Source organism: Oncorhynchus keta, chromosome 19, assembly GCF_023373465.1.
Source record: "Oncorhynchus keta strain PuntledgeMale-10-30-2019 chromosome 19, Oket_V2, whole genome shotgun sequence".
Lineage (NCBI taxonomy): Eukaryota > Metazoa > Chordata > Actinopteri > Salmoniformes > Salmonidae > Oncorhynchus > Oncorhynchus keta.
The window spans coordinates 28,355,582-28,427,670 of NC_068439.1; the positions used below are offsets into that span (position 1 = coordinate 28,355,582).

Here is a 72,089-nt window from a genome sequence, read left to right on the forward strand (position 1 = left end):
GGAGATGGGAGAGGCAGGACTTGCAGCGCGATCTGCGTCACAAGTAGAACTGACTTGTATTTTAGCCCTTGGCAACGCAGACGCTCGTTTGCGAGCGCGAGCAGTGTGGGTGCAATGATTGAATAATATAGATTTCTAAATGTATTTTGCCACCCTCACACACGCGACGTGACGTAGTCAGCCTGTAAGACTCGAGGCTGTAATCTCTGCCAAAGGTGCTTCAAAAAGTACTTAGTCTTATAGCAAAGGTTCTGAATATTTATGTAAATTAGGTATTTCTGTTTTTTATTTGTAATAAATTTGCAAATATTTCTAGAAACCTGTTTTTGCTTTGTCATTATGGGGTATTGTGTGTAGATTTTAGACTAAGGCTGTAATGTAACAAAATGTGCAAAAAGTCAAGGGGTCTGAATACTTTCCGAATGCACTGTATATTTTACGGAATGCTTGTCAAATAGATAAATATTCCTTAGTCTGGTATAAAAATACTAAGTTGTTGTGATTTCAATACCAATCAGAGGGTGAACATATTTCAAAGACACAGGAGGCTGCTGAGGAGAGGACGGATCATGGTAATGGCTGGAATGGAGTGAATGGAATGGTATCAAACACATAGAAATAATGTGTTTCAGTTCGATTACCATTACATAGTTCCATTCCAGCCATTACCATGAAGCCCGTCCTCCCCAATTAAGGGGCCACCAACCTCCTAGGCTTGAAGACTTTGGTTGCACGAAGGACTAAAAGACAATTTATGCTTGATCCCAGGCCAAATTGAGCTCTATACTGCATCGCCGTGTGCCTGCAAGATTTTGTAACAATGGGGAGGGCTCCATATAGCCCCGCATTGACATGACTGGTTGACGATAGTTGGGGGCAGGAGGTCCTGTATAAACACGAACTCACATCCTTGACATCTTCCTTCACAACAGTTCTGCATTGCTCTGCGAAGCGCAAAAAGTCCCAGGACCGAGTTTGGGAAACCCTGTATAAGGGAGCGGTAATGAAGTGACCAATAATGGTTGCAATTGAGATCAGCTCTGCAGGTGAATTTAGCGCATATTGATTGAGGGTTTAACTACACATCAACTGGTGACATTCTAGTGCTCTATAGTCTATCTATTTGATTATATTCCATTAGGCTACATTCTGTAGGCTACCTCTTAGCCCTCGTGTCAAACCCATTCCACGGAGGGCTGAGTGTCTGCGTGTTTTTGCTTCACCCTTGTACTTGATTGATTAATTAGGGTCTCTAATTAGTAAGGAACTCCCCTCACCTTGTTGTCTAGGTCTTAAGGAAAAAACAAAAACCCGCAGACACTCGGCCCTCCGTGGAATGAGTTTGACACCCCTGCCTTAGCCTATCCATTGTCACATAATGAAAGGAGTGATAACCGATAGGTTACTGCAGTGTTTCCCAAACTCGGTCCTGGGGACGCCACGGGGTGCACGTTTTGGTTTTTGCCCTAACACTACACAGCTGATTCAAATAATCAAAGCTTAATGATTAGTTGATTATTTTAATAAGTTGTGTCGTGCTAGGGGAAAAAAGCAAACGTGCGCCCCTTGGAGTCCCAAGGACCGAGTTTGGGAAACACTGGCTACTATGTTTCCCTGGCTGAGTTAATTTGGGCCATCAGTGGATTGACAGATGTAGGCCTACTGTAGAACTATAAACTTCCCTTCAGTGTGGATGCTCGTCCATGTTTTATAGTTAGGCTATGTATAATTTGTCAATATAGTTCTGGTCTTTAATGTGCATTGAAAGCCTGTGTTGTGTGGCTTTGATATTTCATTTCGTGAAGAGGTTTATGCATTTGAGCCTACCCAAAGACAATTTCATTGAGCTGACACACTTTTCTTTTGTGTGTAAATTATCAGACTATTTGTTTAACTTCACAAAATAAATGCAATGAACTTGTTGGACTAATGTAGGCTCAGGCTGGTCAGTATATCTGTTGACCCGTCATTCAGGGAAGGTGGGCCAGAGCCCCACTTGTTTTGAGCCCCACCTGTTTAGCTAAAAAAATACAATTAAAATAATGGGCCTGTTTTGCATGTTATGTTGGCATTCTTTTGTGTTACATATCAGTTTGCAAACAATATTTTTTTTAAATCATTGAGTTGATAAAGCCGCATACTCTCTTTCTTGAGTAAGGCAACTCCAAAATGCAGGTGTTTCAGCATAGCTCAGTGCTTTCTGTGGTGGAAGGGCAGCCAGCGAAAGCACAGGCACTGGTCATTTTCTCTAGTTGCGCTGTAGTTCGCTGAGTCTTCTGTCACTCACTGGGACACTACGTCACCTCAGAATCTACAGGGAGAGCCTGGCAGTTCAAGACCCCTTGGGTGCTGCCATAGATTTACATCAGAATTCAAGAAGGCTCAAGGTCATGGGCTACAGATATAACATGATTTGACGTCATTTTGTCTACCATAGCTTTGATTGGACTGTTCATGTTAACGTCTTACTTTCTAAATCTTAGCTAGTTAGCTAGACAAGCAGTCATCATGAATCATGTTGACAATCTACTGGAAGATCCCTTTCAATCCTTGTCATATGAAGATAAATTACAGATAAAACGTGTCAGTGCTCATCTGCCATTGGACATAAACATTACACAACAGGTCGGAAAGCTTAGATTCAACAATGAGTGGTTTGCAAGGAATCAGTGGCTAACTGCAAGCATTGCAAAGCAATCATTATTTTGCCCCCCCTTCCTGCTATTCGATGGAGAGGGTATGTGGTCCAACTCTGGGTTTAAGGGTGTAAAACATTTGTCTGAAAGGGTCTCTTTTCCAAGTTTAAAATGTTAAACATTCACACACAACACCATGGGACAGTAAAGGTTGAATACACTGGCCATGCTGTCAATCCAGCATGATTTACGCAGCGTTCAAAACAACTAGGAATTTAAAACGGGGAAATCTCAGACTTCGGTGCCTTCAAGATAAATGGGAACATGGAAAAATACGAGCTCCGACTGGAAAATGTTTTTTGAATGGTCATCCAACTTGGAATTCCAAGTCGGGAACTTGGGCCTCTTTCTAGAGCTCTGACTCTCCTACCTAAAAATCACTGACGACATGATTCAACCTGTTTTTTTCCCCCGAGCTCCTAGTTGTCTTGAAGCACCATTAATCCAGAGAATGGCAGACAGTTTGCCCACAAGAAGGACCGCCGCACGACCTTCCTGTTCAAGTGAGCACATCACAGCAACTGAGTACAAAAATGTGTCTTGTATGCAGTGGTGGAAAAAGTACCCATTTGTCATACTTGAGTAAAAGTATAGACACCTTAATAGAAAGTTACTCAAGTAAAAATGAAAGTTACCCAGTAAAATACTATTTGTATAAAAGTCTAATAGTATTTGGTTCTAAATATACTTAAGTATGAAAAGTAAATGTAATTGATCAAATATACTTAAGTATCAAAAGTGAAAGTAAAAGTATAAAACATTTCAAATTCTTTATATATAGCATTTATTAACATTTCTTTGTGTAGCCTATGCAGCATTACCAGTTAGTTATTGTTTATGACCCTCTGATGATAAATATTTATTTTGGGGGATTACTTAGATTACATTTTCAATTACATTTAGTTACATTTAACTGGTTTTAACATTGCTGAGGTAAGCACTAACAATAATATGAATACTGATGAACATGCGTGCATCATTTTTCATTATTTTGTTTTAAGCCTTACCCAAACCAAACCTTAACTTTAACCACTCAGAATTCATGTCTAAACTGTTAACCTTTGAGTTGTTTCTGTTTTCACCCTGTAACCAAGAGGAATTAACCTATGTAGCGGAATCAACGCTGTAACCACACAGAATTAACCTATGTAGTGGAATTAACGCTGTAGCCACACAGAATTAACCTATGTAGCGGAATTAACGCTGTAGCCACACAGAATTAACCTATGTAGCGGAATTAACGCTGTAGCCACACAGAATTAACCTATGTAGCGGAATTAACGCTGTAGCCACACAGAATTAACCTATGTAGCGGAATTAACGCTGTAGCCACACAGAATTAACCTATGTAGCGGAATTAACGCTGTAGCCACACAGAATTAACCTATGTAGTGGAATCAACGCTGTAACCACACAGAATTAACCTATGTAGCGGAATTAACGCTGTAGCCACACAGAATTAACCTATGTAGCGGAATTAACGCTGTAGCCACACAGAATTAACCTATGTAGCGGAATTAACGCTGTAGCCACACAGAATTAACCTATGTAGCGGAATTAACGCTGTAGCCACACAGAATTAACCTATGTAGCGGAATTAACGCTGTAGCCACACAGAATTAACCTATGTAGCGGAATTAACGCTGTAGCCACACAGAATTAACCTATGTAGCGGAATCAACGCTGTAACCACACAGAATTAACCTATGTAGCGGAATTAACGCTGTAGCCACACAGAATTAACCTATGTAGCGGAATTAACGCTGTAGCCACACAGAATTAACCTATGTAGTGGAATTAACGCTGTAGCCACACAGAATTAACCTATGTAGCGGAATTAACGCTGTAGCCACACAGAATTAACCTATGTAGCGGAATCAACGCTGTAACCACACAGAATTAACCTATGTAACGGAATTAACGCTGTAACCACACAGAATTAACCTATGTAGCAGAATTAACGCTGTAGCCACACAGAATTAACCTATGTAGAGGAATTAACGCTGTAGCCACATAGAATTAACCTATGTAGCGGAATTAACGCTGTAGCCACACAGAATTAACCTATGTAGCGGAATTAACGCTGTAGCCACACAGAATTAACCTATGTAGCGGAATTAACGCTGTAGCCACACAGAATTAACCTATGTAATGGAATTAACGCTGTAACCACACAGAATTAACCTATGTAGCAGAATTAACGCTGTAGCCACACAGAATTAACCTATGTAGTGGAATTAACGCTGTAGCCACACAGAATTAACCTATGTAGCGGAATTAACGCTGTAGCCACACAGAATTAACCTATGTAGCGGAATTAACGCTGTAGCCACACAGAATTAACCTATGTAGCGGAATTAACGCTGTAGCCACACAGAATTAACCTATGTAGCGGAATTAACGCTGTAGCCACACAGAATTAACCTATGTAGCGGAATTAACGCTGTAGCCACACAGAATTAACCTATGTAGCGGAATTAACGCTGTAGCCACACAGAATTAACCTATGTAACGGAATTAACGCTGTAACCACACAGAATTAACCTATGTAGCAGAATTAACGCTGTAGCCACACAGAATTAACCTATGTAGAGGAATTAACGCTGTAGCCACATAGAATTAACCTATGTAGCGGAATTAACGCTGTAGCCACACAGAATTAACCTATGTAGCGGAATTAACGCTGTAGCCACACAGAATTAACCTATGTAGCGGAATTAACGCTGTAGCCACACAGAATTAACCTATGTAACGGAATTAACGCTGTAACCACACAGAATTAACCTATGTAGCAGAATTAACGCTGTAGCCACACAGAATTAACCTATGTAGAGGAATTAACGCTGTAGCCACACAGAATTAACCTATGTAGCGGAATTAACGCTGTAGCCACACAGAATTAACCTATGTAGCGGAATTAACACTGTAGCCACACAGAATTAACCTATGTAGCGGAATTAAGCTGTAGCCACACAGAATTAACCTATGTAGCGGAATTAACGCTGTAGCCACACAGAATTAACCTATGTAACGGAATTAACGCTGTAACCACACAGAATTAACCTATGTAGCGGAATTAACGCTGTAGCCACACAGAATTAACCTATGTAGCGGAATTAACACTGTAACCACACAGAATTAACCTATGTAGCAGAATTAACGCTGTAGCCACACAGAATTAACCTATGTAGCGGAATTAACGCTGTAGCCACACAGAATTCATGTGTAAAAAATAGACTTTCATCCATGAGTCAAAGGGTAGTGGGCTGGATTCAAAATCATGTCGGGGTCAGTGGCTGTAACAACTGGACAACACAGGCACTGAGGAAACTAGTAATTTATTCTGCCTATTGCTTGCCTTCACCATAATAAAACAATTGATTAAAAGAAATACGATTTTCCCTAACAAAAAATATATTTACCCCCTACAAATGTCAATTCATTATGATCCAGATAAGAATTCAAACGAGACGCGCACATAGCCTACAGGTAGTCTACATAAGGTACAATGTTGGTACTGTGCATACAAATACCGCTTCCAGCTGCCCCCTGGTGGCAATTCTAAATATTTGTTCAGATATTCAAATCCTCCTGCTGCAGGATTATTTTCCTCCTGTGATGAAAGGGGTCAAATTAAGAGCTGACATTTGTAACTATTTCTTTGTGGATTTTGATGTGTGGTTGCTTGGGGTTACTGTCTTGCTGGAAGATCCACTTGCGGACAAGATTCAGCTTCCTAACTTCCTGGCAGAGGCAACTGGGTTTTTGGCTAAAATGTCCTGGTAATTGGTCAAGGCAAGTGCCCCAGGCACAGTGGAGGCAAAATAGCCCCATAACATCAAAAATCCACCACCATATTTTACAGTAGGTATGAGGTTATTCTCTGCATATGCATCCTTCTTTCGACGCCAAACCCACCACTGATGTGCGTGGCCAAAAAGCTCTATTTTTACATCATCTGATCATAGCACCAGTTCCAATCCAAATGCTAATGCCGTTTAACAAACTCCAGGCATTGTTGGTTGCTCTCAATAATTCCATTTTTTTCTGGCAACCCTTCCAAACAGTCTATTGGCATGGAGGTGGCTTCTAATTGTACATTCGGAGACTTGGTGACCCGAAGATGCGACAAAAGTTCTGTAATTATTCAACTATAGCCCTTAGACTTTTGTTTGCCTCCTGAACCATCTTCCTCGATGTGCGTGGGATAAGATACACATGAGTCCAATGCCAGGCAAGTTTGCCACTGTTCCATTGGTTTTAAAGTCATTATAGTGGTTGCACTAATAGTGGTAAGTGGTATATTTAGTCATTTCTGGGCAATTTATTGTACCCATTGCCTGATTTATGAAGGTCAACAACCAGGTCTCTTTTCATTTGTGAGTTCTTTGCTTTTTACCATGGTGATGGATGACAAAGGGATTTGACATGCGTGTTAACTGACTTTTATACCCCGGTGAAACAGGAGGCCACAATACAGTTCCTTAAACTGAGATTAACTTCAAAAAGAAGAATGTGAATGCAGATTTAGTTTTTTTTTATTTCAAATGTATCTTAAGGGGTGACAATAATTTTGACACCTCTCTTTGAGAAAAAAAGTATTACTTGTTAAAGAAAATGTATTTCTCTGAGCAAATGTATTAGTATGAAATAATATAATAATAAAATGTATACAAAATATATTGTATAATTTATTTTATAGAGTGTAATTTGCTCATCTTTATCAATGGTGCCAATCATTTTGGACCTGACTGTATTTACCATCGTGATACAGGAAAAGAAACAAAACATTAACAGTAGAAAATCAACTTCCCATCCACCCCATCCTCCAGGAGAGTACCTGCGCTCGTCGTTCCGAGCCCACCTGCGTCGTTACGCCTGTGCCTTCCTGAACAGTGGAGGGGGCAGCCTGCTGGCGGGGGTGGACGATGACGGGGTGGTGAGTAGGACACTAAATTAATACATGAAGACTCCTGAACAGGTAATCAAATGGCTACCCTGACTATTTGCAAATCGCCCTCTTTTACACTGCTGCTACTCTCTTTTTATCATCTATGTATAGTTACTTTAACTATACCTACATGTACAGTACATATTACCTCAATTAGCCCGACTAATCGGCGCTCCCGCACATTGACTCTGTACCGGTACCACCTGTATATGACCTCGCTACTGTTATTTTCACTGTCGTTTTGCTCTTTTTTTTTCTTTACTCATCTATTGTTTACCTAAAACCTCATTTTTACTTAAATATTGCACTGTTGGTTAGGGCTTGTAAGTAAGCATTTCACTGTAAGGTCTACACCGGTTGTATTCAGCATTTCACTGTAAGGTCTACACCGGTTGTATTCAGCGCACATGACAAATAAACTTTGATTTGATTTGAATAGTGGCTTGAATAAAATGTCATTGAATATAATAGCTTGATAAACAAATCAAAACAGAATGTAATGAAACTGTATCAATTCGATTAAAAACTTAACCATCAAATGGATCACTTCCATCCGTCCTAGGTGAGGGGTCTACGCTGTGACCACAGACAGGAGGACCAGGCACGGCTGCTGGTGGACTCTATCCTAAAGGGCTTCCACCCTACCCTGTTACCACACTCCTACACCCTGACCTTCCTCCCAGTGGTCAGACCGGGGCCCGAGAGCCAGAATCTGAAGGTGCTGTCTGTCTCCCTATCTGCCTGTCTGGTACTCTGGTCACTATCCTGTCAGTCAGTCTCTTACCCTGTCTCTATTATTCCACCTGCAGGTGCTGCGCCTCACCCTGCGGCCCCCTCCAGCCCTCACCCAGCAGGGCCTTTACCAGACTGACCAGGGAGAGGTGTTCCTCAGGAGGGATGGCAGTGTGGAGGGACCGCTGTCTGCTAGCGCCATCCAGGAGTGGGCCAGGCAGGTATGTAGATATTAAGACCCATTAAATAGTTATTTTATGACTGGGTCATTGTGGAGGCATATTAGGTAGTTGATATACAGGAGATTAGGAAACTTCTATCAGATGACTTACATAAGTGTGACAAGTAGTCTTATTTTATCTTAGCACTGGATTATCTTATCTTATTTTAGCTTAGTTTAGCTATAAATTGTGGTTAGTTGAGCAGCAATCAGGTAGCAGGTGACGGCCTGTCTTTCTGTCTCCCCCTAGAGGTGGAGTGGGGAGGTGAGTCGTCTGCAGCACTGTGTGGAGGTCCTTCTGTCTGAGCAGCGACTGCTTCTGCAGGAAATACGCCAGCAGAGCCAGGCCATCGCTGCCCTGCAGAGCGCACAGACTCAGGCTCCGTCACAGGCACAGGAATATACACAGGCTCCAACACAGGCTCCAACACAGGCTCCAACACAGACACACATGCATGTACACACACACACCCAGGCACAGGCACATGTGAAGACACCTGCAACTGAGAGCCTTGGGAACAGGCTGATGCAGATTTTAGGGAAGGCAGGGCGAGCGACACCACTACACCAAGAAGTCCCTTCAGTCACCCCAGCAGCACCCAGCTCAGCTCTGCCGCTGGTACCCTTCATGGCTCTTGATCTGGACTTGCTCCAGGAATCTCCAGGAAGGGCCCATCTCTGCCCATCTCTGTCCCCAGGGCACAACCAAGGCCCTGGACCCCCACACTTCCCTCAGTGCCAATGTACAGAGTGCAGATCAAACATCTGCAGACTGATGTGAATGAATGGCCAGGTTCAACTTCCAACCTTCTGAATGTCGATAGATATAATTCCACCCCTCTATTGAAATACAACCCATCTCCCTCAGTCACTGACTAATGTGTTACGTTTTCTCTCTGGAAGCTAAAACATATCTCTATTATCTCCAATACACCAATAAGATGAACAGTAGGCATTACAGTGCTGCCTTGTCTGCATTATGCTGCAGTGTCAGACTACATACACCAGGAAGCAGCAGAGACCAATCCCTCCCTCTCAGTCGTCACTAGTTACCACAGCCGCAAAGTCACAAACCCCACCTATTTCTACCATTTATCTTCTTAAAATGTGATTTTAATCCTAACCCTAACCTTAACCCTTAACCACACATGCCTAACCCTAATCTTAAATGAAGACAAAAAAAAGCATATTTTGTTTTCATGAATTAGGAAACATACCATTTAACTTTGTGGCTGTGCTGTCTAGTGGAAACCCATCCTCTCTGTTGTCAATTGGAGGTAATGCCCACGTATTAATGTGATAATGCCCACTCATTACTGTGATAATGCCCACATATTAATGTGATAATTCCGCCTTATTAATGTGATAATGCCCACTTATTAAAGTGATAATGCCCACGTATTAATGTGATAAAGCCCACGTATTAATGTGATAAAGGGTCTGAGGATGAGTCATGAAGAGGGGGTGGGAGAAATTAAACTGTGGAAAGATGAGTGGTGGGAAGGGGAGAATTCAAACAGAGGAGAGATGACGGGTGGGGAGGGGAGAATTCAAACAGAGGAGAGATGAGGGGTGGGAAGGGGAGAATTCAAACAGAGGAGAGATGAGGGGAGGGAAGGGGAGAATTCAAACAGAGGAGAGATGAGGGGAGGGAAGGGGAGAATTCAAACAGAGGAGAGATGAGGGGTGGGAAGGGGAGAATTCAAACAGAGGAGAGATGAGGGGAGGGAAGGGGAGAATTCAAACAGAGGAGAGATGAGGGGAGGGAAGGGGAGAATTCAAACAGAGGAGAGATGAAGGGAGGGAAGGGGAGAATTCAAACAGAGGAGAGATGAAGGGAGGGAAGGGGAGAATTCAAACAGAGGAGAGATGAGGGGAGGGAAGGGGAGAATTCAAACAGAGGAGAGATGAGGGGAGGAAGGGGAGAATTCAAACAGAGGAGAGAAGAGGGGTGGGGAGGGGAGAATTCAAACAGAGGAGAGATGAGGGGAGGGAAGGGGAGAATTCAAACAGAGGAGAGATGAGGGGAGGGAAGGGGAGAATTCAAACAGAGGAGAGATGAGGGGAGGGAAGGGGAGAATTCAAACAGAGGAGAGATGAGGGGAGGGAAGGGAGAATTCAAACAGAGGAGAGATGAAGGGAGGGAAGGGGAGAATTCAAACAGAGGAGAGATGAAGGGAGGGAAGGGGAGAATTCAAACAGAGGAGAGATGAGGGGAGGGAAGGGGAGAATTCAAACAGAGGAGAGATGAGGGGAGGAAGGGGAGAATTCAAACAGAGGAGAGATGAGGGGTGGGAAGGGGAGAATTCAAACAGAGGAGAGATGAGGGGAGGGAAGGGGAGAATTCAAACAGAGGAGAGATGAGGGGAGGGAAGGGGAGAATTCAAACAGAGGAGAGATGAGGGGAGGGAAGGGGAGAATTCAAACAGAGGAGAGATAAGGGGAGAATTCAAACAGAGGAGAGATGAGGGGAGGGAAGGGGAGAATTCAAACAGAGGAGAGATGAGGGGAGGGAAGGGGAGAATTCAAACAGAGGAGAGATGAGGGGTGGGAAGGGGAGAATTCAAACAGAGGAGAGATGAGGGGAGGGAAGGGGAGAATTCAAACAGAGGAGAGATGAGGGGAGGGAAGGGGAGAATTCAAACAGAGGAGAGATGAGGGGAGGGAAGGGGAGAATTCAAACAGAGGAGAGATGAGGGGAGGGAAGGGGAGAATTCAAACAGAGGAGAGATAAGGGGAGAATTCAAACAGAGGAGAGATAAGGGGAGAATTCAAACAGAGGAGAGATGAGGGGTGGGAAGGGGAGAATTCAAACAGAGGAGAGATGAGGGGAGGGAAGGGGAGAATTCAAACAGAGGAGAGATGAGGGGAGGGAAGGGGAGAATTCAAACAGAGGAGAGATGAGGGGTGGGAAGGGGAGAATTCAAACAGAGGAGAGATGAGGGGAGGGAAGGGGAGAATTCAAACAGAGGAGAGATGAGGGGTGGGAAGGGGAGAATTCAAACAGAGGAGAGATGAGGGGTGGGAAGGGGAGAATTCAAACAGAGGAGAGATGAGGGGTGGGAAGGGGAGAATTCAAACAGAGGAGAGATGAGGGGTGGGAAGGGGAGAATTCAAACAGAGGAGAGATGAGGGTGAGGAGGGGAGAATTCAAACAGAGGAGAGATGAGGGGAGGGAAGGGGAGAATTCAAACAGAGGAGAGATGAGGGGAGGGAAGGGGAGAATTCAAACAGAGGAGAGATGAGGGGTGGGGAGGGGAGAATTCAAACAGAGGAGAGATGAGGGGAGGGAAGGGGAGAATTCAAACAGAGGAGAGATGAGGGGAGGGAAGGGGAGAATTCAAACAGAGGAGAGATGAGGGGAGGGAAGGGGAGAATTCAAACAGAGGAGAGATGAGGGGAGAATTCAAACAGAGGAGAGATAAGGGGAGAATTCAAACAAAGGAGAGATGAAGGGAGGGAAGGGGAGAATTCAAACAGAGGAGAGATAAGGGGAGAATTCAAACAGAGGAGAGATGAAGGGAGGGAAGGGGAGAATTCAAACAGAGGAGAGATGAGGGGTGGGAAGGGGAGAATTCAAACAGAGGAGAGATGAGGGGAGGGAAGGGGAGAATTCAAACAGAGGAGAGATGAGGGGTGGGGAGGGGAGAATTGAAATGAGGAGGGGCATGGAGGCTGCTTACATTACATGTTTTTTTCTCATATTGCTTGGAGTCTGCCTGTCTGTATCTGCCATAAAAATGAAAAAAACCTATCTGTCTTTGGACTGCTGCAATAGCCTGCCTGTGTGTCTCCCTGTCTGCCCACTGTCTTTCCCAATAATTGCTCCATTCAAGGTTTAGAATCCATTCAAGTCATGTCATTTTTAGATTTAACCAATAGATTATCCCAACAGTATCTATCTTCTCAAATGTAAAACAGACCTCACTGTCTGCTTCCTGTTATCGTTCAAAGTTTCATGTCACATATCCTGTTCTGTTCTCCTTTTCTGCCCCACTAAAAACATCTGCACTGTTTTTCATAGAACACTGTCTGTTACTGTGGTCATCCACAGACCCACTTGGAATCTACTTATGCCTCACAATATATACTCCCCCCCCCCTCTCTCTCTCTCTCCTATTTTTTCTCTCCTATTTTTTCTCTCCTATTTTATGTGTGTGTGCACTTACTGCACATTCGGAAAGTATTCAGACCCCTTGACTTTTTCCACATTTTGTTACAGCCATATTATAAAATTGATTAAATAGTTTTTTTTTCTCCTAGTCAATACCCCATAATGACAATGCAAAAACAGTTTTTTAGACATTTTTGGGATAAAAAAAAACTGAAATCAAATTTACATAATTATTCAGACCCTTTACTCAATACTTTGTGGAAGCACCTTTAGTAGTGATTACAACCTCGAGTCTTCTTGGGTGTATCACTACAAGCTTGGCACACCTGTATTTGGGGAGTTTCTCCCATTCTTTTCTGAAGAACCACTAAAGCTCTGTCAGGTTTGGATGGGGAGCATCGCTGCATAGTTATTTTCAGGTCTCTCCAGAGACATTTGATCGGGTTTGGCTGGGCTACTCAAGGACATTCAGAAACCTGTTGACGAAGCCACTCCTGCGTTGTCTTGGCTGTGTGCTTAGGGTCGTTGTCTTGTTGTAAGGTGAACCTTCGCTCCAATCTTGTTGAAAGGTGAACCTTCACCCCAGTCTGAGGTCCTGAGCACTCTGGAGCAGGTTTTCATCAAGGATCGATTTTGACTTGTCTCCCAGTCCCTGCCGCTAAAAAACATCCCGCAGCATGATTTTGCCATCACCATGCTTCACCATACGGATGGTGCCAGGTTTCCTCCAGACGTGATACTTGGCATTCGGGCAAAGGGTTTAATATTTGTTTCATCAGACCAGAGAATCTTGTTTCTCATGGTCTAAGAGTCTTAATGTGCCTTTTGGCAAACTCCAAGAGAGCTGTCATTTGCCTTTTACTGAGGAGTGGCTTCCGTCTGGCCACTCTACCATAAAGGCCTAATTGGTGGAGTGCTGCAGAGATGGTTGTCCTTCTTGAAGGTTGTCCCATCTCCACAGAGGAACTCTGGAGCATCAGGTTCTTTGTCACCTCCCTGACCAAGTCCCTTCTCCCATGATTGCTCAGTTTGTCCAGGCAGCCAGCTATAAGAAGAGTCTTGGTGGTTCCAAACTTATTTAATTTAAGAATGATGGAGGCCACTGTGTTCTTGGGTTCCTTCAATGCTACAGAAATGTGTTGGCACCCTTACCCAGATCTGTGCCTCGACACAATCCTGTCACAGAGCTCTACAGACAATTCCTTCAACCTCACATGCACTATTAACTGTGGTAACTTAGAGTTGAAGTCGGAAGTTTACATACATCTTAGCCAAATATATTTAAACTCAGTTTTCACAATTCCTGACGTTTAATCCTAGTTAAAATGCCCAGGTCAGTTAGGGTCACCACATTATTTAAAAAAATGTGAAATGTCAGAATGATAGTAGAGAGAATGATTTATTTCAGCTTTTATTTCTTTCATCACATTCACAGTGAGTCAGAAGTTTACATACACTTAATTAGTATTTGGTAGTATTGCTTTTAATTGTTTAACTTTAGTAGTGGTCCTTCTGTGGCTCAGTTGGTAGAGCATGGCGCTTGTAACGCCAGGGTAGTGGGTTCGATTCCCGGGACCACCCATACGTAGAATGTATGCACACATGACTGTAAGTCGCTTTGGATAAAAGCGTCAGCTAAATGGCATATATTATTATTATTATTTTGGGTAGCCTTCCACAAGCTTCCCACAATAAGTTGCATGAATCTTGGCCCATTCCTCCTGACAGAGCTGGTGTAACTGTGTCAGGTTTGTAGGCCTCCTTGCTTGCACATGCTTTTTCAGTTCTGCCCACACATTTTCTATAGGATTGAGGTCAAGGCTTTGTGATGGCCACTCCAATACCTTGACTTTGTTGTCCTTAAGCCGTTTTGCCACAACTTTGGAAGTATGCTTGGGGTCATTGTCCATTTGTCCATTTGGTAGACCCAATTGCGACCAAGCTTTACCTTCCTGACTGATGTCTTGAAATGTTGCTTCAATATATCCACTGAATTCTCCTTCCTCATGATTCCATCTATTTTGTGAAGTGCACCAGTCCCTTCCGCAGCAAAGCACCCCCACAACATGATGCTGCCACCCCCGTGCTTCACGGTTTGGATGATGTTCTTTGGCTTGCAAACCTCCCCCTTTTTCCTCCAAACATAACGATGGTCACTATGGCCAAACAGTTCTATTTTGTTTCATCAGACCAGAGGACATTTCTCCAAAAGTACGATTTTTCTCCCCATGTGCAGTTGCAAACCGTAGTCTGGCTTTTTTATGGCGGCTTTGGAGCAGTGGCTTCTTCCTTGCTGAGTGGCCTGTCAGGTTATGTCGATATAGGACTCGTTTAACTGTGGATATAGATACTTTGTACCTGTTTCCTCCAGCATCTTCACAAGGTCCTTTGCTGTTGTTCTGGAATTGATTTGAGCTCTTGGCTGATTTCTTTTGATTTTCCCATCATGTCAAGCAAACAGACACTGAGTTTGAAGGTAGGCCTTGAAATACATCCACAGCTACACCTCCAATTGACTCAAATGATGTCAATAAGCCTATCAGAAGCTTCTACAGCCATGGCATAATTTTCTGGAATTTTCCAAGCTGTTTAAAGGCACAGTCAACTTAGTGTATGTAAACTTCTAACCCACTGGAGTTGTGATACAGTGAATTATAAGTGAAATAATCTCTATGTAAATAATTGTTGGAAAAAGTACTTGTTTCATTCACAAGATAGATGTCCTAACCGACTTGCCAAAACTATAGTTTGTTAACAAGAAATTTGTGGAGTGGTTGAAAAACAAGTTTTAATGACTCCAACCTAAGTGTATGTCAACTTCCGACTTCAACTGTTTATAGACAGGTGTGTGCCTTTCCAAATCATGTCCAATCAATTGAATTTACCACAGGTGGACTCCAATCAAGTTGTAGAAACATCTCAAGGATGATCAATGGAAACAGGGTGCACGTGAGCTTAATTTCGAGTTTCATAGCCAAGGGTCAGTATACTTACATAAATGTGATATTTATTTCTAAAAACCTGTTTTTGCTGATTATGGGGTATTGTGTGTAGATTGAGGAGGGATTTGTTTTTTAAATATCGATTTTAGAATAAGGCTTTAATGTAACAAAATGTGGAACAAGTCAAGGCGTCTGAATACTTTCCGAATGCACGTCTGCGCCTGCGTATGTGTGTGTGTGTGTGTGTGTGTGTGTGTGTGTGTGTGTGTGTGTGTGTGTGTGTGTGTGTGTGTGTGTGTGTGTGTGTGTGTGTGTGTGTGTGTGTGTGTGTGTGTGTGTGTGTGTGTGTGTGTGCGTATGTGAGTTTTTACGTGTCTACTGACCAGCATGTTTGTCTGTCTGGGACTGAGTCATATTACTCTGTGTAAACCGCTTCAACTCTAACCCACGTCCTGTAGGGTATGTCACATGTTGTTTTCTCATCATATCACCATGCATGTTGTCATTAAAGGGGAATGCTTCTGGCAGGGATCAGTCTTTACGAGGCATAACCAATGCAGTATGTAGAGGCCATAGTGTTTCCAGTGTATGTGAGTGGTGCACATGTGTTTCCGTGTGTGAATACAGTGGGCCTTTGGGCCATGGGTGTGTGTGTGTGTGTGTGTTTGTTGTGTACACTGTCGCCACATCCACACACAGCAATCTTAACTTCTGATGTGGCCAGAAACACAAACACACACACACACAGAGAAAATAGGAGGAAAGAGAGGGAGAAAGAGAGAGAGAGAGAGACAGATAGAGAATGAGAGTGGGAGAGTTAATATTTTGAGGCTTACGTAGGTTCACAGTAGGTCTGTTCCTCTCACCAGAGGAGTGAATTTGCATGGCTGAGTCAGCATATGCGCTTGCACCACACGGAGACACTGCTCAGAAAACCCCCCTTTTCCATTGGCTGGGGGTGACTCATCGTTAGGCTGCGCGGGCGGTTTACAGTGCTCTATCTGCAGTTCATTGAGTGTACATTATGATGCTATGTGTGTGTTTCTTGGGAAGCCTGTCGCAGAGATTGGTAGTGTCTTGTGAATAGGAGGCAGGAATCTCATGGGCGCTCTTTCACAGGGAATTAATCCATTACAGTTAATCATGATGATGTAGACTTTGATCCAGAAGACTTTCTTCGACCATCCTAAGTTCATTATTGTTCTCTACCATTGCCATTAATTTCACGTAGATATTATTACAGACAGTATTGAAACCCATCCTCAATTTGTCATCTTACCAAAAATACAATAGTCTAGGCTACATCTTGATAAACACAGAAATGACAGCACCCCTGCTGTTTTGCTGTTTAGTGATAAGTCAGCAGCCATTGCTACTCAGTCGACCATTTCTTATGATCACATCATCACGCAAATCCCTACAGATAAGCAATTGTTCTCAATAGCCTCCTCAGCCTCATTTACTTTGTTCCCCCTGTCCATGTCAAATCCATCTCCATTGTAATTCATTGGTTACCATGCCTGTAAAGAGATCATTGATATTAACTGCATGGTATAAGATACAAGTTTCATGTTTTTTAATGTCACATGCACAAGTACAGTGAAATGCCTTTCTTGCATACAAAATGGTTGTTGGTAGAGTGGGGTTGTGCTGACAGTGTGATGGCCCACATGGTTGTTTGTCCGCTTATGTGACGTTCAAGAGAAAGATGGTAGTAACTGCTGTACACACAAACACACACACTGCTGCATTCCAATCTAATCAAAATTACAAAGTAGCCTTGGAGAAGAACAGACAGTGGTATTTGTAGACCGCCATTCAATTTAACAGGGAGCTTCTTTTCTTTTCGCTTTCTTTTTCACTCTAGCTGAGCCCAACCGTGCTTTGAGCCTGCCTGGGGCCTGCCTGGGGCCTGCCTGCCTGGTGCCTGCCTACCAGGGGCCTGCCTGCCTGGGGCCTGCCTGCCTGGGGCCTGCCTGCCTGGGGCCTGCCTTCCAGGGGCCTGCCTGCCTGGGGCCTGCCTGCTAGGGGCCTGCCTGCTAGGGGCCTGCCTGCCAGGGGCCTGCCTGCTAGGGGCCTGCCTGCCAGGGGCCTGCCTGCCTGGGGCCTGCGTGTGTGTGCATGTGTGCATGTGTGCGTGTGCGTGTGTGCGAATCCCCAAAAGAGAGAGTACTTGGAGATGTGACTTAAGAATCTTCCAGTTCAGTTCCTATATTGACTAAATCAATTGGAATTGATCCCAAAGCTGGAAGTGGATGTTGGTTAAGGCTACCACCTTGCACACCCATGTCTTAAAAATGAATTATTGGTCTTATTTGTGTCAGTGCTGTTGGCCAATGAGCTATACAAGAAAAGGAAAACAAGACCAATACATCACTGATGTCTAGCGACCACACCTACCATGTCTGGAGACACCTACCATGTCTGGAGACACCTACCATGTCTGGAGACACCTACCATGTCTGGAGGCCTATCAGCCTATCACTGATCAGACAAAGCCTAGTGACACAAAGTCAGCATGGCTGGCTCAACCCTGGACAACACTGACTCAACAGTGAGTCAGTTACTTATGTCTAATTAGTTATTTTACACTGGATGCGTTTTCATTCGGTATGGTTGAAGGGTGGGTTGGTTGTCGAAAGAAAATAAAAGTGTCTGGATAAATGTGGTTCAATTCAGTAAGTGACCTGAATTTCCAATTCCATATGTCTTTGAAAAGCAGAGGTAGAGCGACAGACGGACACAGATATACAGATAGAGAGAGAGACACACAAACAGACAGACACAGGCAGGCAGAGAGACAGGCAAAGAAGAGAATATGAGGAGAAATTTGGTAGGGGTGTCCTTCGTCAGAGAGAGGGAGAGTCCTCAAGGACACAGTATGCCATCCATGGGATTCAGGCTGAGGTATTGGAGTGGGGAGGGATGTGGGGGGGATGTGAGAGGGCAGGGTGGGAGAGGGAGGCCTGCTGACGCATTTAGGAGCCGTTGCAGAGTGCTGGTGACGTCCAGACAACCATACAGAAATCACAGAGACTGGAGAGATGGCTTCAGTCCAAATACTTGTGTCTGGTGAATCGTGCTGATTCCTGACTAAAGAAGAAGACAGAGAGGGAGAGAGAGTGCCATTAAATGTAATTGAACTGAGAGGGGGGAAACGGAGAGATGAAAGAGAAAAGGGGAGAGATAGAGGAGAGGAGAGAGAGATAGAGAGAGAGGAGAAAGCTAAAAAACTTCGGACTTGTCTCAGTTTAGCAATACTTAATTGTTTCACAAGGAGTGAAGCTGGTTGTGCACGAGCCATAAAATAGGGAAGGTTGTGTGGCTGCAAACTGTTCATAAGACATGCGTTAGAGTTGACACATGGGTGACTATAGCACCAACACTTTTTTTTTTACCTTTATTTTCAATGACGGCCTAGGAACAGTGAGTTAACTGCCTGTTCAGGGACAGAATGACAGATTTGTACCTTGTCTGCTCAGGGATTCGAACTTGCAACCTTTCGGTTACTAGTCCAACGCTCTAACCACTAGGCTACCCTGCGGCCCCCTGCCGCTGTAAAAATATTTACTTTTCCCTGATACACAGCCAACATCATTGTACATTTAAAGGCCCTGGCTGTACAGGCCCCCAATCAAAAATGTAATAATGGAAGGGAGCAGGAGAACTTGTAAATTGGCTACAAAGATTTCAAGGACTTTTCACGCACCAAATTGAGGAAATGTTTGATTTTTAAGGTAGGCCTATTCCAGTATTTTTTGAATTTCTGAGCTCCAAATTAAAGTTCAAGTTGGGCAATTCAAGCGCCTTGTGCTGTTTAAAATGTATTTGTCATGCTACTTCATTACCAGATCATATTGTGAACAAGCCCAAAAGACTGTCATTTGGTTGTCATTAAATCCATAGCCAAGGGAAGATGTTTGGGGGTGCAGGGGGGACAGATTTAGATATTTTGCCTGCGCTACAGATTATATTGGTCCACTAATAAAGGACCAGTGCACTACTTTTGTAAAAAATAATGTAAAACAAATACAGTACCAGTCAATGGTTTGGGCACACCTACTCATTTCAGGGGTTTTCTTAATTTTTACTATTTTCTACATTGTAGAATAATAGTGAAGACATCACACCTATGAAATAACACATATGGAATCATATAGTAACCACAAAAGTGTTAAACAAATCCAAATATATTTTATACTTGAGATTCTTCAAAGTAGTCACCCTTTGCCTTGATGACAGCTTTGCACACTCTTGGCATTCTCTCAACCAGCTTCATGAGGTAGTCACCTGGAATGCATTTCAATAAACAGGTGTTAAAAGTTAATTTGTGGAATTTATTTCCTTATTAATGCATTTGAGACAGTTTTGTTGTGACAAGGTAGGGGTGGTAAACTGAAGATAGCCCTATTTGGTAAAAGACCAAGTCCAAGTGCAGTCGCAAGAACCATCAAGCGCTATGATGAAACTGGCATCAACTGAGGACCGACACAGGAAAGGAGACCCAGAGTTACCTCTGTAGCAGAGAATGAGTTCATCATAATTAACTGCACCTCAGATTGCAGGCCAAATAAATGCTGCACAGAGTTCAAGTAACAGACACATCTCAAAATCAATTGTTCAGAGGAGACTGCGTGAATCAGGCCTTCATGGTCGAATTTCTGCAAAAAAAACAGAGACTAAAGGACATCATTAAGAAGAGGAGACTTGCTTGGGCCAAGAAACACGAGCAATGGACATTAGACCGGTGGAAATCTGTCCTTTGGTCTGATGAGTTCAAATTTCAGATTTTTGGTTCCAACCGCCGTGTCTTTTGTGAGACGCAGAGTAGGTGAACGGATGATCTCCGCATGTGGGGTTCCCATCATGAAGCATGGAGGAGTAGGTGTGATTGTGTGGGGGTGCTTTGCTGGTGACAATGTCAGTGATCTATTTAGAATTCAAGGCACAGTTAACCAGTATGGTGGCCACAACATTCTGCAGCGATACGCCATCCCATCTGGTTTGCACTTAGTGGGACGTCAATTTGTTTTTCAGCAGGACAATGACCGAAAACACACTTCCAGACTGTGTAAGGGCTATTTGACCAAGAAGGAGAGTGATGGAGGGCTGCGTCCCCAACAATCTCAATTTGGTTTAGGTTGGGTGATTGTGGTGGCCAGGTCATCTGATGCAGTACTCCATCACTCTCCTTCTTGGTCAAATAGCCCTTACACAGCCTGGAAGTGTGTTTTCGGTCATTGTCCTGTTGAAAACAAATTTAAGTCCCACTAAGCGCGAACCAGAGGGGATGACCACCAACCTGTAGCACTCACGTATGTAGCCATGAAGTGCTTTGAAAGGCTGGTCATGGCTCACATCAGCACCATTATCCCAGAAACACTAGACCCACTCCAATTTGCATACCGCCCCAACAGATCCACAGATGATGCAATCTCAATTTCACTCAAACACTTCCTTTTCCTACCTGGAAAAAAGGAACACCTATGTGAGAATGTTATTAATTGACTACTGCTCAGCGTTCAACACCATAGTGCCCTCAAAGCTCATCACTAAGCTAAGGACCCTGTGACTAAACACGTCCCTCTGCAACTGGATCCTGGACTTGCTGATGGGCCGTCCCAAGTGGTAAGGGTAGGAAACAACACATCCGCAACGCTGATCTTCAACACGGGGGCCCCTCAGGGATGCATGCTAGGTCCCCTCCTGTACCCCCTGTTCACTCATGACTGCATGGCCAGGCACAACTCCAACTCCATCACTAAGTTTTCCGATGACACAACAGTGGTAGGCCTGATCACCGACAAAGATGAGACAGCCGATTGGGAATATTTCAGAGACCTGGCCGTGTGGTGCCAGGACAACAACCTCTCCCTCAACGTGATCAAGACAACGGAGATGATTGTGGACTACAGGAAAAGGAGGACCAAGCACTCCCCCATTCTCATCGATGGGGCTGTAGTGGAGCAAGTTGAGAGCTTCAAGTTCCTTGGTGTCCACATCACACACTAAGTCATTCGTGAAGAGGGCACGACAAAGCCTATTCCCCCTCAGGAGACTTGGCATGGGTCCTCAAAAGATTTGGCATCAGTCCTCAGATCCTCGAAAGGTTCTACAGCTGCACCATCGAGAGCATGGTTGCATCACTGCCCGTACCCCCTGTATATAACCTCGCAATTGATATTTAACTGTGGCTGTTTAATTATTTGTTACTTTTATTTTCCATTTTTACCTGACCTATTTTTTTATTTAAAACATGCTTTTCTTACAACTGCATTGTTGGTTAGGGGCTTGTAAGTAAGCATTTCACTGTAAGGTCTACAAGTGTTGTATTCAGCGTATGTGACAAATACTATTTTATTTTATTTGATGTCGTATCGCTGCTGGTTAAGTGTGCCTTGAATTCTAAATAAATCACTGACAGTGTCACCAGCAAGGCACCCCCACACCTTCACACCTCCTCCTCCATGCTTCATGGTGGGAACCACGCACATGTGCATCTCACAAAGACTGGAACCAAAAATCTCAAATTTGGACCCATCAGACCAAAGGATAGATTTCAACCGGTCTAATGCCAATTGCTCGTGTTTCTTGGCACAAGCAGGTCTCTTCTTCTTATTGGTGTCCTTTAGTAGTGGTTTCTTTGCAGCAAAATCGAACATGAAGGCCTGATTCACGCAGTGTCTGAACAGTTGATGTTGAGATGAGTCTGTTACTTAAACTCTGTAAAGTATTTATTTGAGCTGCAATTTCTGAGGCTGGTAAATGTAATGAACTTATCCTCTGCAGCAGAGGTAACTCTGGGTCCTGTGGCGGTCCTCCGCCAGTGGCGGTTTCATCATAGAGATTGATGGTTTTTGCGACTGCACTTGAAGAAACTTTACAAGTTCTTGAAATTTTCCGGATTGACTGACCTTCACGTCTTAGAGTATTGATGGACTGTTGTTTCTCTTTGCTTATTTGAGCTGTTCTTGCCATAATATGGACTTGGTATTTTACCAAATAGGGCTATCTTCTGTATACCAACCCTACCTTGTCACAACAAAACTGATTCACTCAAACACATTAAGAGGGAAAGAAATTCTACAAATGAACTTTTAACAAGGCACACCTGTTAATTGAAATGATTCCAGGTGACTACCTCATCAAGCTGGTTGAGAGTTTGTAAAGCTGTCATCAAGTTTGGCTACTTTTAAGAATATCAAAAACAAAATATATTTTGAATTCTTTTTTGGTTAATACATGATTCCATATGTGTTATTTCATAGTTTTGATGTCTTCAAACTTTTAACTGGTACTGTATTCATTCATTTTTTTAATGGTTTTTCGGGGGTGCTGAAGCACCCTCAGCATCCCTATTTCCTGCGGCTATGATTATATTCCAAATAATTCATAAAGAATAGTGTTTGGTGTTGCACAATAGTCTATCATACACAATTGTGCACTGTATACTCGGTATCCTACAAAAAAATATGGAAACATAAACTCACTACCTTTATGCTTTCTCTTTTAAATCTAACTGTCTAACTGCCATACATTTTAGAAACACTTCAAATATGGTTTGTATTTCGTGTAGGCTTACCCTGGCGTGACGTTTTGATAACCATATACAGTGGCTTGCGAAAGTATTCACCCCCTGGGCATTTTTACTATTTTGTTGCCTTACAACCTGGAATTAAAATGGATTTTTGGGGGTTTGTATCATTTGATTTACACAACATGCCTAACACTTTCAAGAAAAATAAAAAAAATTGTGAATCAAACAAGAAATTAGACAAAAAAATTGAAAACTTGAGCGTGCATAACTATTCATCCCCCCCAAAGTCAATACCTTGTAGAACCACCTTTTGCAGCAATTAGGGTTCCTCTATGAGCTTGGCACATCTAGCCACTGGGACTTTTACCCATTCTTCAAGGCAAAACTGCTCCAGCTCCTTCAAGTTGGATGGGTTCTGCTGGTGTACAGCAATCTTTAAGTCATAACATAGGTTCTCAATTGGATTGAGGTCATGGCTTTGACTAGGCTATTCCACAACATTTAAATGTTTCCCCTTAAACCACTCGAGTGTTGCTTTAGCAGTATGCTTAGGGTCATTGTCCTGCTGGAAGGTGAACCTCCGTCCCAGTTTCAAATTTCTGGAAGACTGAAACAGGTTTCCCTCAAGAATTTCCCTGTATTTAGCGCTATCCATCATTCCTTCAATTCTGACCAGTTTCCCACTCCCTGCCGATGAAAAACATCACCACAGTGATTATAACCCAACCCTGATCTGTGCTTCTCCACAACTGTTTGGATAGCTCCTTGATCTTCATAGTGTCGCTTGTTTGGTAGTGCCCCTTACTTAGTGGTGTTGCAGACTCTGGGGCCTTCCAGAACAGGTGTATATATACTGAGATCATGTGGCAGATCATGTGACACTTCGATTGCACACAGGTGGACGTTATTTAACTAATTATGTGACTTCTGAAGGTAATTGGTTGCACCTGATCTTATTTAGGGGCTTCAAAGCAAAGGGGGTGAGTACATATGCACCCACCACTTTTCAGTTTTAATTTATTTTGTATTTTTTTAAACAAGTTATTTTTTTTTCATTTCACTTCACCAATTTGGACTATTTTGTGTATGTCCATTACATGAAATCCAAATCAAATCTGTTTCAATTACAGTTTGTAAAGCAACAAAATAGGAAAAACGCCAAGTGGGTGAATACTTTTGCAAGGCACTGTAAATTTCTCTCGGACAAGTTGACTTTTATCAATATATTAGGCTCTATTTACTCTCAGATTCGAAAATACTCATTAGCATCAAAGTAGATATCATGCAAGACTAGACATTTCTGCAAGCTCCTGTAAATCAACACTAGCTGACACATTTGCTAACAGGAATGTCAATTTAAAGAAACGTATTCAATTAAATCCAGAGATTCTTACCTTTGCCTCGATTCGGCAGTCTCGTCCAGATCATTATGGCATTTGTAGTTCTTTATGATAATCACATTAGGCTTTCATTTTTGGGGGGTAAATAGAGGCGAATATGTTGATAAAATTAATCTTGTCCTACAAAGATTTACATGTTAATCAAAATATCATGCCAGGATAAACCTACACAAAACACAGACCTTATTTTAAGTGTTTATAAAATCCCCTATGGGAATAATTACTGATGGATAAACAAACCGTTTCCCTGTTTGACTGCTAGTTTGTACAGTATATGTATTATGACTCATACTATGGTACTCTATCATGCATAATTATTGAAGAACCAAGTAAAGTCATATAGGTTTTAAGTATCAAGGTAGGGTGAAGCCTTGCATTTTGAAATAGCACATACATTTTGGGGGAGTTGCGTGCCCATGAAAACTGTTTTCACCCCGTAACATAGGCAGACACAAAATGTTACGTAGTTACACTGCACTTCTGAAATGTCTATAAAAATACTGTCCGATGGCTAGATCCGGGATACTTACAGTCGTCACGTTCAATGTCTAATTTAACTGATTAATGCTTAATTAATATATGATATAACGACAATTTACATAGTCATGTTTTATGTCACACGAATTTAGACAAATCCGTTAAGACACCAACTATGAGAAAAGGTTGAACATAGGTTTTAATTCCACTTGTAAATTCTATTGAATATACAGTAGCTATGTTCCTCCTTTATATCTTCATGTAACGGCGTGAAAATAATTGGCAGATTATTATCAACGACTTACCAACAGCTGTAACAAGTTGTCCAGTGAAGGAAATACTCACTGGTACCCTAGTTTATGGAAAGACCCATATCTAGGTTGACCTGAAGCGTTATTCTGAATGGGAAAACATCTAAGTTGACCTACAAAGAAACTTTGAGTAAACCAGAGGAGACTGCTGGGGGAAGAACGGCTCATAATAACGTCCGGAACTGAGAAGATGGAATGGAATCAAACACCTGGAAACCATGTTTTTTATGTATTTGGTGCCATTCCGCTAATTCCGCTCCAGTCATTACCACAAGCCTGTTCTGCCACCAACCTCCTGTGGAGTAAACACTATATGAGAATGAGCCTGTTATCAATGCAGCCTACCTATGAGATCACCCCAGCCAACCAGTCATTCAGTCTGTTACCTTTAGCAAGGCCTTATCTAATCAGTGAGCCAACTACACAGGTGTGTGTGGTGAGTCATCATGAGGAGAGAGCGAAGGGAAGCGTCAACAGTCAACAGCTATCAACGTAGTTCATTTCACAGGACAAACAGACATGGGAAGGAGTAAGGAGGGAGTGGCGAGGGAGGTGAGACAGGAGGGAGCCAAGAGGGTTGGTCGTTACATAGGGAGAAACAGACATGGGAAGGAGTAGGGAGGGAGCGGCGAGGGAGGTGAGACAGGAGGGAGCCAAGAGGGTTGGTCGTTACATAGGGAGAAACAGACATGGGAAGGAGTAGGGAGGGAGCGGCGAGGGAGGTGAGACAGGAGGGAGCCAAGAGGGTTGGTCGTTACATAGGGAGAAACAGACATGGGAAGGAGTAGGGAGGGAGCGGTGAGGGAGGTGAGACAGGAGGGAGCCAATAGGGATGGTCGTTACATAGGGAGAAACAGACATGGGAAGGAGTAGGGAGGGAGCGGCGAGGGAGGTGAGACAGGAGGGAGCCAATAGGGTTGGTCGTTACATAGGGAGAAACAGACATGGGAAGGAGTAGGGAGGGAGCGGCGAGGGAGGTGAGACAGGAGGGAGCCAATAGGGATGGTCGTTACATAGGGAGAAACGGAAGGACGTGAGTGAGCGAAAGGAGGGAGTGTCATTTCTGAGACAGGGAGAGTCAAACAGCCACAGGGTCATTTCAGAGGAAACCCAGACATGAGCACATGCACATGGCTGAGAATCATCACTGCAGTGAATCCTCCTTTCCAGAATGACTACACTAGCCTGAGGGTAATTTAAGGAGAGTTAGACTGTGGTGTATTACAGTAAAACTGTCAACACCTGTTTTAGTGAAAATAGGAGTGGTGACTCAGGAAGAGCTTATGTGGGCTGTGGTGGACAGACAGACATACAGGTACTCAACACCTGACTTGAATGACTGATATAAGGGCTTTATAGCAGGTATTGTACATTTGAAATGTTAAAACCTACTAAATAAAGATCAGGAAGGAAAATCAGGTAAAGGGACTCTGATTTCAGCACAGTCCTTACTAAAGCTACAGTATGACAGACCATGGTTTGGAATAGCCTTGACTGGGAGTGGACTAAGCCCCAGATAGGTAGTTATACAGTAGTGGAGGCTGGTGGGTGGAGCAATAGGAGAACGGGCTCATTTTAATGCCTGGAATGGAACAAATGGAACAGAGTCAAATGTGGTTTCCATATGTTTGCTACCATTCCATTCAAGCCATTACAATAAGCCCATCCTCCTATAGCTCCTCCCACCAGCCTCCTCTGTTATACAATATGACTATTTAGGTCAAGGTGAGCCTCAGCTATGACCAGATGAACTTATCATCTGCCCCTGTCCTGTCTGTGGATTATCACCATGGCTTCTCATGTAAAAATAGTACCATCAGGCAACTTTGTATGAGCCTCAACTTGTACTGTTGCTTTGTATTGATGCCTAATATGAACTACAACTACCTGTCAACCCCGTTCTAATAACACTGTCATCTAATGATAGTTTCCCGTTCATCAATATCCATTGAGACGGCTATAGAGCCCATACATTCACACTGCTGAGATGTCTCACTGTGCCAGAGCAGAGGTATTGTCAGACTCATCGTCTCTTTGTCAGAAGTAGGTGAAGTTTCAGTACAAAGTCATACATGGAGTATTCAAAGCACATCAAGTAGTCATAGAGAGACACATACACATTAAAAAACACTCCATATTCTGGCTAGTTCTTTAAATAAATATTTTATTGTTGTTGAAAATAAATACATTTTCTTAAAATATAATCAATAACATTAAAAAAGCCTTTGGGGGTTGGGAGGTGGGGGATTACCCCTAAATGAAGTGGAGCAATTTGGAACAAGGATTTTACAATACAATCTCACAAATGTATCCACCATCTTAAGACTCCAGCTCCATTCTCAGCGGATGTGTGGAAAAGTGGTGACATCACATCTCTTTTCACAATGTTCACATGCGGTCTACTAGGTCTTAAAGCTTCAGGCCTGTCCTGTACCCAAACCCTTATTATAATGTGACTGTTTGTTAGCCTGGGTAAACCAGACTGAATGCTGCACTTAATGGTAAGCCCAGCATTCAGTCTGGTTTTACCAGGCAACCTATTTATATCAACACTCCTGTTTGTCAAATGGATGATAAACCCTCATCTCTTGTCATTAAACACATCAACATCAGCCTTTAATAACAATTATATCTGACAATGATTTTTGAATCGTACCTTAATTATGTCAACTTTACCTCTATTCTACAGTACATAGACACCATACACAAGAAGGCTGAAATATTATTGATATAGTTGTGATCAAATTACTTTGAGAGGCTACTATCCCTCTAAGGCTTAAAAGACAAACAAAAATATGTTATTTTCAGATTGTAATGGATGACTTTTTCATGGGGGGTTGTGAACCTGCCCTAAAAAGCCTAGACAGATATAAGACCAAGTTAGCCATAAATAGCCTGGTAACAGATATAAACCGACCACAGGAAATTACTAGATATGGTAATTATGTCCATATTCTGTCCCAGCACCATACCTGGCCCACCCTGACCCATGTGCTGCATGCTGGACAGTTGACCCGGCCCTACTCTGTACTGGGCCCTGTTGGCCAGGTGTTGGCCCTGGATCGGCCCCAGTGCATGTCCATGGTTGGCCTTTGCCACGATGAGTGTAATTTCTGTTGTCCATTGTTTGTTTTTGCTCAGAGCTCAGCAATATGGCAGATCTCCAGGAGAGAGAGGGGCTTCAGAGTAGCCTGGAATATAAACGGAATATATGCATTTTATTTAAATTATTCAGTGAAGTGAAACAATTGTGAAATACAGCGATATTCCCTTTGGATTCCAGGCTAGAAAAAGAGCTGAGAGACCAGTGAGTGTAGCTCTAGTATTGGAACATATTACTACAACTTGTGTATTACAGAGGGAAGCTTTCCCCTTCCCCCAATCCCCTCTTCAACCCCTTACTGCTCCTCCAACCTCTCTGTTCTGACATCTCCACAAATAACTCAACAACAGAACAGGACAGGAAGTTCTCGTACTAGTCACTGGAGCAGTAACCTTGCAAAAACATCATTATGCACAGGGGCCAGGGGGAAAGAACACTGCACCACCACAGAGAAAGACCGTTTTCTAATTACCACGGGTGTGTCCAAAATGGCACCTTATTCCCTATATAGAGCACACTACTTTTGAGTGCCAAGTTTTCTAATTACCAAGTCATTGGGGCTGTCATGCTGGATGACCTCAATTGAGACAAGCGTGTGTGAACTGGTCATTAAATCTAAACAGGAGAACCAGCCGAGTAAGCAAATCTATGGAAACCGCAAGCAACCTGTGTGTGAGTGCGTGCATGTCTGTGTTGCTCTGCCCTGTTGGGTTTGGCCCACTTCGGTAATGAAATCGATGCCACAGGTAAAGAGAGGCAGCTTTAAACAACGATTAAACCAACCAAGTACTGCCGGAGTAGTGCCTAGCACTATGCTGTGTCCACAGACTGGACTAATGAACGTTGTCCACAGTTCAAGGCAGTTGAAGCAGCCTCCACTGTCCAGGTCTTCATGCCCAGTCAGCACACTGGCCAAGCTTAAGTCCGAGGACCAAACTCAGTCACTTCCCATTAAAGAAGAACCTTGCAAGCTGCACACACAAGATGTTCACGCACAGATGGGCAAATCCTAACTTCGACTTAAATCAAATGTTCACTTGGTCTCCCATTGACATCAATGCATGACTAAGTAAATATTCAGTGGAGGTTAGGATTCCGCCCAGCTACAGCGCTAGATGAATGTACTTCTCACATTCTAACACTTTGTGTTCATGTCTTTTAATGGTCAAAATGTTGTTAAAAGTCTAAAGTGAGCTCTATGACTCAGGGAATGACCTGAGACTGAGAGGTACTGGTTTCCCCCCTGCCTTGCTTTCTGTGCCAGTCACAGACATGTACAGAAAATAGTCCACTGTTATGTTATATGTGTTGTTCCTTATTAAATACTATCCAGTGTATTCCCTCGGCCCACCAGTAGAGATACAATATAAAGTAGTCATTAAGACTCTACTGAAACAGAGCATCTAGCTGTTTGACTGTAGAAGCTGAGCCTTAGTGTTCAGAGCAGTATTTTAAGACAGGCATGGTGTGTTTGTATTTCTCTTACTATAGAGATGTTACTGTGTATGTGCTGCACTACATTGCCAGTGATTAAACTGAGGACATGTAATATTCAAGGAAACGTACGTTTTTAAGGTGGAGTTACACTAAGCAACTGTCACACAACTTTATTTGCAGTTGCAGGTTGCAAGAGACATCATTTCAAGCAACTTGGCTGATACACAAAGCAACTCAAATGCAATTTAGATTGTATGCAACAGCCAATCAAATTGAAGCTGCTTTTGTTTTGTCATTCAATATGGTTTGAGAATTCTAAACTCACCCAATGTCAGCTGCTGCATTACATCTTGATTTCATAAATTATTAGTTTATCCAACCATTTGCTTATTGTATAAAGATTGATTAAGCCAAAATGCTGGCAGTACATTTTAATTAGCTAGCCAAAATGAAATTGCCAGCACTGTTTTATCAAGCTAGCAACAAACTAAGCTACCTAACTTAGCGAGCTTGTGCAGTTCATGCGGAACAAAATATCAGTTGAAACGTGTCAGAGAGGTCTGGGTTCACTTTAAAAAAATACATGTATTGACTGCCAAAGCATGTACATAAACCTTAACTAGCCCTGATGCCAATATCTAATTATACCGCTACCATTTGGCAAATGTCTCTTCTGTCTACCTTGATCACAGTTCCCGCAGCACTGACTGATGTGTTGTTGACATGACAAGTGGCTCAAAGTTCTGAACCTTCGAATGGATCATGTGACAAAAGCATTTGTTTTGATTGGCTGTTGCTAGCAACAAGTAGAAAAAGTTGAAACGTTGCAACTGGATACAACTGAGTTGCTTATTAATTGCAGGGGGTGTTTCACGAAGCGATCAAGAAGCAACTCAGTTGCATGCGACCAAAGTTGCGTGAAAATTGCTTCGTATAACTGCAGCCTCATGATAAATAGAATGTTCTTCTTCTGATGATGTCATCAGATGATGTTAGGGAAGAGGAACCAGATCCCCAGGCTAACACAGTTAACTCCCAACCAATCAGAGACTAACCCCATCCACCCAAAAAAAACTAACCCCAGGCTCTTACTAAAGGAAATGTTAAGGTAACGAGGAAGAAATCCTCCAAGCCTGTTTTGAAGAACCAGCCTTCAACATACACACAATATAGTTAGGCATCTTTTTTGAACAACTCTTTCCCCAACAATCTAATTCATAATCAGACCACCAACTTCTTTAACAACTCAATTTGTCAAATGTCCGCTAACTACTTGGTGGGGTGAATTCATAAATAAATACATTTCTATAAGCCATAGATCGAATCTAGTAGTCCCAGGTGAAGCAAGATAGTATTTCTTTGTATTGTCTCAGCTTGTCTGTCTCGTCTTCCCGTCCTGCTGAATGGGTCTACAATCATCCCACAGAACTCAGCACACACAGTGACACTATGACATGGGTGGCAGCCCTGAGGCAGGATGGAAGGCAGTACAGATTAGACAGAGGCCACTGCGTCAGAGAGAGCGCCAACCTGTGGCTGGGCTGACTGAGCTCAGATCTCATGCCAGCCTGATGCAGAGCAAGCTTTTGTTTTTTCTCCTCTCTTTCTGTCCTTACAATTAATCTTAAAAACAGGTAGGCCTACTATTCACAGGTGTGTTCTGTAGGCCTAATATACATGGTCACAGACAGATAGCCTAAACTCACACAGATAGAACAGAGAGAGAGTCTGTCTCCTCTTGTATGTGCTGCTGTAGCTAGTCTAGTTTGTGGTTCAGTCTTTCTCTGGGCGCCGGACTGTTTTTACAGCGTCTTTCTTCATCTGGCGGTTGTGTATCTCTCAGCAGCTCACGGTGCTCGGCTGCTGTTTCATAGAAACAAAGTCAGGAATGAAGTCAAACTCGTTCTGACACAGGAACAGTTCTGGGAGCTCCTGAACCCGGTCCAGACCCAGCTCCAACACCAGAGCTGTCAGAACCTCCTCATCTATGAGGTCTATGTCCATATTCTGTCCCAGCACCATACCTGGCCCACCCTGACCCATGTGCTGCATGCTGGCCAGCTGACCCGGCCCTACTCTGTACTGGGCCCCGTTGGCCATGTGATGGCCCTGGACTGGCCCCAGTGGATGTCCGTGGTATTGGGTGTTGAGTTTCTGGAGGTGCATGGAGGCCATGAGCTGCTGGGAGGTGAGCCCACTGGGGTGGTACTGTTGCTGAGGGTGCTGGGGCTGTTGCATGTGGTGCTGCTGCTGTTGTTGTTGTTGATGTTGCTGTTGTTGTTGATGCTGTTGTTGTTGGTTATACATCATCTGGTTCATCTGGTGGTGGTGTCCTCCCATCTGAGCCCCATTGACCTGGCTGTTCACCTGACCGTTCATCCCAGCCGGCCCCACCATCCCCAGTCCGGGCCGCTGCCTCATGGCGGCCTCCATGGAGGTCTGCGGCACCCTGCCGTAGTGCATGACCTGGCCGTTGGGGAGGGTGCGGAGGCCAGGCTGGGGCACGGATTGCTGAGGAGGGCCGCCCATACCCCCCATCCTGTAGCCGTGGAGGGCCGTTGCAGGGCCGTGGGACATGGGCATCATCATGTGGTCTGCCATGGCTTCTCTGTCACCCTGCAGGAGGAAGGGCAATGTTTACGTTAGTTGATGATGTCTCTGTATAAAAACATTGAAACCGTTACTGTCACCTTGCGGAGGAGGAGGATCAATGTTGCATTTTAGTTGCAAAAGTAGTCTGCTAGTAGTGGAATAGATGAATAAGTGGATTGATTGGGGGGTATTCGGGCAGGAACCAAAAGGTCACTGGTTCGAATCCCCGAGCCAGCAAGGTTGGAAAATATGCTGTTCTGCCCTTGAGCAAGACAGTTAATTAAGAAGTCGATTAAGACAACCCATGCGCCTCTCAGATTCAGAGGGGTTGGGTTAAATGCGGAAGATAAGGTATCCCCCTTTCTCTACATTATCAGATAAATCTGAGCGATACAGCCCCCTGAGAACATCACATTTCCCAACACAGCCCTCCTATACCATGACTGTTCTTTTAACAGTAATTCAATAGCGACAGACAGTATACTATGAGTATTTCAAACAGTGTTGAGTCAGTATTCCTTGACATCTATTCAGATGACGTTTAGGGGGCATTTACACTTTGGTTTGACTGTCATTTTGACCACAACAACATTACGCATAGCCTACTGCATGTATCCGCTGCCAGTATTTAGCCTATTGCACGGTGGGAAATACCAGACATACCTTTTTCGTTGAAAGGACGCAGAGGATCGCTTGTCGAATTTTAATCAGTAGTTACATAGTAATAAATAAGTTGCTACATGCACTATGACAGTAAAATGCATCCGCGCGAAAGGAAACCAACGTTTACAAACATTTCGTTAAGCAGTGACGAATGGACAAGATGGTCATTACAATTTTTCCTTATGGGAACAATACAATGGAAATAAAAATTAAAGACAATGTCCTACGATTCATTCATTCAGAACATAATCTGTATTTGTGGCACCTCTGTAACACCAGAATTAAAATGGCACATCAACGCATAATTTTCCCACGCACAATTACGCAAGGTTAAAAATGAATGACATCGTTAATAACGTGCGTGTCTCTATCACTGCATGAACACAATATGATGGTGCAGCCTTTGGATACCATAGGAGTGTGGCTCTGTACATGTCTCTCTGTCTTTTCACTGTCTGCTTGAAAACAAAGAATTCCGTGTTTCGTTCTTCTCTTTTCCCCAAAGATGAACTCCAGTGCCCCTGGCGCTAAGGTTTCCGTTCAAACCTCTTTGTGCTTTAGCAATAAAAAAATAACTACGATCCGATGCAATCGTTTCTAAAACCTCAATCATCTAGATAGAAAACACAGTGGATTGGTATTGTCAACAGTCGGACAAAATCCATACAATTGTATTTGGGCTATGCACGCGTAAACATTTAGGGATCTTAACATTAATTCCGTCTATGCCACATTTAGCAAAAGGCTAAATGGGGAGCAACAAATAATTATCGAGGTATTTTCTTAAAGACTAATTATTACACAATATATCACAATTCTAAAGCTTTTAGCCGTGTAGTTTAGGGATTTGCATAGGGGACTTTCATTGAAGAGTAAAATAAATGGAAAAAAACGTATACCACATAACAACAAAAATAATAATCCCGTTTAAATAAACTCGATTTTTCAATATATACAATTCAATCGTTTAGTAATGTATTATACAGTATCATTGCAATATTGCGGGTGTCTGAACAATCGGGTACGTAAGAAATCGCAAATAAAAACAAAATCAACCGAACAATGGTTCTCCTACCTTCCCTCAGCAATATGACACGGTCTCTCTCTCTCTCTCTCTCTCTCTCTCTCTCTCTCTCTCTCTCTTCAATTTCAATCTCTCTCTCTGCAATGACTGTCCCCTTCACTAGACAACGCTTACCAGCTAATTGTCCTTGCTCTGAAGTTCTATTGAGTTCTGCTTCTGGTATTGGATTTCCGTCTTTACTTCGAAAGGCGATGCTCCAGATACATGTATTTCATCGAATTAGTGCACTGTGGAGCGAGCGAGATGAGTTTCTAGTACGTGTCACTGTCACCGGAGTTACTTTTCTGGGTCAGCTCTGGGATTATATACATGTATAAACCAACCAGCGGAGTTGGAAAGAGGGAGAGGTGGAGCTACAGTCGTCTCTGTATCCTTTGTTTCGATTGGCTCGCCTTGTGACCCTAGTACAGACTTGGCGCACGTTGGACAATTCATTAACTGATACAGACATGTTTTTGAATGTTGGCCTTATGTATCATAGACTCCTTTGATTGAACATGTACTTGTTGTGGCCCTATATATTTTGTAGCCTACTAGGGGCCAAATATGGTGGCTAGTAAAGGATATGGGATCAACAGAGAGCAGAGTGCATTTTACAAACATCTCAATAGGCTACTTACAGAGTTATGATACAGGTGGACTATATATGTGAACAATCATCATCATCATCATCATCATATCTGTAATACTTTCATCAACAAATCGCTTATATAATAGACATATAATTCATGTTTTACAACATTCTCCATGTTATAAATTAGTCTAGTTTCATTAAGGCCTACCGTATGTTTTAGAATTACAATTTGAATGCCTAATTAATTTCACTATGAATTTCAGATTACAGTCACAGAATCAAATCAGAGCTGGCTATTAGAGACAGACAACGGTAGGCTTTGGTGCGTGCTATGCAAATGTGTTGTTGCAGAGAGAAACAGCCTGGCGATACAAATGCATGTGAACAGCAACCTCCCCCGAGAGAGAGAGCATGCTGGCATGAAGCATGTGCTAACGACATGACACCACGCTCAGCTCAGTGCACCGTGGTTTAAGAGAAACAGAAACCATAGAATAAGATGGTTGAACGGAAACCGCAGAAGAAGAGGGTGACTGTCTAATCTACAGGCACAATGATTGACTCGGCACTCTCCCTTTAAATCTACTGAGCTAGTTATGGTGCATTCATAGAGAAGGACTAGAGTAGACCATCTTCTTCAGTGTCCTCTTCTCAGCCCTGGAGCAGAACAGAGCACAAAGGCTTAACTGCCAAATAGACAGAGAGGCTGGGAGTCTGGACAACTCTGGGGCCCAAGAATAGGACACATTCTCTTTAGCACAAAAGTGTGTGTGTGTGTGTGTGTGTGTGTGTGTGTGTGTGTGTGTGTGTGTGTGTGTGTGTGTGTGTGTGTGTGTGTGTGTGTGTGTGTGTGTGTGTGTGTGTGTGTGTGTGTGTGTGTGTGTGTGTGTGTGTGTGTGTGTAAACAGTAGTGGATGCCAGGACCCCTGCAGAGAGGTCTTGACTCTGTGGTCTTTCTGGTCTCCACTGTGATATAAGAGAAGTGTGAGAGAGAGAGGAGAGAAGGGAGTGCCCTCTTCTAAACTGATGTCATTATTTACAATGCAAATGAATGCCCCCCCTGCAAGGTCTAGCACTGACTTAGGGCCTTTTACGCTATCAACCCACTAGTACAGCTTGTTGAATCAAATCAAATTGTATTTGTTACTGAGCATGTGACAAATAACATTACATTTGATTCGCAAAAATGTGTCCAAATATGACATCTTATTTGGAGGCAGTTTAAAAAATAAAAATAAACTTTTTTGTTTTTGATCGTCCATTAACCTCAGTGTTGTAATCGCTCGAGTCCAATGTGGGAGCATCGAATTGGGGGCCTTTGACCTGAGTTTAGTGTCTCTTCACATGTGTTGAGGGGAGAAACATTTATCATCCAGTTCCAATTGGTTGAATGGTGTCAAGTCAAGTGTGGATCAGCATGTGCAGCTGGAACCTGCTTGGGTTGCATGATGTAATAACCTGGTAAATTTAGCCTCATATTGTCTTCTGAGGATTGTAATGGGTCCAATCAGAGCAAAGAGACTAAAATATCAAGAAGTCTAGAATCTCACATTCAGACAATGAATGTTCTATGTGGTTTATTTTAACGACATCATTGGTAAAAAAAAAACATCAATCTGTCTCATCTATTTAGAATACATTATCAGATCGTAACATCTTTTCTATATACTTTTATAACTAAGCATTCTCCCAGAGGTGAATTGCATCTAAGAAGTGACCATTTGAGAATTTACCAATTAGTTTGTTTCTTATCTGAGATGGAGTTAATGATAAATGACCTATATGCAAAGATGTGAATGTATAGAATTTGTTTATATTACTCTGCTAGAACAAAAAGAGCAATTACTGTAAGAACGGATACGGCACTGGACTCATTCTCTCTCTCCCCCCTCTCTCTATTCCCTCCCTATCTCTCTCGCCTTCCCTCTCTCTCCCTCCCCCTCTCTCCCCTTCCTATCTCTCTCGCCTTCCCTCTCTCTCCCTCCCCCTCTCTCCCCTTCCTATCTCTCTCGCCTTCCCTCTCTCTTCCTCCCCCTCTCTCCCCTTCCTATCTCTCTCTCCCTCCCCCTCTCTCCCCTTCCTATCTCTCTCGCCTTCCCTCTCTCTCCCTCCCCCTCTCTCCCCTTCCTATCTCTCTCGCCTTACCTCTCTCTCTCTTTCTCCCCTGGTCTCTATCCCTTCCCCTCTCTCTCTCTATCTCCCCTGGTCTCTCTCGCCTTCCCCTCTCTCTCTCTTTCTCCCCTGGTCTCTCTCCCTCCCCCTCTCTCTCTCTTTCTCCCTTGGTCTCTCTCCCTCCTCCTCTCTCTCTCTTTTCCCCCTGGTCTCTATCCCTCCTCCAGTCTCTCTCTTTCTCCCCTGGTCTCTCTACCTCCCCCTCTCTCTCTCTTTCTCCCCTGGTCTCTCTCCCTCCCCCTCTCTCCCCTTCCTATCTCTCTCGCCTTCCCTCTCTCTTCCTCCCCCTCTCTCCCCTTCCTATCTCTCTCGCCTTCCCTCTCTCTCCCTCCCCCTCTCTCCCCTTCCTATCTCTCTCGCCTTCCCTCTCTCTCCCTCCCCCTCTCTCCCCTTCCTATCTCTCTCGCCTTACCTCTCTCTCTCTTTCTCCCCTGGTCTCTATCCCTTCCCCTCTCTCTCTCTCTATCTCCCCTGGTCTCTCTCGCCTTCCCCTCTCTCTCTCTTTCTCCCCTGGTCTCTCTCCCTCCTCCTCTCTCTCTCTTTTCCCCCTGGTCTCTATCCCTCCTCCTGTCTCTCTCTTTCTCCCCTGGTCTCTCTCCCTCCTCCTCTCTCTCTCTTTCTCCCCTGGCCTCTCTCCCTCCTCCTCTCTCTCTCTTCCCACCTGGTCTCTATCCCTCCTCTCTCTCTCTCTTTCTCCCCTGGTCTCTCTCCCTCCTCCTCTCTCTCTCGTTCTCTCCCCTGGTCTCTCTCCCTCCCCCCTCTCTCTTTCTCCCCTGGTCTCTCTCCCTCCCCGTCTCTCTCTCTTTCTCCCCTGGTCTCTCTCCCTCCTCCTCTCTCTCTCTTTCTCCCCTGGTCTCTCTCCCTCCCCCTCTCTCTCTCTTTTCTCCCCTGGTCTCTCTCCCTCCTCCTCTCTCTCTCTTTTTCCCCTGGTCTCTCTCCCTCCCCCTCTCTCTCTCTTTCTCCCCTGGTCTCTCTCCCTCCTCCTCTCTCTCTCTTTCTCTCCCCTGGTCTCTCTCCCTCCCCCTCTCTCTCTCTCTTTCTCCCCTGGTCTCTCTCCCTCCTCCTCTCTCTCTCTTTCTCCCCTGGTCTCTCTCCCTCCTCCTCTCTCTCCCTTTCTCTCCCCTGGTCTCTCTCCCTCCCCCTCTCTCTCTCTTTCTCCCCTGGTCTCTATCCCTCCTCCTCCTCTCTCTTTCTCCCCTGGTCTCTATCCCTCCTCCTCTCTCTCTCTTTCTCCCCTAGTCTCTCTCCCTCCCCCTCTCTCTCTTTCTCCCCTGGTCTCTATCTCTCCTCCTCTCTCTCTCTTTCTCCCCTGGTCTCTCTCCCTCCCCCTCTCTCTCTCTTTCTCCCCTGGTCTCTCTCCCTCCTCCTCTCTCTCTTTCTCTCTTTCTCTCCCCTGGTCTCTCTCCCTCCCCCTCTCTCTCTCTTTCTCCCCTGGTCTCTCTCCCTCCCCTCTCTCTCTCTTTTCCCCCTGGTCTCTATCCCTCCTCCTCTCTCTCTCTTTCTCCCCTGGTCTCTATCCCTCCTCCTCTCTCTCTCTCTTTCTCCCCTGGTCTCTCTCCCTCCTCCTCTCTCTCTTTTTCTCTCCCCTGGTCTCTCTCCCTCCCCCTCTCTCTCTTTCTCCCCTGGTCTCTATCCCTCCTCCTCTCTCTCTCTTTCTCCCCTGGTCTCTCTCCCTCCCCCTCTCTCTCTTTCTCCCCTGGTCTCTCTCCCTCCTCCTCTCTCTCTCTTTCTCTCCCCCTGGTCTCTCTCCCTCCCCCCTCTCTCTCTTTCTCCCCTGGTCTCTCTCCCTCCCCTCTCTCTCTCTTTCTCCCCTGGTCTCTCTCCCTCCTCCTCTCTCTCTCTTTCTCCCCTGGTCTCTCTCCCTCCTCCTCTCTCTCCCTTTCTCTCCCCTGGTCTCTCTCCCTCCCCCTCTCTCTCTCTTTCTCCCCTGGTCTCTATCCCTCCTCCTCTCTCTCTCTTTCTCCCCTGGTCTCTATCCCTCCTCCTCTCTCTCTCTTTCTCCCCTGGTCTCTCTCCCTCCCCCTCTCTCTCTTTCTCCCCTGGTCTCTATCTCTCCTCCTCTCTCTCTCTTTCTCCCCTGGTCTCTCTCCCTCCCCCTCTCTCTCTCTTTCTCCCCTGGTCTCTCTCCCTCCTCCTCTCTCTCTCTCTTTCTCTCCCCTGGTCTCTCTCCCTCCCCCTCTCTCTCTCTTTCTCCCCCTGGTCTCTCTCCCTCCTCCTCTCTCTCTCTTTTCCCCCTGGTCTCTATCCCTCCTCCTCTCTCTCTCTTTCTCCCCTGGTCTCTATCCCTCCTCCTCTCTCTCTCTCTTTCTCCCCTGGTCTCTCTCCCTCCTCCTCTCTCTCTTTTTCTCTCCCTGGTCTCTCTCCCTCCCCCTCTCTCTCTTTCTCCCCTGGTCTCTATCCCTCCTCCTCTCTCTCTTTCTCCCCTGGTCTCTCTCCCTCCCCCTCTCTCTCTTTCTCCCCTGGTCTCTCTCCCTCCTCCTCTCTCTCTCTTTCTCTCCCTGGTCTCTCTCCCTCCCCCTCTCTCTCTTTCTCCCCTGGTCTCTCTCCCTCCCCTCTCTCTCTCTTTCTCCCCTGGTCTCTCTCCCTCCTCCTCTCTCTCTTTCTCTCCCCTGGTCTCTCTCCCTCCCCCTCTCTCTCTCTTTCTCCCCTGGTCTCTATCCCTCCCCCTTTCTCTCTCCCTGGTTTCTCTGTCGTGCCCTATATATTCTCTCACCATATTATCCAGGCTTCACATTACTCATTGCATTCTATGTCATCTTTCTCACAGACACACGCCCCCCACACACACACACCTCTGTCTGTCCGGGCCCACACTTCCCCCTGTTCACACTATTTCCTTTGTATTCATATTCCAATAAACTTTTCAATGGCTTTATGTGTTGTCCAAACACAATTAATGCCATTTTAGCCAAACCAATTATTGCTTGCACAACCAAAGTGCCATACGCAAGGCCAATCACAATAGACTGCTCGGGCTGCTGGTTACATCCCAAGTGGCACCCTATTCTCTACATAGTGCACTACTTTTGATCAGGGCCCATAGGAAATAGGGTGCCATTTGGGACAAAGGCTTAAACTTGCCCTTATGCAGAGAGAGATCGGCAGAAAGGAAATAGACTTGTTAAAAAGGGCATTGCAATAAATTGGCACTTACATAACATAAAATATGTGCTTATATCCATGTAGTGGCAGAATAAATAGTATGTTAGTTATGGGAAGCTGTGACTATACTCTAGCTAGCAGTGTGAATGTTCCTCTCTCTCTTTCTCTCTTTAAGGGCTTTATTGGCATGGGAAACATCTGTTTACATTGCCAAAGCAAGTGAAATAGATCATAAACAGCAATTAACAGTAAACATTACACTCACAAAAGTTCCAAAAGAATAAATACATTTCAAATGTGTTGTACTGATGTTTAAATACAGTGTTGTAATGATGTGCAAAGTACAAAAGGGAAAGTAAATAAACATAAATATAAATATAGGTGTGTGTGTGTGTGTTGCCCTTTTCTTGTGGCAACAGGTCACAAATCTTGCTGCTGTGATGGCACACTGTGGTATTTCAACCAATAGATATGAGTTTATCAAAAGTTGATATGTTTTCGAATTCTTTGTCGGTCTGTGTTATCTGAGTGAAATATGTGTCTCTTATATGGTCATACATCTGGCAGGAGGTTAGGAAGTGCAGTTCAGTTTCCACCTCATTTTGTGGGCAGTGAGCACATAGCCTGTCTTCTCTTGAGAGCCAGATCTGCCTTCGGCGTCCTTTCTCAATAGCAAGGCTATGCTCACTGAGTCTGTACATAGTCAAAGCTTTCCTTAAGTTTGGGTCAGTCACGGTGGTCAGGTATTCTGCCGCTGTGTACTCTCTGTTAAAGGCCAAATAGCATTCTAGTTTGCTCTGTTTTTTTGTTAATTATTTCTGTTAATTATATTTTTTTATTATTATTTGGTTGGGTCTAATTGTGTTGCTGGCCTGGGGCACTGTGTGGTCTGTTTGTGCTTGTGAACAGAGCCCTGGGACCAGAATGCTTAGGGGACTCTTCTCCAGGTTCATCTCTCTGTAGATCTCTCTCTCTCTCTCTCTCTCTCTCTGTATAGAGGATATGAGTAGTTTTACAGTTGTGCTGTTTAGATCGTAACATACCACTAACCCCGTCCTTCTATCATCACCTCAGGAAAACCACCCCACACACACACACACACACACACACACACACACACACACACACACACACACACACACACACAACACACACACACACACACACACACACACACACACACACACACACACACACACACACACACACACACACACACACACACACAGGCGTGGAGGAGAGGTGCTAACTGCTCTTCTGTAGCTGCTAGGTAGGTGGAGTAGAGAGGAGGAGAAGTGGAGAGGTGAGGTAACACATAATGAGTCAGTGTTGTTTCTTCTCATCAGAGGTCAATACAATACATCACTGGCTTCTACTATTCTCCTCTGTCTGGGACACACAATAGGCCCACCTCTTTAGCTCCCTGAAAGTAACACACACACACTCAGACATGCAGGGACAGGCGCACACACTCCTCTCTCTCCATCCCGCCTGGGGGAGGGGCAACCCACCTGCTGCTCCAGGTAAGAGGGACTGGAGCATGTGTTGTTTACTGGATGTGTGTGTTTCCGTGAGTGAGGGAAGGGCCACCATCACCTCTCAGTAGATTCCTGTGTCTCCTGGTCAGTGCTGGTTGTGCTTCAATGACTACATTTGCCTGTCATTAGCCACCCACATAGTTGTCCTTCGAGGTTAGGATGGCCCTCCACCCTGCCTTCACTAGGCCTGGCCTGTCTTACCAACATCAGGCTGGAGTTGTCTGTTTCATTATTATTAAGCAATAAGGCTTGAGGGGGTGTGGTATATGGCCAACATAGAACGGCTAAGGGCTGTTCTTAGGCATGAAGCAATGAGTGCCTGGATACAGCCCTTATCCATGGAATATTGGCCATATACCCCTATCCCCCCGCGGTGCCTTATTGCTATTATAAACTGCTTACCAATGTAACTAGAGCAGTACAAAAAATGTATGTTTTGTCATACCCATGGTATACGGTCTGATATACCAGGGCTGTCAGCCAATCAGCATTCAGGGCTTGAACTACCAAGTTTATAATCCCCAGGAGAACATGCAAAATGTGTACCATCCCAAAAAAGAATGAATACAAGAAGTTAAGAAATATGCACTACAGTCAATATTTAATTTGCATCAGGGTCTTACTTCTTCCATATTATTCCAACACACATAGTTTGATAGTTCAAATAGAAGGGTTGATGTGGATCATATAAGAGAAGGATAGAAAACATGTCTATCAATAGTCAGACAGTCATGTCTGTAACTTCCTGGTTTGACTGACTGACTGTGAGTAACGCTGTGACTACGTGACTGTGTGTGTATGATGGGTGTCTGTACATGGGAGTGAAAAACAACTCGCCTGAGATTCCTCACAACCATATTTTGTTTCCTAATCCGAGGAAATGAAAGATAGCTCAGATTCGCCAACAAACCTAGCAGACTTTAAGCTTTGGCAGAGTGTTATCGTCTGATACTCTGTCTCTCTCAATTCCATTCAAAGGGCTTTATTGGCATGGGAAACATATGTTTACATTGCCAAGCAAGTGAAATAGGCAATAAACAAGGGAAATAAACAATCAGAAATGATCATTAAACATTATACTCACAGAAGTTTTAAAAGAATATAGACATTCCAAATGTTATATTTATTATTGGCTATGTACAGTGTTGTAACAAAGTGAAAATAGTACGAAATAAATAAACAGATAAATATAGTTTGTATTTACAATGGTGTTTGTGCTTCACTGGTTGCCCTTTTCTTGTGGCAAAAGGTCACAAATCTTGCTGCTGTGGTGGAAAACTGTGGCATTTCACCCAATAGATATGGGAGTGTATCAACATTGGATTTGTTTTCAAATCCAAGGTTAGGAAGGTTAGTAATTGGTTAGGAAGTACGGCACGGTTTCCACCTCATTTTGTGGGCTGTGGGCACATAGCCTGTCTTCTCTTGAGAGCCAGGTCTGCCTATAGCAGCCTCTCCTGATAGCAAGGCTTTGCTCACTGAGTCTGTACATAGTCAAAGCTTTCCTTAAGTTTGGGTCAGTCACAGTGGTCAGACATTCTGCTACTGTGTACTCTCTGTTTAGAGCCAATTAACATTACAGTTTGCTCTGTTTTTTATTGATACTTTCCAATGTGTCAAGTAATTATAATTTTATTTTCTCAAGATTTAGTTAAGTTTCATTGTGTTGCTGTCCTGGGGCTCTATAGGGTCTGTTTATGTTTGTGAACAGAGCCCCAGGACCAACTTGCTGAGGGGACTCCTCTCAAGGTTCATCTCTCTGTAGGTGATGGCTTTTAGGTGAGTGTAGAATTTATTATTTTTTTCTCGATATTGATCATTTGCGGGAATCTTCCTAATACTGGTCTGCATGCATTATTTGGTGTTTTACGTTGAACTTGGAGGATACATTTGTCACGGTTTTCATATGGTGAAGGAGAGTCGGACCAAACTGCAGCGTGTCGATTGCGATCCATGTTTATTTAAACAACGTAAACACGAATAAACACAAACTCAACAAAACAATAAACGTAGTAAAAACCGAAAACAGCCTATACTTGTGTCAACTAACACAGCACAAGGACATCAAGACACTCAGGACAATCACCCACAACAAACTCAAAGAATATGGCTGCCTAAATATGGTTCCCAATCAGAGACAACGATAAGCACCTGCCTCTGATTGAGAACCACTCCAGACAGCCATAGACTTTGCTAGATAACCCCACTAGCTACAATCCCAAATACATACACACCAAAACCCCAAGACAAAACACACCACAATACAAAAACTCCATGCCACACCCTGGCCTGACCCAATACATGAAGAAAAAACACAAAATACTTAGACCAGGGCGTGACAACATTTACAGAATTCTGCATGCAGAGTCTCAATTTGGTATTTGTCCCATTTTGTGAGTTCTTGGTTGGTGAGTGGACCGCAGACTTGAAAACCTCTGTCTGTAGCTCTCTCTCTCTCTCTCTTTCTTTCTTTCTTTCTTTCTTTCTTTCTTTCTTTCTTTCTTTCTTTCTTTCTTTCTCTCACTCTCTGTTGTCTGAACTCTAGTGGTTGGACTTTAGCTGAGAGCATAGGGTCCAGTCCAGCACCATGCTATTCTTAACATTCATGGAATGCTGTTTCTCCAGACAAAATTGGATATGTTTTCGAATTCTTTGTGGATCTGTGTGATCTGGGGGAAATATGTTTCCACCTCTCTAATATGGTCATACATTGGGCAGGAGGTTAGAAGTGCAGACCGCCCTTTTATCTGTTTTTTTCTCTCTCTCTCTCTCTCTCTCTCTCTCTCTCTCTCTCTCTCTCTCTCTCCAGACTCCACCCTTTTATCTGTTCTCTCTCTCTCTCTCTCTCTCTCTCTCTCTCTCTCTCTCCAGACTCCACCCTTTATCTGTTCTCTCTCTCTCTCTCTCTCCAGACTCTTTCTGTCTCTCTCTCTCTCTCTCTCTCTCCAGACTCCACCCTTTTATCTGTTCTCTCTCTCTCTCTCTCTCTCTCTCTCTCTCTCTCTCCAGACTCCACCCTGTTCTCTCTCTCTCTCCAGACTCTGTTCTCTCTCTCTCTCTCTCTCTCTCTCTCTCCAGACTCCACCCTTTTATCTGTTCTCTCTCTCTCTCTCTCTCTCCAGACTCCACCCTTTTATCTGTTCTCTCTCTCTCTCTCTCCAGACTCCACCCTTTTATCTGTTCTCTCTCTCTCTCCAGACTCCACCCTTTTATCTGTTCTCTCTCTCTCTCTCTCTCCAGACTCCACCCTTTTATCTGTTCTCTCTCTCTCTCTCTCTCTCCAGACTCCACCCTTTTATCTGTTCTCTCTCTCTCTCTCTCTCTCTCTCTCTCTCCAGACTCCACCCTTTTATCTGTTCTCTCTCTCTCTCTCTCCAGACTCCACCCTTTTATCTGTTCTCTCTCTCAATTCAATTTCAATTCAAGTCAATTCAATTCAAGGGCTTTATTGGCATGGGAAACATGTGTTAACATTGCCAAAGCAAGTGAGGTAGACAACATACAAAGTGAATATATAAAGTGAAAAACAACACAAATTAACAGTAAACATTACACATACAACAGTTTCAAAACAGTAAAGACATTACAAATGTCATATTATATATATATATACACAATGTACAAATAATTAAAGGACACAAGATAAAATAAATAAGCATAAATATGGGTTGTATTTACAATGGTGTTTGTTCTTCACTGGTTGCCCTTTTCTCGTGGCAACAGGTCACAAATCTTGCTGCTGTGATGGCACACTGTGGAATTTCACCCAGTAGATATGGGAGTTTTTCAAAATTGGATATGTTTTCGAATTCTTTGTGGATCTGTGTGATCTGGGGGAAATATGTCTCTCTAATATGGTCATACATTGGGCAGGAGGTTAGGAAGTGCAGCTCAGTTTCCACCTCACCCTCTCACCTCAGTTCTCTCTCTCTCTCTCTCTCTCTCTCTCTCTCTCTCTCTCTCTCTCTCTCCAGACTCCACCCTTTTACCTGTTCTCTCTCTCTCTCTCTCTCTCTGTTCAGACTCCACCCACTTTTATCTGTTCAGACTCCACCCTTTTATCTGTTCTCTCTCTCTCTCTCTCTCTCTCTCTCTCTCTCTCTCTCTCTCTTTTATCTGTTCTCTCCAGACTCCAGACTCCACCCTTTATCTGTTCTTCTCTCTCTCTCTCTCTCTCTCTCTCAGACTCCACCCACCTCTCTTTTATCTGTTCTCTCTCTCTCTTTTATCTGTCTCTCTCTCTCTCCACCCTTTTATCTGTTCTCTCTCTCTCTCTCTCTCTCTCAGACTCCACCCTTTTATCTGTTCTCTCTCTCTCTCTCTCTCTCTCTCTCTCTCTCTCTCTCCAGACTCCACCCTTTTCTGTTCTCTCTCTCTCTCTCTCTCTCTCCATCTGTTCTCTCTCTCTCTCTCTCTCTCTCTCTCTCTCCAGACTCCACCCTCTTTATCTGTTCTCTCTCTCTCTCTCTCTCTCTCTCTCTCCAGACTCCACCCTTTTATCTGTTCTCTCTCTCTCTCCAGACTCTCACTCTTTTATCTGTTCTCTCCAGACTCTGTTCTCTCTCTCTCTCTCTCTCTCTCTCTCTCTCTCCAGACTCCACCTTTTATCTTTCTCTCTCTCTCTCTCTCTCTCTCTTTTCTCTCCAGACTCCACCCTTTTATCTGTTTCTCTCTCTCTCTCTCTCTCTCTCTCTCTCTCTCCAGACTCCACCCTTTTATCTGTTCCAGACTCCACCCTTTTATCTGTTCTCTCTCTCTCTCTCTCCAGACTCCACTCTCTCTCTCCAGACTCCACCAAGTGAGGTAGACTTTTATCTGTAACAGTCTTACTCTCTCATCTATTATATATATATATACTCTAATTAAAGGACACAAGATAAAATAAATAAGCATAAATATGGGTTGTATTTACAATGGTGTTTGTTCTTCACTGGTCCCTTTTCTCGTGGCAACAGGTCACAAATCTTGCAGACTCCACCCTTTTCTGTCTGTCTCTAATATGGTCATACATTGGGCAGGAGGTTAGGAAGTGCTCTCCACCTCACCCTCTCTCTCTCTCTCTCAGACTCCACCCTTTTATCTGTCCACCCTCTCTCTCTCTCTCTCTCTCTCTCTCTCTCTCTCTCCAGACTCCACCCTTTTATCTGTTCTCTCTCTCTCTCTCTCTCTCTCCACTCTCTCTCTCTCTCTCTCTCCAGACTCCACCCTTTTATCTGTTCTCTCTCTCTCTCTCTCTCTCAGACTCTCCCTTTATCTGTCTCTCTCTCTCTCTCTCTCTCTCCAGACTCCACCCTGTTCTCTCTCTCTCTCTCTCTCTCTCTCTCCAGACTCTTTTATCTGTTCTTCTCCAGACTCCACCCTTTTATCTGTTCTCTCTCTCTCTCTCTCTCTCTCCATCTGTCTCTCTCCTCTCTCTCTCTCTCTCTCTCTCTCTCTCCAGACTCCACCCTTTTCTGTTCTCTCTCTCTCTCTCTCTCTCCATCTGTTCTCTCTCTCTCTCTCTCCAGACTCTTTATCTGTCTCTCTCTCTCTCTCTCTCTCTCTCTCTCTCTCTCCAGACTCCACCCTTTTATCTGTTCTCTCTCTCTCTCTCTCTCTCTCTCTCTCTCCAGACTCCACCCTTTTATCTGTTCTCTCTCTCTCTCTCTCCAGACTCCACCCTTTTATCTGTTCTCTCTCTCTCTCTCTCTCTCAGACTCCACCCTTTTATCTGTCTCTCTCTCTCTCTCTCTCTCCAGACTCCACTCTTTTATCTGTTCTCTCTCTCTCTCTCTTTTATCTCTCTCTCTCTCTCTCTCTCTCTCTCTCTCTCTCTCTCTCTCTCTCTCTCTAGTTCTTAAAAGATTGTCAGTACTTCTACCATGCTAGTTGGCAACAACAGGTCAGCTGACCATTGTCTTCCTCCATAACACCAAAAAGATCTCTGGTCTCCAGTGGAGTAATCACATGTTAAATGGGCTTCACTAAATCACACAGCTACAAAACAGAACACCATAGAGTTGAAAAAGAGAGGAGTGGAGAGGTGAGTTTTATTAGTTGTGTGTATGGGATATGCATGGTAAATACATCTTCCAACGAAATGCTTACTTGCTGGTTCCTTCTCAAAATCGCAACAACCATAAGAAATAAGAAAATATTAGAATGCAAACATGAAGCAAATGGCAGTAGAATAGAACAATAAGTTGTAGCATATGTATAATAAAGGAAGGCATCATTTATAGTCTAATTTTTACACATGAATTGAAGAAGGGGGAGATGGGGCAAGTGTATACATTGAGCAGTACAAGTAGAGTCTGGTAGCAGCAGTTGTGATGTGTGAGTAGCATTAGTATATATATATATATATATATATATATATATATATATATACACAGTACCAGTAGGTTTGGACACACCTACTCAAAAGTTTGGACACACCTACTCATTCGAGGGTTTTTCTTCATTTTTACTCTTTTCTACATTGTAAAATAATAGTGAAGACATCAAAACTATGAAATAACACATATGGAATCATGTAGTAACCAAAAAAGTGTTAAACAAATCTAAATATATTTGTTATTTGAGGTTCTTCAAAGTAGCTACCCTTTGCCTTGATGACAGCTTTGCACATTCTTGGCATTCTCTCAACCAGCTTCATGAGGAATGCTTTTCCCACATATGCTGTGCACATGTTGGCCAACTCATCCCAAACCATCTCAATTGGGTTGCGGTTGGGTGATTGTGGAGGCCAGGTCATCTGATGCAGCACTCCATCACACTCCTTCTTGGTCAAACAGCCCTAACACAGCCTGGATGTGTGTTTTGGGTGTGTGTCCAGGTGAAAAACAAATGACAGTCCCACTAAGCACAACCCAGATGCGCAGCGTGTCGCTGCAGAATGCTGTGGTAGCCATGCTGGTTAAGTGTGCCTTGAATTCTAAATAAATCACAGTGTCACCAGCAAAGCACCCCCACACCATCACACCTCCTCCATCATGCTTCACAGTGGGAACCACACATGCAGAGATCATCCGTTCACCTACTCTGCATCTCACAAAGGTGGTTGGAACGAAAAATCTGACATTTGGATTCATCAGACCAAAGGACAGATTTACATCAGTCTAATGTCCATTGCTCGTGTTTCTTGGCCCAAGCAAGTCTCTTCTTAGTATTGCTGTGGTTTCTTTGCAGCAACATGGAACATGAAGGCCTGATTCATGCTGTCTCTGAACAGTTGATGTTGAGATGTGTCTGTTACTTGAAATTTGTAAACCATTTACTTGGGCTGCAATTTCTGAGGCTGGTAATTCTAATGAACTAATCTTCTGCAGCGGTAACTCTGGGTCTTCCTTTCCTGTGGCGGTCCTCATGAGAGACAGTTTTGTCATAGCGCTTGATGGTTTTTGCGACTGCACTTGAAGAATCATTCAAAGTTCTTGAAATGTTCTGCATTGACTGACCTTCATGTCTTAAAGTGATAATGGACTGTCATTTCTCTTTGCTTATATGAGCTGTTTTTGCAATGATATGGACTTTATATTTTACCAAACAGGGCTATCTTCTGCATACCACCCCTACCCTGTCACAACACACTGATTGGCTCAAACGCATTAAGAAGGAAAGAAATTCCAAAAATGTACTTTTAACATGGTACATTTGTTAATTGAAATGCACTCCAGGTTCACTTCATCAAGCTGGTTGAGACAATGCCAAGAGTGTCCAAAGCTGTCATCAAGGCAAAGCATGGCTACTTTGAGGAATCTCAAATCTTTATTTAACACTTTTTTTGGTTACTACATGATTCTATATGTGTTATTTCATAGTTTTGATGTCTTCGCTATTATAAACTACGATGTAGAAAATAGTAAAAAATTAAGAAAAAACTGAGAATGAGTAAGTGTGTCCAAACTTTTGACTGGTACTGTATATATGTGTATATATATATGTATATGTGTATATATGTGTGTGGGGGTTTGTGTGTATGTCTGTGTGGGTGTGTGCAAAGGTGCTGAGAATTAGAGCAGGTGGTCAGTCCAGTTCATACGTTCAACAGTCTGATGGCTTGTAGATAGAAACTCTCTCTGAGCCTGTTGGTATCAGACGTCATGCTCCGATACCATCTGCCCTACGGTAAGGGAGAGAACAGCTAGTGGCTGGGGTGTGTGGGGTCCTTGGTGATGCTGCGTTCCTTCCTCAGGCACTGCTTTGAGTAGCTGTCCTGGATGGGTTGGAGCACGGTCCCAGTGATGTACTGGACCATCTTCACCACCTGCTGGAGGGCCTTGCGGTTGGGGACTGAGCAATGCCTTTACCAGGGCGTGATGCAACCAGTAAGGACGCTCTCGCCGGTGCTGCGGTAGTGTTATTGGTCCATCACAAGTCCTCATTGATGTGGACGCAGAGCAACTTAAATCTCGTGACTCTCTCTATTCAAGGCCGGCATTATGGGCGGACCCTAGGGGGCCTTGCCCGCCCTACCATACCTCCTTCCCCGTCCAAGTAAAATATTGAAATGTTGCTAATTGATTTATTTGACCAAGACGCACGCTGACAGAAAGACGCATCAGACCTAAGCTTGTCACCTCTATTCCCACCTTTGGGACAACGACTCACATTGTTAAGGCGGAGACATGAGCATCTCGTCATTACATACAGATCTCTGGTTTCAGCCACTTGCGAATTAGAAAGGAAAAATGTTTGGATGCTGGCTTCCCCTAAAGTAAATAGATGTTTTGCAAAATTCTAGAATTACTCCTGTCAACATAAAATAATTCAAAATACTTTACCAGAGAGCTCGACACAGTCACAGAGGATCATTAGTCTTTCATTGTGTGAATTGAGTTGTGTGAATTGAGTTGTCGAACATCAATTCATGTTTGAGTCTATATTGTCTTGTTGCTTCCCTAATGGATTTGAGGAGCTCGTTCCGGGTTCTCCTTGGAGAGGAAAGGGGCAGGGTGGCAGTGGCACGTGCATGGAGTATAGCCCTGTTCATTCCATGTAAGATAAAGCGAAAGTACAAGGAATGGGGAGGAAGGGAGCGAAGGAGGGGAGTATGCAGAGTGAAAACAGCACGTCACATCCGCAACAAGAGTCAACAGCCCATGTCAAATCAAATTATCAAATCAAATGTGATTTGTCACATAGACATGGTCAGCAGATGTTAATGCGGGTGTAGTGAAATGCTTGTGCTTCTAGTTCCCGATCACGCAGTAATATCTAACAAGAAATCAAACAATTTCACAACAACTACCTTATACACACAAGTGTAAAGGAATGAATAAGAATATGTACATAAAAATATATGGATGAGCGATGGCCGAACGGCATAGGCAAGATGCAGTAGATGGTATAGAGTACAGTATATACATATGAGATGAGTAATGTAGGGTTATTGAAGTGGCATTGTTTATAGTGACTAGTGATACATTTATTACATCCAATTTTTTATTATTAAAGTGGCTAGAGATTTGAGTCAGTATGTTGGCAGCAGCCACTCAATGTTAGTGATGGCTGTTTAACAGTCTGATGGCCTTGAGATAGAAGCTGTTTTTCAGTCTCTCGGTCCCAGCTTTGATGAATCTGTTCTGGATAATAGCGGGGTGAACAGGCAGTGGCTCGGGTGGTTGTTGTACTTGATTATCTTTTTGGCCTTCCTGTGACATCGGGTGGTGTAGGTGTCCTGGAGGGCAGGTAGTTTGCCCCTGGTGATGCGTTGTGCAGACCTCACTACCCTCTGGAGAGCCTTACGGTTGTCGGTGGAGCAGTTGCTGTACCAGGTGGTGATACAGCCCGACAGGATGCTCTCGATTGTGCCTCTGAATTTCTTCAGCCTCCTGAGGTTGAAGAGTGTGGGTGGACCATTTCAGTTTGTCTGTGATGTGTATGCCGAGGAACTTAAAACTTTCCACCTTCTACACTACTGTCCCGACAATGTGGATAGGGAGCTGCTCCCTCTGCTGTTTCCTGAAGTCCACAATGATCTCCTATGTTTTGTTGACATTGAGTGTGAAGTTATTTTCCTGACAACACACTCCGAGGGCCCTCACCTCCTCCCTTTAGGCCGTCTCATTGTTGTTGGTAATCAAGCCTACCACTGTAGTGTCGTCTGCAAACTTGATGATTGAGTTGGAGGCGTGTATAGCCACGCAGTCATGCGTGAACAGGGAGTACAGGAGAGGGCTGAGAACGCACCCTTGTGGGGTTTAGTGTTGAGGATCAGCGGGGTGGAGATGTTGTTTCCTACCCTCACCACCTGGGAGCGACCCATCAGGAAGTCCAGGACCCAGTTGCACAGGGCGGGGTCGAGACCCAGGGTCACGAGCGTAATGACTAGTTTGGAGGGTACTATGGTGTTAAATGCTGAGCTGTAGTCGATGAACAGCATTCTTACATAGGCATTCCTCTTGTCCAGATGGGTTAGGGCAGTGTGCAGTGTGATTTCCGGTCACCTTGCCCTGATTAAAAGCAGTGGTTCGCGCTTTCAGTATTGCACGAATTCTGCCATCAATCCACGGTTTCTGGTTGTGGAAGGTTTTAATAGTCGCTGTGGGTACAACATCACCGATGTACTTGCTAATAAACTCGCTCACCGAATCAGCGTATTCATCAAGGTTATTGTCCGACGCTATGTGGAACATGTCCCAGTCCACGTGATCGAAGCAATCTTGAAGCGTAGAATCCGATTGGTCGGACCAGCATTGAACAGACCTGAGCATGGGTGTTTCCTGTTTTAGTTTCTGTCTATAGGCTGGGAGCAACAAAATGGAGTCGTGGTCAGATTTTCCGAAAGGAGGGCGAGGGGTGGCTTTGTATGCATCGCAGAAGTTACAATAACAATGATACAGAGTTTTGCCAGCCCAGGTCATGCATTCGATATGCTGATAAAATGTAGGAGCCTTGTTTTCAGATTAGCCTTGTTAAAATCCCCAGCTACAATAATAAATGCAGCTTCAGGATATGTGGCTTCCAGTTTACATAGTCCTATGAAGTTCTTCGGGGCCGTCGACGTGTCTGACTGGGGGATGTATACGACTGTGATTATGATCGAAGAGAATTCTCTTGGTAGATAATGCAGTCGGCATTTGATTGTAAGGAATTCTAGGTCAGGTGAACAAAAGGACTTGAGTTCCTGTATGTTGTTATGATCACACCACGTCTCGTTAATCATAAGGCATACACCCCCGCCCCTCTTCTTACCAGAAAGATGTTTGTTTCTGTCGGCGCGATGCTTGAAGAAACCAGGTGTCTGTACCAACTCTGATAAACTATCCCGAGTGAGCCATGTTTCCGTGATACAGAGAATGTTACAATCTCTGATGTCTCTCTGAAGGCAACCCTTGCTCGGATTTCATCTACCTTGTTGTCAAGAGACTGGACATTGGCTAGTAGTATACTCGGGAGCGGTGCACGATGTGCCCGTCTATGGAGCCTGACCAGAAGACCACTCCGTCTGCCCCTTCTACGGCGCTGTTGTTTTGGGTTGCCAGCTGGGATCCGATCTATTGTCCTGGGTGGTGGACCAAACCGAGGATCCGCTTCGGGAAAGTTGTATTCCTGGTCGTAATGTTAGTGAGTTGATGTTGCTCTGATATCCAATAGTTACTCCCGACTGTATGTCATAAAACCTAATATTTCCTGGGGTAACAATGTAAGAAATAACACATTTAAAAAAAAAATACTGCATAGTTTCCTAGGAATGCGAAGTCAGCGGCGGAAGTTTGCATGTGATTCCCTATCAGAGTCAAACAACATACAGTAAGTAGCTTGAGTGTCCAAGAAAGTTATATATACATATAAAGACAGAGAAATGTACCATATACTGTGGATCATTGAGTCCTCCTATTTCTGTGTGTGTGTGCTCAGGAGGGCTGAAGGAAGGAAGCAGGCAGCATTGAGCTGTTCTAGAATAGAAGACTGCCTGCCTGCTGGAGCACACCTGCTGTGAGCTGGTGTCCTTCTCCTTATCCTCCTCTCTTCCTTTTGTCTTCCCTCCTCTCCTCTACATTCTCCTCCCTTTTTCTCTCTCCTTCTCTCCCTCCATTCCCTCCTTCTCTCCATCCCTTCCCTCCTTCTCTCTCCCCTTCCCCCTTCTCACGCTCCCTCTTTCTCTCCCTCCCCTTCTCTTCTTCTAACTCTGCCTTGTTTCCTGGCGCTGCGGTAAGAGAGCCGTTGGGCCGCGTCTTTGTTTGTATTTCCCTGCTTCCTCTTTATTGCTGGGGGGAGACAGTGAGAGAGAGAGGGGGAGAGACAGAGCAGAGAGAGAAGCCTGCCCCTCCCCCACCCTTCCAATCCCGGAGCCCTGCATGGTTCTACATGCCAAGCAACCTGAGAAGCTCCCTTTTGCGCTCTCTTTCTCTTTTTCTCTCCCTCTATTTATATTTCCTAGATACCTTGTTTTTCTAGTTGGAGGCTCTCATACTATTGTATTGTGGCCCAGGAGGACCAGGTGGTCTCTGCTTTTTATATTTGGTTGTTTACTATTTGTTGTATCAGTACATCTTTAATAATTAAGAAATGTTTTCTTATAGAGTGGAGAGATATATTTTAGAAGTCAGACAGACTCTCTCAACGACAAGAAAACATTAATTGGAAATCTTATCTCACTATCTACCTGGAATGAAGAAAGTCCTTTATAAGATATGAAATTCAATCATTATCAAAATGTATGTAAAGAACAAATGACTTCTGATTGTTGTTGTGATGATAATAACTATACAATTCTTGTGCATTTTTAAAGTGTGACAAGGGGTTCTCCTTGGTCCATGAGACCCCAAATAAAGAGAAGGCAACTTGTCCTCGGTATGGTTTTAAATACCCACTGCACATTGTGTGGGTTGCACAAGTTATAGGCCTATGCTATAACGCTGCAATTAGGCTATTGTTGAAGGCAAGTAGGACATACTTTTTTGAACTGTATGTGGTTCCTGTTTTTAGTACACCCACTACACAATCAAAAACATCTCTGTTCTCAGAATACCTCTAAATTATACCACAACATGCCTAGGAAAATATCCCCTATGACTCTATGTCCTCTACTATTTTTGCATTTGTTTCACAATTAAGTCCACCAGGACCCACTAGACTTGGGTTCAAATAGCGTTTGTTTTCTTTCAAATCATTTAAATCTACTTGATTGAGCTTGTCTCATTCAATGTAACCAATCGAGCAGTCTCAAAAGTCCAAACTCTGTCCATCTGGCATTCCAGCCAGGCTCAAGCAAACACTCACATAATTCTAGGAATTCAAATACTATTTGAACCCAAGTCTGATTGCTGCTGCTGTTGTTGTGGTGAAGAACACAGCTATTAATACTGCTGCTTCCTCTGGGGCTCTCTCTCTCTCTCTCTCTCTCTCTCTCTCTCTCTCTCTCTCTCTCTCTCTCTCTCTCTCTCTCTCTCTCTCTCTCTCACACACACACACCAGGCCCAATCAGACAGGAAGTGTACAGTGTTGTTTTCAGAGGTCCTCTCAGGCTGCAGAGGATGACATTGTACTTTGGTCTCTTAAAAACAAACATGAATGAGGCTCAGGCTATTTCTGCACTGTAACTAAGATTATCTACGCAAAAGTTGTTGTGAGTTTGATGTAGGCTATTGTATGTTAAATAAGTCATTTTCACTGGGGTTTAAACTTAATTACATTTAATACAGACATCTGACACTACTTTTCACTGGTGGCACTTGTAGATATTTGTAGATGGCTAACATTCACATGGCAAGTATAACTTCCAAACATGAATACATTTCAACATACATTGTAAAGAAGACTTGAATTACTTAAACTTTCAGTAACTTTTCAAGAAACCACAAAACAAGCAATTGTTCCTACATAAAGCTAGTCTGTAGCTACTGTATGTCATTAGCTAAATGCATTCCCCCAGACTTGGGTAGGTTACTTTCAAAAATGTAATCCGTTACAATTACCTGTCCAAAATTGTTATCAGTAGTGCAACTTTTGGGTTACCCAAACTCTGTAATGTAATCTGATCACTTTCAGTTACTTTTGGATTAGAAGACAACAAAAAGGATCCATCAAACACATGTTGTGTGTCATTATAGTGGTCTCTGACTTGAGGTCAAATCAAAAATCAAAATCAAGCTTTATTGGTCACATACACGTGTTTAGCAGATGTTATTGCAGGTGTAGCGAAATGCTTGAAGGTCAGACTCGTTCAGGTGCAACAAACTTAAACTCGCGCCTTTGTCACTGCTGAATTGAATGTCATTGAGAAAACAGAAAGGTGTCATTATTTCTTTGCAAGCATCCTTTCTGAATTTATAAGTAATCATGCAGTTTTTCTAGAGTATCTGTAATCTGTTTACAATATTTTTGCTGGTAAATGATTCCAGTTAGTTTATTTTTATTCAGATTAGATGTAATAAATCATTCCCCAACCTTGCATTTCGACTATTTGTCTGAGCTGTTTCAGTTCAGCCTGAGTGATTGATAACCAGTCTAACTGCAACACATTTTTACCTATCCATTTGGCTCGGGACACCCTGCTGCTTCTCTGTCGTATAGCTCCCAATGCATTGTGGGAAGGTAAATAAACATGGCCCAGGGGAAGGGAGGGGCTCAGGGGAGGAGGAGGGCAGAGAGATGAGGAGGGAGTCCAATGTTTAACCAGCAGCCTTCCCAAGTATCTGATAACATTGGAAAATGCTATAAAAACAAGCAAACCATTTTTAAGCGATGCAGGAAGCCAATAGTCTCACAGTATAAAAGTGAAGAAATGGTCCAGAACCCACTTGATATAGTTGCATCATGTGATATTTTGAATGGGATTGTTTACATTTCTTTCACATGCGGCATGTCCTAGCTAGCAGCCACGCGCAACAGACATTTTAGTCCAAAAACATGTTGTCTTGTCTGTGAAAGAACATCGAAACAACAATCTAAATATCAACTGCAGGCAGCCTTCATGCCAAAAGGCTGTCGAACCGAAGCTTCAGAGCACAGAGCTGAGTCACTGAGTGCGTCCTAAATGGCCCTCTATTCCCTTTATAGTGCACTACTTTTGACCAGGGACTATAGGGAATAGCATGCCATTTGGGAGCAGACACTGTTATTGCTGAGTGAGCGTAGGACAGCCAGACTGCCTGCCACTTTGACAACAGCGTCTCCATGGTGATCCCCAGGGAAAGGTCATGAACTGACAGGCTCTGAATGTTTGAAGATATGGCTGATTGGCCTATTGGTTATTGACGCAAATGACACAGGACAGAGTAGAAAGCAATCGAAGATAGGATATGGCCTGTAGTCTGTCGTTCTGCTTCTTCCCATTCTATTTTACTGTACTCTACACTGAGTGTACAAAACATTAGAGCACTTGCTCTTTCCATGACATAGACTGACCAGGTGAATCCGGGTGAACACTATTATCCCTTATTGATGTCACCTGTTAAATCCACTTCAATCAGTGTAGATGAAGCGGAGGAGACTGGTAAAATAGTGATTTTGAAACATTGATTGTGTATGTGTGCTATTCACAGGGTGAATGGGCAAGACAAAAGATGCAAATACCTTTGAATGGGGTACGGTAGTAGGTGCCAGGCGCACCTGTTTGTGTTAAGAACTGCAACGCTGCTGGGTTTTTATGCTCAAAAGTTTCCTGTGTGTATCAAGAATGGTCCGTCAGCCAAATAACATCCAGCCAATTTGACACAACGGTGGGAAGCAAGAGTCAACATGGGCCAGCATCCCTGTGGAACGCTTTCGACAACTCGTCCATGCCCCCACGAATCGAAGCTGTTCTGATGGAAAAGGGGTCTGCAACTCAATATTAGGAAGGTGTTCCAGATGTTTTGTACACTCAGTGTATGTTTTATCTGATCATTTCCTTTCAGACAGTGTTGATTGTCTTGATTATTGGATGCATTTTGTGTGTGGTCTTTTCACAGCGATACAATTTGAACAATCTTGACAATCTACAAATAGACAAAGTAGTCATCCTATGACATATTCCCCTTTATCGAACATGTTGAATCTTGGCTTTTGGAAATATATGTAGGCCAGCAGTTATATAGCCCAAAGCCGCAGTGGCGGTGCGTGGGTAAAATCCCTAAGGAAGCCAAGCTTAAGCCAGTAACCAACCTATGTTGGTATAATTGCATTGTTTGCTCTATTAGCCACAAAAAGACAACAGTCACACAGTGGCGGAATAAATTCAACTACCCATAAGTTCAGACAACATCAGATACATGGGCTACACATACTGAGACAGAGGGTCGCTGTTTCCCTCGCTCTGATGACTTCTCCAGTGGGATTCAGCCACTTGCCAATTGACGGAAAATTATGAAAACATTGAGAGATGAAAGATCAATTATTTTATCATTGAAATGTACTTATTGGTAAAATATCTGGGGAAGCCTGGCTTCCTTGGCATCCATGAATACACGGCATTGCAACGCCGCTGCCACTATCGCCATATAACAACGTAACAACATGACAGGGCTATTGTGTAGAGTGTGTGTATCATCTTCTGAAGCAGAATGACTTGTTCCAAGGCCAGGGACTCTGAACTACACCGTGGAATGTACTGATCCTGCAGGAACTCTAACAGAGATGGAGATGTTGAGCGTTAAAGAGAACAAGGTAAATCTGGAATTGCTGTGTGAAAATTTAGAACAGGAGAAATGGAGGGGTGAAAAAGATCCGACCAACGGACCAATGGACAGCCTGGTCGACCAAACGATCTCTGTCTGTCTGTCTGTCTGAAAGATAGACAGATAGACAGAGGAACATACAGTAGGCCTGTGGGATAAGTGTCAGTCAGTCAGAAGTGGGTCGGGGTGGGTGGCATGTGAGGGTGGTGACATTAAGCCCAGATCATGAATCATTGAGTAGCTGCTAGCCCAATTAACAGTATGGCAGCTCCACAGAGTCACAGCTCAGCTCTGTGAATAATCACTGATAGCAGCTGAAGGTGCAGACGTGGCACTCGCCTCAAGCCACAGATGGGCAAAACAAAAAGTAGAGAAAACTTTAGTTGGAACATTTTTACATAAAACAATAATCATCAAAATGGGAATTGTGGTTGAGAGCCAACCCAGGTCCTCCAACATTAAATAAGATTATTTTCAATTCAGTCAATTTAGGATGTCATGAATTAACAATAGCTTGATTTTTCCCTGTGAGTATCTTTTTTAATCCAAGAAATTCACCCCAACCCTGGCCCCCTAGAGAGAATGGTGAGTAGGGTCTTTCTTGTATAAGCAATGGAGGAGGTGGTTTGGGTTACCAGCAAATGGGCAGGGTAGTGCCTCCTCCCACCATTCTCTTTGTGTTAAAGTAGGACTGGGAGGGAGGGAGGAATGTGGCCATGGACGTCAGGGGACAAAAAGCTGGATGCACAGGAATCACAGAAAGACAATGCTTGTGGCAGAGCGAGAGAGCACGCACACGCACAGCACAGTTACACACACACACACACACACACACACACACACACACACACACACACACACACACACACACACACACACACACACACACACACACACACACACACACACACACACACACACACACACACACACACTAACATGCACATATGTGCACACAAGCAAGCATGCATGCACATACACACACACACATACACTCTCATTCTCTCTCTAAATGTATCAGTGGTGGGGTGTATCCATTGACATCTATCTCTGCTCTGCTCCTGAACAGCCAGGCTTGGTGTGGGGCGTTCCCTTCACCCTCCTTGACAAACAAAAGGCTGTGACACAGTCATTGTCAAACCACCATTGAGCCTCACTACACAACAATAACACTGTGGTGATGCCTCCTGCATAGCCACACAAGCCCTGGACATATGCTGCCAGTGGCCTAGTGAAGCCAAACATGAACAACACACACACACACGCGCCAAGCAGGTTGGCTGTGCTGTGCTCACCACTCAGCACTAATCAATGCAAGGCTTAGCTGAGACACAAATGGACAAGGAAGCAGAACACACACTACAAATGCCAGCTCGTCTAATTACATTACTGTGGAGATGAATGATACAATCTGAATTACACATACTGACATTTGAGACTTTTGTTGTAAACTACTACCAAAAAAGAATGTTGTTGAAAACTAGATTTTTTGATTGAGAGAAATTAATAAACATTTTTTGTTGTTTTTCTGTCACAGGGAGATACTGTGTAATTCATATCATTATTTAGTCATTACAAAATAATAGGCCTTCATTAAATATAATACTAAGAAAAGGAAGGATAGGGATTTGAAACACCATGCTGCTCTGACATAAGCAGGTATAAGGCACCTCGGGGTTTATGGTATATGGCCAATATACCACGGCTAAGGGCTGTATCCAGGAACTCCACGTTGCATCGAGCCTAAGAACAGCCCTTACCCGTAGTATATTGTCCATATGCCACACCTCTTCAGACCTTAATGCTTAAATGTAAACATAAGACTTAAGTTCAAAGTAGATAGCTAACTGGTACATTATTACAGGACCTAACAACCAAATCAGCTAGGGGATTTCCACTGTCCTCAAAGGGCTCAGTGGTAAAGACTGTTCACATTGAATACCCCTTAGTGGACTGGAGCAGTTCACACACGGAGCCAATTCTGATGTAGCCTAGCTAGTGTCTTTCCCATCTCTAATCCTTTGTATGTCCTCATACAAAGACAACTCTGTGTGGGCAGCAGCAGTAGTCTGACTGCTGGTCTTCCCATGAACGGGCCGGGCTAACGCTATAGCACGGTAACACACACACACACACACTTACTAACATTAATGCAGGGCGGGGTGTCACAGCTACAGTGTCACGGCAACAGTGTGGCGGCCAGGCCTGTCTCATGGATAACTCAACGTGACTGTTGCCTCCCACTGCTGTGTCAGACGTGTTAAACGACAGGAACAGGGTTGTGTAAGCGGACAGTAGAGGACTTTAGGTTGGCTTCCTCTAGAGCAAAGGGCAGGGCACAAGAATAGAATACATTGACTCAATGAGCTACTGTGTTTCAGTGAGAACTTAGATCATGGCTGATCACAGAGATTTGCATTAGATGGTGAAGGGTCATTGGTCTTAAGTCTTTTCCTGATTGCATTGTTGTCAGGATGTAACAGTTGTTGATAAAAACAGCAACACACGCACACACGCACACACGCACACACACACACACACACACACACACACACACACACACACACACACACACACACACACACACACACACACACACACACACACACACACACACACACACACACACACAGTGTAGTCCTTTCCAGTAGTCCTTTTTTCCCCAACACACACTGTGGACTAATCCGGTACAGTGGTGGTTAAGGAAAACAATGAGAGGCGAGGGGGGAAGGATAGAGGGAGGGGTAGATGGGGGTTAGAGGAAGAGATGGAGGGATAGAAGGAAACATTTCAGAGACACGACAAAGACATCTCAATCTAACTACAGATGACTGTTCCACAGAACATTAGCATAGGTTTGGGCCCAACACAATGCCCTGGCATGGCCTATTCTCTGACGTCACAGGAGTTAATAAACACAGATTTGATGGTGTTGGTGTGTGTTTGGAGGCCATTTGATAAAACCACCTGAAATTCTGATCAACTAATTTCTGCAATTTATTTATTCATTTTATTTTACTTTTATTTAACTAGGCAAGTCAGTTAAGAACAAATTCTTATTTTCAATGACGGCCTAAGAACACTGGGTTAACTGCCTGTTCAGGGGCAGAACGACAGATTTGTACCTTGTCAGCTCAGGGATTTGAAAATGCAACCTACCACTAGGCTTGATTTTTTTTTGATTTTTATTTTTTTAACCTTTATTTAACCAGGCAAGTCAGTTAAGAACACATTCTTATTTTCAATGACAGCCTGGGAACAGTGGGTTAACTGCCTGTTCAGGGGCAGAACGACAGATTTGTACCTTGTCAGCTTGGGGGTTTGAACTTGCAACCTTCCGGTTACTAGTCCAACGCTCTAACCACTAGGCTACCCTGCCGCAATGGAAGATCCATGTACGTATTTTGAACGTCAAACTGATGAAAATAACCATATATTTGACAGTAAACAGTTTGCTATATTGACTGGGAGGAGGAAGAGGAGGGCTGGACAATGCAGGCTCTAAGAGAAACATTATATTACAGCAACCATCGCAGACACAGAAGACGTAACACGAACCCAGAAGAGTTTCCATGCCAAATATTCCTAAATTCCTGTGTAACCAGTTCAACCAAAACAAATAAATGTATCACACACACACACACACACACACACACACACACACACACACACACACACACACACACACACACACACACACACACACACACACACACACACACACACAAAATCTGCTCTGGATAACAGAGTCCCTCCTCCCACTGCTGCCTGTTTGTTTGCAAGGCAGAGAGACACAGACCAACTAAGGCAGGGAGACACAGACCAACTCTGACACAGACCAACTCTGTCCTCAAGGCAAAGGCAGAGATACACAGACCAACTCTGACGTTTGTTTTGCAGTCATCTTTTTATAATCCAGGCAGACAGAGTGATTATTTGTTTGTAAGCAGTTATCCAAACAAAATCCGTCTGTTTGTTTGCATAACAGAGTCCTCTCCTGCCTCCACTGCTGCCTGTTTGTTTGCAAGGCAGAGAGACACAGACCAACTCTGCTGCCTGTTTGTTTGCAAGGCAGGGAGACACAGACCAACTCTGCTGCCTGTTTGTTTGCAAGGTAGAGAGACACAGACCAACTCTGCTGCTGCCTGTTTGTTTGCAAGGCAGAGATACACAGACCAACTCTGCTGCTGCCTGCTTTGTTTGCAAGGCAGAGATACACAGACCAACAGAGAGACACAGACCAACTCTGCTGCTGCCTGTTTGTTTGTAAGGCAGAGAGATACAGACCAACTCTGCTGCCTGTTTGTTTGGCAAGGCAGGGAGACACAGACCAACTCTGCTGCCTGTTTGTTTGCAAGGCAGAGAGACACAGACACAGACCAACTCTGCTGCTGCCTGTTTGTTTGCAAGGCAGAGATACAACAGACCAACTCTGCTGCTGCCTGTTTGTTTGTAAGGCAGAGAGACACAGACCAACTCTGCTGCCTGTTTGTTTGCAAGGCAGGGAGACACAGACCAACTCTGCTGCCTGTTTGTTTGCAAGGCAGAGAGACACAGACCAACTCTGCTGCCTGTTTGTTTGCAAGGCAGGAGACACAGACCAACTCTGCTGCCTGTTTGTTTGCAAGGCAGGGAGACACAGACCAACTCTGCTGCCTGTTTGTTTGCAAGGCAGGGAGACACAGACCAACTCTGCTGCCTGTTTGTTTGCAAGGCAGGGAGACACAGACCAACTCTGCTGCCTGTTTGTTTGCAAGGCAGGGAGACACAGACCAACTCCGCTGCCTGTTTGTTTGCAAGGCAGGGAGACACAGACCAACTCTGCTGCCTGTTTGTTTGCAAGGCAGGGAGACACAGACCAACTCTGCTGTCTGTTTGTTTGCAAGGCAGAGAGACACAGACCAACTCTGCTGCTGCCTGTTTGTTTGCAAGCAAGGCAGAGAGACACAGACCAACTCTGCTGCTGCCTGTTTGTTTGCAAGGCAGAGAGACACAGACCAGACAGAGAGACAACTCTGCTGCTGCCTGTTTGTTTGCAAGGCAGAGAGATACAGACCAACTCTGCTGCCGCCTGTTTGTTTGCAAGGCAGAGAGACACAGACCAACTCTGCTGCTGCCTGTTTGTTTGCAAGGCAGAGAGACACAGACCAACCAACTCTGCTGCTGCCTGTTTGTTTGCAAGGCAGAGAGACACAGACCAACTCTGCTGCCACCTGTTTGTTTGCAAGGCAGAGAGACACAGACCAACTCTGCTGTTTGTTTGCAAGGCAGAGAGACACAGACCAACTGCTGTTTGTTTGCAAGGCAGAGAGACACAGACCAACTCTGCTGCTGCCTGTTTGTTTGCAAGGCAGAGAGACACAGACCAACTCTGCTGCTGCCTGTTTGTTTGCAAGGCAGAGAGACACAGACCAACTCTGCTGCTGACCAACTCTGTTTGTTTGCAAGGCAGAGAGACACAGACCAACTCTGCTTCCTGTTTGTTTGCAAGGCAGAGAGACACAGACCAACTCTGCTGCCGCCTGTTTGTTTTTGTTTGCAAGGCAGAGAGACACAGACCAACTCTGCTGCCTGTTTGTTTGCAAGGCAGAGAGAGACAGCCTGTTTGTTTGCAAGGCAGAGAGACACAGACCAACTCTGCTGCCTGTTTGTTTGCAAGGCAGAGAGACACAGACCAACTCTGCTGCCGTTTGTTTGCTCTGTTGTTTGTTTGCAAGGCAGAGAGACACAGACCAACTCTGCTGCTGCCTGTTTGTTTGCAAGGCAGAGAGACACAGAAGGCAGGGAGACAACTCTGCTGCCTGTTTGTTTGCAAGGAGATACAGAGAGACACAGACCAACTCTGCTGCTGCCTGTTTGTTTGCAAGGCAGAGAGACACATACCAACTCTGCTGCTGTCTGTTTGTTTGCAAGGCAGAGAGACACAGACCAACTCTGCTGCCTGTTTGTTTGCAAGGCAGCGAGACACAGACCAACTCTGCTTCCGCCTGTTTGTTTGCAATGCAGAGAGACACAGAGCAACTCTGCTGCAGCCTGTTTGTTTGCAAGGCAGAGAGACACAGACCAACTCTGCTGCAGCTTGTTTGTTTGCAAGGCAGAGAGTCACAGACCAACTCTGCTGCCTGTTTGTTTGCAAGGCAGAGAGACACAGACCAACTCTGCTGCTGCCTGTTTGTTTGCAAGGCAGAGAGACACAGACCAACTCTGCTGCTGCCTGTTTGTTTGCAAGGCAGAGAGACAACAGACCAACCAACTCTGCTGCCTGTTTGTTTGCAAGGCAGAGAGACACAGACCAACTCTGCTGCCGCCAGAGAGACACAGTTTGCCGCCTTTGCAAGGCAGAGAGACACAGACCAACTCTGCTGCCGCCTGTTTGTTTGCAAGGCAGAGAGACACAGACCAACTCTGCTGCTGCCTGTTTGTTTGCAAGGCAGAGAGACACAGACACAGACCAACTCTGCTGCTGCCTGTTTGTTTGCAAGGCAGAGAGACACAGACCAACTCTGCTGCTGTCTGTTTGTTTGCAAGGCAGAGAGACACAGACCAACTCTGTGTTTGTTTGCAAGGCAGAGAGACACAGACCAACTCTGCTGTTTGTTTGCCGCCTGTTTGTTTGCAAGGCAGAGAGACACAGACCAACTCTGCTGCCTCTGTTTGTTTGCAAGGCAGAGAGACACAGACCAACTCTGCTGCCGCCTGTTTGTTTGCAAGGCAGAGAGACACAGACCAACTCTGCTGCTGCCTGTTTGTTTGCAAGGCAGAGAGACACAGACCAACTCTGCTGCCTGTTTGTTTGCAAGGCAGAGAGACACAGACCAACTCTGCTGCCGCCTGTTTGTTTGCAAGGCAGAGAGACACAGACCAACAGAGAGACACAGACCAACTCTGCTGCCTGTTTGTTTGCAAGGCAGAGAGACACAGACCAACTCTGCTGCCGCCTGTTTGTTTGCAAGGCAGAGAGACACAGACCAACTCTGCTGCTGCCTGTTTGTTTGCAAGGCAGAGAGACACAGACCAACTCTGCTGCCGCCTGTTTGTTTGCAAGGCAGAGAGACACAGACCAACTCTGCTGCCGCCTGTTTGTTTGTTTGCAAGGCAGAGAGACACAGACCAACTCTGCTGCTGCCTGTTTGTTTGCAAGGCAGAGAGACACAGACCAACTCTGCTGCCGCCTGTTTGTTTGCAAGGCAGAGACACAGACCAACAAGAGAGAGACACAGACCAACTCTGCTGCCGCCTGTTTGTTTGCAAGGCAGAGAGACACAGACCAACTCTGCTGCCTGCCTGTTTGTTTGTTTGCAAGGCAGAGGCAGAGAGACACAGACCAACTCTGCTGCCGCCTGTTTGTTTGCAAGGCAGAGAGACACAGACCAACTCTGCTGCTGCCTGTTTGTTTGCAAGGCAGAGAGACACAGACCAACTCTGCTGCCTGTTTGTTTGCAAGGCAGAGAGACACAGACCAACTCTGCTGCCTGCCTGTTTGTTTGCAAGGCAGAGATACACAGACCAACTCTGCTGCTGCCTGTTTGTTTGCAAGGCAGAGAGACACAGACCAACTCTGCTGCCGCCTGTTTGTTTGCAAGGCAGAGAGACACAGACCAACTCTGCTGCTGCCTGTTTGTTTGCAAGGCAGAGAGACACAGACAACAAGGCACCAACTCTGCTGCCGCCTGCCTGTTTGTTTGCAAGGCAGAGAGACACAGACCAACTCTGCTGCCGCCTGTTTGTTTGCAAGGCAGAGAGACACACAGACCAACTCTGCTGCCTGTTTGTTTGCCAGGGAGACACAGACCAACTGTTTGTTTGCAAGGCAGAGAGACACAGACCAACTCTGCTGCTGCCTGTTTGTTTGCAAGGCAGAGAGACACAGACCAACTCTGCTGCTGCCTGTTTGTTTGCAAGGCAGAGAGACACAGACCAACTCTGCTGCTGCCTGTTTGTTTGCAAGGCAGAGAGACACAGACCAACTCTGCTGCTGCCTGTTTGTTTGCAAGGCAGAGATAGACACAGACCAACTCCTGCCTGTTTGCAGGACAGCAGGACAACACAGACCAAGCAGAGAACCTGCTGCTGCCTGTTTTTGCAAGGCAGAGGTTTGCTGCCTGTTTTGTTCGCATACCAACTCTGCTGCTGTCTGTTTGTTTGCAACCACAGACCAACTCTGCTGCCTGTTTGTTTGCAAGGCAGCGGGGGTACATACAAACAGATGTACACATACAGACCAACTGCTGCAGGAGGCGACCAACTCTGCTGCCGCCTGTTGTTTACATGGGAACTCTGCTACTGCCTGTTTGTTTGCACACACAGAGCTGCCGCCTGTTTGTTGTTTGCATGCTGCTGCCTGTTTGTTTGCACCACAGACCAACTCTGACCTGTTTGTTTGCAAGGCAGAGAGACACAGACCCAACTCTGTATTGTTTGTTTTGCAAGGCAGAGAGACACAGACCAACTCTGCTGCTGAAGCCAACACATCAACAAGGCACTATAGCTGTTTGTTTGCAGAACCATCGACTGCCTCAGAATTGAGGCAGAGAAAGAGCTGCTAATTTAGGGACTGTTTGTTTGCATGTCCCCACCTGTTCATCTCTGCTGCTGCCTGTTTGTTTGCAAGGCAGAGAGACACAAAATGATCCTGTTTGTTTTGCAGAAGATCAGCACTCTGCTGCTGCCTGTTTGTTTTTGCAAGGCAGGAATACCAACTCAGGGACACATTATGAATACAGGCCCACCTGTTTGTTTGCACATCTGCTGCTGCCTGTTTGTTTGCATGTCTGATCACAGGAGAAATGCTGGCCAGTTACTGCTAAGATAGTCCTGAATAGCTGCCGCTGGCTTCAAGGCCACAGACCAACTTAGCCAGACCAACACCCTGCCTGTTTGTTACAAAGGCAGAGAGACACACGTTTAAGGCACACAACACACACACAAACACTCTGACCAGGCTAACAACATGAAGAAGAGACACAGACCAACTCTGTATCTTAGCCGACAGGAACAACAGACAAGGAATGCTCTGTTTGGCTGCGATTACTTAGCACTTGAACACAATGGGTTCTCTGCTGCCTGTTTGTTTGCAAGAATGCTGCAGGTTAAGTACACAGAGGAACAGGACACAGACCAACTCTGACTCTGCTGCTGAGGCAAGGAGAGTTGGAAGCTAGAGGAGTAGAGGAGTAAGAGAGTAGGGGGTAGGAGAGTAGAGGAGACACAGACCAACTAGAGGAGACACAGACCAACTAGAGGAGACACAGACCAACTAGTGGAGTATTATAGTAAAGGAGAAGAGTAGGGGAACAGTAAGGGAGTAGAGGAGTAGGAGAGGGGAGGCGCACACACATAGGTAGGATGAGTATGGGTGTAGGGGAGCATGAGAGTAGAGGAGTAGGAGAGCAGGGGAGAAGTAGGGGAGTAGTGGGAGGAGTAGGAGAGTAGGTAGGAGACCAGTAACAACATGGGGGTGTCTTAGGGGAACAACAGCATGAGAGAACACAATGGGTTCTCTCTGGTAGAATGAGTACCAGGGAACAGAGCAGGGAGAAGCTAGGGGAGTAGAGGGAGTAGGAGAGTAGGTAGGAGAGTGGGGGTGTAGGGGAGCATGAGAGTAGAGGAGGGGAGCATGAGGAGAGCAGGGGAGAAGTAGGGGAGAGGAGGAGTAGGAGAGTAGGTAGGAGAGTAGGGGTGTAGGGAGCATGAGAGTAGAGGAGTAGGAGAGCAGGGGAGAAGTAGGGGGAGTAGAGGAGTAAGAGAGTAGGGGGAAAGTAGGTAGGAGAGTAGAGGAGCACTAGGGTGTAGGGGAGTAGAGGAGTAGGAGAGCGGGGAGAAGTATGAGATAGGGAAAAGTAGAGGAGTAGGGGAAGTAGAGGAGTAGAAGCATAGGAGAGTAGAGGAGTAGGAGCGTAGGAGAGTAGGGGAGCAGGAGAGTAGAGGAGTAGGGAAGGGAGTAGGAGAGTAGAGTAGGGCAGTAGAGGGAGTAGGGAAGTAGAGGAGTAGGGAGGAGTAGGAGAGTAGGTGAGTAGGAGAGTAGAGTAGGGCAGCAGAGGAGTATGAGAGTAGAGTAGGGCAGTAGAGGAGTAGGAGAGTAGAGTAGGGCAGTAGAGGAGTAGGAGAGTAGAGTAGGGCAGTAGAGGAGTAGGAGGTAGTAGAGTAGGGCAGTAGAGGAGTAGGGGAGGAGTAGGAGAGTAGGTGAGTAGGAGAGTATGGGGGTAGAGGAGTAGGGGAGGATTAGGAGAGTAGGTGAGTAGGAGAGTAGAGTAGGGGTAGATGAGTAGGGCAGTAGAGAAGTAGGGGAGGAGTAGGAGAGTAGGTGAGTAGGAGAGTAGAGCAGAGGTTTAGAGGAGTAGGGCAGTACTGTGTACTATAATTCTTTAAGTCAATTATCTTTGTTTCATAGTGAGTTTTGTCTTCTTTAATTCAGTTTAGTCTCATGATTTCTCAATTTGCAACCAATCGGTTGGACAGCCAGACCTATTTTCCATGTATTTAGCTTCATCCCTCTCAACCATACACTTTTTCAATTCCTCATCAATCCACAGAAATGTATCAGTTTTCACAGTCATTTACTTAATGGGTGCGTGCTTATTAGTAACTGGGATAAGCAACTTAATAAATGTGTCAAGTGCAGCGTCTGGTTGCTCCTCATTACACACCATGGACAAACAAATATTCTTTACATCAACAAAATAGGAATTACTACAAAACTTATTGTATGACCTCTTATACTGTCACGCCCTGGCCTTAGTATTCTGTGTTTTCGTTAGTAATATATAATAATAATATATGCCATTTATCAGACGCTTTTATCAAAGCGACTTACAGTCATGTGTGCATACATTGGCCCCGGATCGAACCCACTACCCTGGCGTTACAAGCGCCATGCTCTACCAACTGAGCTACAGAAGGACCAGTATATTAGTATATTGGTGAGGCCAGGGTGTGACATGGGGATTTATGTGGTTTGTTTTGTCTGGGGTTGTTTGTAGTAATGGGATTGTGGTTAGAGTAGTACTCTAGGTAAGTCTATGGTTGCCTAGAGTGGTTCTCAATCAGAGGCAGGTTCTCAATCAGAGGCAGGTGTTTATCGTTGTCTCTGATTGGGAACCATATTTAGGCAGCCATATTCTTTAGGTCTCTTGTGGGTGATTGTTCCTGTCTTTGTGTTTGTGGCACCAGATAGGAGTGTTTTGGTTTTTCCACGTTTTTGTAGATTGTTGTACTTTCATCTTTATTGAAGATGCACAAAACTAACCACGCTGCATTTTGGTCCGCCTCTCTTTCCCCAGAAGAAAACCGTTACATATACACTGTATCAGGCCCAGCCTTTAGAACTTTGGTTTTCCTAGATATGGCTACAATATTGGGATCACTACATCTGATGGATTTGGATACTGCTTTCAAACAAATTTCTGCAGCATTAGTAAAGATGTGATCAATACATGATGATTTAAATCCTGTGCTGTTTGTAACTACCCTGGTAGGTTGATTGATAAACTGAACCAGGTTGCAGGCACTAGTTACAGTTTGAAGCTAACTCTTGAGTGGGAAGCCTGATGAAAGCCAGTCAATATTTAAATTACCCATAAAATATACCTCTCTGTTGATATCACATACATTATCAAGCATTTCACACATGATATCCAGATACTGACTGTTAGCATGTGGTGGTCTATAGCAGCTTCCCACCAGAATGGGCTTTGGGGAGGCAGGTGAACCTGTAGACATATTACTTCAACAGTCATTAGCATGAGATCCTCTCTAATCTTTACATGAATGTGGTTCTGAATATAAACAGCCACACCTCCACCTTTGGCATTTTTGTCTTTTCTGTAGATGTTATAACCGTATTGCTACCACTGTATCATCAAGGGTATTATCTAAGGGAGTTTCAGAGATTGTCACAAAATGAATGGCATCTGTTACTATCAAATTATTGATTACATGAACCTTGTTTATTAACCTACATATGTTAACGTGGGTATTTTTAACACTTTTCTGGTTGATTGTTTTTCTTGCTTTACTGGGAAGCTTAGCGGAGGTAGACATGCTTGGGTTATTTATGTTAGTGCACAGTGAGTTGCACACAGGGGACTTCCTGCTTTGGCACACCACCTCAGTGCTAACAGTATAACTCTGGTTCATAGGCATATGACTACTACAAGCACTAGCTGTAGGATCAGCAGAGGCATTAAGGGCAGTAGAGGGACATAAAGTAGGTTACTTACATTGTGTCTTCCAACGCCCCTGGGATAATGTTCATTTGCTGAAGCATTTTGACAACTCAGCGACAAAATGGTAGGGATACAATTATAAATCATTGTCTCAATGCTGTGAAAGGATCCAGGAACCCAAACGATTTGGGTGGATCCCGTCCTCCTTATAATACGAGCTTTGTTTCCAGAAGGTGTCAAAAATGGTCAATAAATGTTACACCCTCAGAGCTGCGAAAGTCTCGTAGCCAGTTATGAAGTCTGCTGAACCGTTCGATGCCACGATTTAGGGAGGGCAGAGGGACAGATGTTATGGGGCGTTTGTTGGTGTCAAGTAGATCCCCATCACACAGACAGAGGAATCAATATTGTGAAGGGCACATGTTACTGTGGTGTACGATAAGCCCTGCTGTTACTGTAGTTCCCATGTTATTGTACCATTCTTTCTCTACATTACACCACAAGTCAAATAAAAGTCTAATAAAGATGAGGGTTGGTATCATGAAAAAGGCTTCAATCAACTGGAGCAGTGAGCAGAGAAAATATATGGGTGAGTGCAGAGAATAGAGATAAAAAATAGGTCAAAAATAATAGATAGAAATTATATCTTGTCTCTTTTTTCTTTCTTTCTCTCTCCTTTCCTTCTCTTTTCCTCCCTGGTCTCTGTCAGTCCACTCAGTGGTGATTTCCATATCAATATTTGAGTGGCGCTGAATAATTTAAAGGCATGTGGTGACACAACAGGGCGCGAAGCACAGTGGCACTTCCCTCGCCACCGCTAGCTAGCTCCAGTTAGCTATATCCACAGTTAACTGATACCAAACGAAAAGCAATTGGTCTGAAAATACCTGGGTGAAAAAGGCTCTCAACAGGTCATGGAGGGAAAAAACCTGTTGGAAAACCACCTGTGAGAACACTAGACAAAATGACATAATGAAGTGGCAAATTCTTCCAATGAAATACATTGATTTGTATCAGCCTAGTGTGGATTAGTAGGCACATGTACACATGGCTTGTACTTCATGTTGTACTGGCAATAACCTGACCAGGCCAGCCACCTTTGTGGAGAGTAGGCCGGTGAGGACTGGCGCACACACTAGCTGTGTAGCTGAGAGAGAGCATAAACTCTGAAATGACTGTCCTTTAGATCCCATCGAGCCACTTGACCTCAGAGACTTTGCTCTAGACGGATCAACCATTTATCACCGTGGTAACTAACCAATACCGTCATCACAGAGCCTTTGTCCTGCGTTGGCTGGTATATGGCTGTTCTCCTTTTATGCATTTCAGTTAACGGAGAGGAGGATGATACTGTAAACCTGTCTTGAATATCATATGATACATAGTAATAGAGTTACTAGAAGAGGGGTCCCCATTCAAGTCAAGGAGGCTGTCGTTCTATTTCTAAGTCCCTTAGCAATGTGTTCTATTTCCTGTTAAAATGTCATGTGCTCTTACTGTATGTCATTGATGTTTATGGTCCCATTGGGCGGCGCACAACTGGCCCAGTGTCGTCCGGGTTAGGGAGGGTTTGGCTGGGGTAGGCCCTTATTGTAAAATAAGAAATTGTTCTTAACTGACTTGCCTAGTTAAATAAAGTTTAAATAAAAATGTATTTTTACAGCTGCCCGCCTGCCCTGATAGCCCTCTTCCCT

General features: G+C 44.4%; 1 protein-coding gene across 2 annotated transcripts; it reads right to left on the reverse strand.

Annotated features, from left to right (window-relative positions):
• Positions 1-27,527: 27,527 nt before the first annotated feature.
• Positions 27,528-34,559, reverse strand: LOC118398040 (cbp/p300-interacting transactivator 3-like). 2 transcript variants are annotated; one of them, XM_035793008.2, is made up of 2 exons: positions 34,374-34,559; positions 27,528-32,536 (listed from the first exon to the last, which is right to left on the reverse strand). In XM_035793008.2, the coding sequence occupies exon 2, from the start codon at positions 32,519-32,521 to the stop codon at positions 31,760-31,762; it is 762 nt and encodes a 253-aa protein (XP_035648901.1). In that variant the 5' UTR covers positions 32,522-32,536; positions 34,374-34,559; the 3' UTR covers positions 27,528-31,759. The 2 variants fall into 2 exon arrangements, with proteins under 2 accessions (XP_035648901.1, XP_035648902.1); XM_035793009.2 differs by lacking the exon at positions 34,374-34,559 and adding an exon at positions 34,251-34,320.
• Between the last annotated feature and the right edge of the window lie 37,530 nt (positions 34,560-72,089).

Coding starts and splice junctions, on each gene's coding strand:
- LOC118398040 (XM_035793008.2), bottom strand. CDS start 32,521: ATGGCAGACCACATGATGATGCCCATGTCCCACGGCCCTGCAACGGCC.